This window comes from Patella vulgata, chromosome 9, assembly GCF_932274485.2.
Source record: "Patella vulgata chromosome 9, xgPatVulg1.2, whole genome shotgun sequence".
Classification (NCBI taxonomy): domain Eukaryota; kingdom Metazoa; phylum Mollusca; class Gastropoda; family Patellidae; genus Patella; species Patella vulgata.
Genome location: NC_065887.2, coordinates 34,450,896 through 34,503,763, shown reverse-complemented (window position 1 = coordinate 34,503,763; position 52,868 = coordinate 34,450,896). Strand labels below are relative to the sequence as shown.

Sequence of the window (52,868 nt, the reverse complement as noted above, 5' to 3'; positions counted from 1 at the left end):
CCATTGAAATAAAATTGAACCGTATGTTAGTCCTGAAATGACTTAGTTTGTGTCGAGTGGACTTTAAACCCTCTCTCTCTCAGTAACAGACCTACTAGTAGTACCAGCGTGGGTTTATTTTCTGTACTATTAGGCGCACCACGTGATTTTTTTTTCTCTACTATTATGCGTACCCCAAAGTGTTTGACCTATAGAGTCGCACAAAGTTCATAATCCACCAACGTTTCGGGCGAACTCACCTTTGTACCCTATATTGTAAAACATACCAAAGAACTACTTAAAATACATGAATTGTTGTTTATTACACTATGAACATAATACGGGTATAAGTAAAATATTGCAATCGAATGTACAGCAGAAATTCTCAACAAAATACAGACAGAACAAACAACACAGGCATACACCACAAACATTGTAAAGTAAATTACAAAAACAAAACCAAAACAACAACTGGGTGCAAAAAGTGCAACAGAAAAAAATTCAAATGCCCCAAGACCCCCCCCCCCCCCTTAGTAGTTAGCATCAGTCGTTCCGGAGACAGTAGGCATGCCATGCCTCGTGAAAGATACCCGTTACAAATTGCAGCCAGGACACAACAGTTTATAAACTACAACACAATCAGAGAGTTAAAGGAGAACATCAGCATTTTTCTATATTATTCATTACATGGCAATAAGGCACAGTACAAAGTAGAAATGGTTTCGCAGTTAATCAACATGACATTATGAGGGAAACTGGTGGTCACTGTAAACAAACAAACCACCCACACACGCCTTGACAATCTTCGAGCAGAAGGAGTGAGTACTATATGATGCACGGCTTTGTTTATTTACAATCACTTGTTCACAGTCCGCATGTTACACCGATATTTAAAGACGAAACAATTTATACTTCAGGTTGTATATTGTTAAAATTATTTTCAGACTGAATTAATGTATTAAATATACAGAATCTACAGGCTTTATACAATTCAATTATTATTTTATATAATTTCTGGTAACGTAGCTTTAAATATTTCGACAACGAAGGAACGATCGATATCCAAATCATGATAATTTGTATTTTGATAATTTTTGGAAAGAAACTGAATAAACGCTTCATTGATATCACTCCATGTTTTCAGTCAAAATTACACATATTAGCCAATTGTTTTTTCATGCCATGTTCTGACATTAAATACATGATGATGAGTTTAAAGATTATTTACACCTGGTCGTACGTTGAACGTTTAGGTCTTACTTTTGATACAACAAAAACACAGCCGTCCTGTAAGAGATAAGAGAATATGGGAAATATAAAATATTAATGACAAACGACAGACACACAAAGCGTGGAAACACGACCACACAGCAGCTATGTCTTGAGAGCAGCTCATCCGAAAGGAGAACTTGGTTGTTGACCAAATTTGATACGGTTCCTTTATGCCTTCAGGTAATTTGATCTCTGTCGTGGCCACAAGCTTGAACAAATCCGTTATAATTGTAGTCTCTATCGCGTTCACAGGGTTTGCGTAAAAGGAGGATATCCCCGGAAAGGAAGGATGCTGAATATTTATAGGGCTTGACTCGACCTCTCATGACCTTTATGCTTCACACCAGATTTCAAACAAATCGATTGAAGAATGTATAACCTCTATCATGTTCACAACGTTTCCGGAAAAAGAGGTTTATAAGTCAGGAACTGAAGGATGTCACATGTTGCATATCGATACTGTTCGCCCCCGTGACCCAATGCTTCACATCAAATTTGAACTAATCTGTAAAAAACTGTAACCCCTATTGCAAGCGGAACGAAAAGTTGTACTCGTCCCCTCGTTACCTGAATGCTTTACACCAAATTTTAAATAAAAAACCAATTAACCCAGTATGTTAAAAACTGTAGCCTCTATCGCGTTTACAAGGTTTTTGGTAAAAGATGGGGTAACTCCGGAACGGAACATAGCGGAACGCTTTATATTGACAAGTTTCGTCCTCTCATGACACCAAAGCTTCCCACCAAAATTTGAAGTAATCCCTTTAAAAGAATATTGTATGTATGGCGATCACAAGGTTTTCGGAAAAAGGGGGGGGGGGACATAACTCTGGTATGAAAGGTCGCAGAACGCGCTGAATATTCAATAGGGTTCGCCCTCTCTTGTCCACAATACTTGACACCAAATTTGAAAAGAATCCACTAATAACTGAAGTCTCTATCCCCCTCATAAGCCGGTTGTTGACGGACGGTATAGCGATGAGAAATGTTTACGAATCTGAGATTAATAATACATTTTTTAAGTTCACTCAATTCATATGTCTATGATTTCATGTCGGAGTGAAGACATGATTTAGTCAGTAATTTTCTTACCTTTACTAATCCTGGTAGTGCTGTCCAGAAACCTCTGTTAGGTAACATCTCCACTCCACTGGCTTGTTTCCTTACCCTCATATAGGTCATACCCCCAGCTACATATATAAATATCCCCACTATAAATCTGAAATATTCAAACATGTATAGGAAGTATTTACACTATGGAAATGGAGTTTTGATTTTCGTCAGCACACAATGCATCAGCTATTTTGAGACTAACATATAACTATCTTCATTACTATGGTCATCTATACAATAAGCGGTCATCTGCACAATAGACGGTCATCTGCACAATGGGCGGTCATCTGATAATGGACGGTGGTCTGCACAATGGACGGTCATCTGTACAATTTACGGCCATCTGTACAATGGTAAGGTGGGGAATTTTGCTTGGCAGGAACTTTTTCGCCACCTTTTTTTCATGTACACGGGACCTCAGTTTATTGCGCCATCTGAATAACTAGACGCTGTCCCTTAGCAGGCCCTGTGTACTGTCCTGCACCGATGGCACTAGATGACCCGGTTGAAATATTCCGAAGAAGTTTCCCGACCAACGCCAGCGTTTGTTTTTCACACTGAAATTGTTTTGTGACAGCTAAGAACTAGTTTATCATGTTGCCATAGTTTCATTGTCTTTATGAAACAGTATTGTGACCCACCTGATGTATTGCGACCAAACACTCAACATTAAATAGGTCATATCAGGACTAACGTTACTCATTAAATGTGTTACATACGAACCCAAGCCTTGCATAGAAAACAGGCTTTATTAATACAGCGAAGAATGTGTAAGATCACTCGACCATCGCCTCGAAATATAAAACAAATACAGTACGAAAGTACGAGAGAGTGAGAGAGAAATGGGGATGAACGTCCACTCGACGCAAACTAGGTCATTTCGAAACTAATATCAGGTTTAGTTTTATTTCCGTAATTCGCTTGCGCGTAGGGGTCTTTAGCAGTGGAAGGAAACCGGAGGGCCAAGTGAAAACCAGCGAGGTTGATAAGGCGACCCTACTCCTTGTTACGTACAAGCGGGGAATTCATACCACGCCACTCGACTCAATGACAGCCCTTATGATACAACGCGCACGCGTTAGCCTTTCGGTCACCCAACCCGCAACGGAAATACGAACGTGGGGCTATTTAAATGTAACGGAAATGATAAACTCGGGGGTTTTAGGGTTAGATCTATTTGATAAGGCCAACTTCAAGTTTGGTCAAAGGTCACGAAATGTAAACAGGGCTAGCACTATTCCAATCCTAAACCCAACCCTGAACTTAACCCTATTGCTTACTCTAACCGTAACCTACAATCTCGCCAACAATCACGACCATGACGAAAATTAAGTTGGCCTTAACAAATAGATCTAGCAGGTTTTTAGCTGTGATAATCAAGTAGTTTTATCTGATACTTACAATATATCTAGTACAGTTCCTGTACTTATTCCTACATCTACTGTTACTACTATATTAGAACTATCAACACAACCATTAGGACAAGCACATACCGTTGTTACCGTCATATACTACAAGTTAAAAAACAAAATATTGGCTATCCAGAACACTACTTTATAATGTTGCCCAGTGAGTAGCAAATACATAACAAGCTTATTACAACTGTCGAACTCTGTGTCACACATTATCTGTTATATAGCGTATTCCAATCTGTTCAACTCTTTCATTGGCCATATTAAACGCTCACACTTTAGATAGCGAGCCAAAGAAAGCCATTTGAATAATTGCCGTTAATTACTTCTAAATTTGGCACCCTTGTTTTTTTTTTTTGTAAATACTCCTTTTTCAACAGCTATCATCTGATCTGCTTGAAGTTTATATACATTGTTCAGATCAGTAGAACCTTTAGAATTTCAAGTATTGATGTTAATCACATCTGGACTTTTTGCCCTGGCTCGCGTCAAAGCTCTATCAGCAAATGTCATCATCTGATATACTTGTTGTTTGTTTGAATTTCTTATAATTACACCGGGAATTACTGTCCTTGATTATGTTGTAGAATCTTGGCATTGCTCCAGTGATATTTTAAGTATAAGAATCTTGCTATATATTTACATAAGCATCGCAATGTGATAACCTGTATGGACTGATCCAATAGCTTTAAATTTCTCAAGGTAGATGGAATCCAATAATCACTAAATCTAACGATCGTCGTCTATATTAAAGGGACCATCCCGATTTTAACAGAGTCTCAGAAATAAAAATCTGTATTCGTATGACATTTAAGCGCCACAATATAGAGGAATGGTGTATTTACTTTGTCTCAAAATTTCAGCTCAAAATATATAGTCGTTTGGAGGTGAACGTCAAAACCACTTATCCGGACATGTAATGTAACCCTTTTAAGATTTCGGTTCAATTATTTCGTTGGTTGACCTGATTATCTATTGCTGTTTCTTTTCAGTGCATGACCCATATACTGACACTGTACTTGACAACACGTTATTTTTATAAAATAAAAGCCTGGTTTTATCCAGACACCGTATAATACAACTGGGGACACCGGTCTCCATTTCCAAATGAAGTTGGCGGGTTAAGTTGTTTGAAAACGTATCACGTATATTGACTTAGTTGCTCGGCATTAAGGTAGTTCATTTTAAGGGCTTCTAACACAAAATTAAGCAGTTTTATTCTCCAAAATATAATCGAGATTGGCCCTTTAAGTTCGACAGCTTACATGCGTGAAATAGCTTTATTTTACACCCGCGTCCACCAAGGTCATATCGCAGACAAGACAACTTGCATAGCTTACTCTCGATATTTAGTGAGGGCCAAGCGTTAAAGTGACGAATATTTCTCTGACATTTAAAAGAAAATATATAAAACTATAACTTACAAATTGAGCTGGGCCTAGTTCGCCATCAACTATCATTGTCGGACTTTTAGCATTAGTATCACATACATATTTAACAAAACTTTCTCTGAAAACGAAATGACATGATACGGATTAAACATTATCTATGGCAAAAGACAAACAAAACTCTTTTGGGGGGTGTTTGCGGGTATTCAGTGTTGTGGTGGGCGGAACACGGCAAACTGGGCGTGTGAAAGATTTTGAAGTTTTGAGTGGATGTTGAATATTTGCTTAAGATCTATTAAGCATCTTCGTCTGGAGATGATTTTCGAAAAAATATATTGATTATTGTAGACACAATATGCGACCATGATTATTTTCGTTTATCTTTTAGCTGGTAAATCAATGGCTGAAACAATTCATCAAATTTCATTGAGATCCAATCTTAATTTTCTGAATTTTCGCGAACCTGGGGGCGTTGGCAGGGAATAACTTCAAATAAATAATTGGAAATCTTCAAAAATCAACACGGGCCTTCCTTTAACCCGGTCGGAGAATGTGGGTATCGGGGGAATGCCAACTACACCACATATTGTATTGTAAAACAACATAGTCACAAACATGACGAAGAAAAAAAAAGAGAACATTTCAGTACCTTAAAACACCTTCTTGCATTTTAGAATAGTAAACTTGTATATTAGTACCATCATATGACCATTGTGCACTAGTCTGATCGCCGAGCATATAGTACTCGGTATCAAAACTGTTCTGGCAAGCCTGATATACTATTCAAAAAAAGTAGGGGATATTTGATTTTTAAGTGTTATTAAAGTCACCTAATGAAACTGACGAAGAAACAAATGACAAAATGAAATGAAGTTCACATTCATCGATTTATTCCAAATGATCGTTAGACTAAGTAAGGCACAGACTGACCATTATAAGGGTAAAATGATACCCGGGGTCAAACAGCAAAGTTACCACAGCATCACAACCAAGTCAGTAACGGGTAAATCCTCCTCTGTTTGCCAAACAAGCATTGATCCGACGTGGCATACTCCTAATGAGACGTCTAAGGTCATTTTGGTCCAGATTGTCCCATTCCTGTTGCAACGCAGCAGCAAGTTCTTGGACATTGGCAGGACGTTGTTGACGTTGACGTAACCTCTGTCCAAGCATGTCCCAGACATGCTCGATGGGGGAGAGGTCGGGACTCAGTGCTGGCCAAGGTAATGTGGTGATGTTCTGTTGTTGGAGGTAACCTGTAACGATCCTGGCCCTGTGACATCTTGCGTTGTCATCCTGGAAGATGAAACGGCGGCCATGACGTCGTGCGAACGGCACAACATGGACTGCCAAGATGTTGTCCCGGTAGACTGGCCTGTAACACGCCCTGCAACAACATGTAAAGCCGTTCTTCCAGCAACAGTGATGCCTCCCCACACCATAACAGAACCACCCCCAAATCGATCATGTCTGATGACGTTAACGTCTTGGAAGCGCTCGTTTTGACGACGCCACACCCTCCTACGTCTGTCCAAAAAATCAACAGTGAACCTTGACTCATCTGAAAACATCACATTGCTCCAGCGTCGATTATCCCAGTGTTGACGATCCCTACACCAACGACGTCTTGCCTGAATGTGATGATCTCTCAAACAAGGGATCACGCGAGGACGTCGGGCGCGAAGGTGACCCCTATGCAGTCGATTCCGAATCGTCTGGCCACTCACTCTCACACCAGTGTCTGTTTGAAGACGAGCGCTGATCTGATTTGCTGTGATGACACGATTTCTCAAGGCCAAGGTACGGATAAATCGATCCTGGGCTTGAGTTGTCGCCCTTGGTCGACCTGAGCGTGGTCTGTCCTGTACAGATTGTGTATCACGGTATCTGGACCATAGCCTGCTTATGACAGACTGAGAAACATTCATCGTCCGCGCCACAACCGCCTGTGTTGTGCCGATCTGTAGCATGCCAAGGGCACGTAACCTTTCATTTTGGGTAAGCCGACGCATATCAAAATTTGTTTTCTGGTCACTAAAACAATTAAACTGATGTTTCCACCCTGGAATTCAATGCCACAATGACTGTAACATTCAAAGTCAGAGTCGTGCAAATCTTGGGTTGGACCCCCATGATGATCCCAAGCATCACCTGCATTCCATGCGGTAGCTATTGGTGCGTTTGGGCGTCACATGTAACTGGAAATGTTTCTTCTGTTAGGTTCTAGAGTGACTTTTTTCGTAGTCATTTGCATATTTTAGTATTATGCCCCCAAAATCAAATATCCCCTACTTTTTTTGAATAGTATATATAAGTTTAAAAAAAATCAGTGACAACTTTGATTGTAACTGTCATCCTGTCCTGTATAGCTACAATTATTAACAGGTAATATTGTATGAAACTATAAGAGGTACACTGATCAAATTATATATGCATGATTTTAAGACAATAAGAAAGTTCTTGTTTTACAGATACACATCATGTAATTGGTCTAAGCTTAAAGAATATAAACTGCTAGAACATTGGGTCTAAAGTTAGTATTAAAATTATATGCGAGTGCAGATGCGAACAGGTTTTTACTTGTTTAGTAAAGACGGAAAAGAGCTCTTGATATCGACATCGTGTCGAACAGTCGGGATTCATTAAAAGAACAATCCTAGACTTCACAGGACAATGTATATATAAACTGATTTATGTAAAGCCAACCCAGAATGTGACATTAGAGCGTATTTACCTTGTCTGACATTTTTTGGAATTACATAATTAAGATTTATTAATCTTACCGAGAAAAAACATTGATCGAAAATCGATCAGTCCTAGCGGAAATCTTGTCAATCTAAATTACCTATCTCTTTCTGTTGCTTTCTTGCAGTCATTATTTTTACTGCCGACACCTGAATGATGGTTCATTTCTATCCACGAACATTAATGTCACGTAACCTATTTGAATTATTCATCTTGATCAGTATCTAATGAACACTCCGGAGTTCCTATTTTTGATAAATTTAATATGGAAAATGATACTTGGCATTCTGGTGCACAGGGGCTTTACACTAGATATTGAAGTTACATACCGAGACACCAGCACAGGTCCCTTGGGTAAATGGTAAACATGGGTTGTAGGAATACAAATATTGATCTGTTGGTACAACTGATGGTTGATCTTTAAATCTGAATAAAAGAAAAAATATGAAAAATTGAATACAAACTCATTGGCAGTTTGTTCTCTAATTATAATATAACAGCGATCCTCCAAAATAGAAATAACACCGTCTCCTCCACCCCCCCCCCCATCCCCCAACACACATAAACAGAGTAAGATATTTTATATGTGGGATTCACAACACTAGTCACCATACCCTTTTTATCCAGAAAATCTTTTGACTCCGAGGGAAAAAGAGTCCAAAAATCTAATATTAAGCGGAAGTCCGGTTTGTTCACTAATTTTGCTGTCGACTGTCGAACACAAAATCAGTCATATCCCAATTCTAGATGCAAACACTTAGTGGCGAACCAATTCTTGGTTTAGACACCGCTTATATGTCGATGGAAGTATTATTTTTTAATTCTGATTAGACAAACATCTGAGATCTACCAATGTACACCGTATGGGTGTGCACGTACAGGAGCCAGTATCATCTGAAAATCGAAGAAGAAAGAGTACCTGGAAACGACGCTGTCCGGGCAAAGTTCGCCTACCCCACACGCAACGATAGACGTAATGTTTGTCAGAAAATGATGTTTTGTATTGACAAGACCCCCCCCCCCCTCCCCACCTCCCCACACCTAATTCCAGTGTCATGGGCTACTTACCTTGGAGGTCCAGTGGAGGCTAAGGAAGAAATGTCCACAACACCACTACCATCGTCAAACGAACAGCTACACGGTCCATTTCCTACACATTGTTGGCAATATATATTTTGTAGCGTGAAAACCAAGAATATAATATTTAGTAATTTTTTGTTAAGTGACTCCATGGTTTTATTTATTGTTTAATATCATTACTTTGATATCAAAATATTAATCTATCACATGTCAAATATATGATTTTCCAGTCTCTCAATGTCACTAAAGATTTAATCAGTAATTATTTTGATAGTGTTCAGGACTACGCTTTGTATCAAAGATAAATAAATGATGTTCGACCATTGATAAGAGATAATTGTCATGTGCCTAGTGAAATTGCATATTATATATTTAACAAACATGAAATGAAATCGGGGTTAACGTCAGCTTTTCTACACCCTCTGGTCTAATGAAGACGGGCAAATGCCATATAGTGGCGATGAGGGAAATTTTACCCGGACATCGGCACTATGGTCTACTCTTAATCGAATTCTAACTGTCAAAGGTTCTTATGCGTTCTCGCCAACGCATCAATTTTTCGTCCCACCGAACGATTAAGCCTTCATCCTGAACCACTGACTGACAAGGGGAACCACACTGGATGGTCATTTTAATACACAGTGTCGATGTAACTTGATCTGAGTTTATAATTATTGGAACTAACTGGCTACAAGTTGCTGTGAGAGTCAAATTTTACTGATACATCCGACTAATTATTATATTATATAGTTGAATTGGCTGATCTGACTATCATAGCAGAAGAATTATATAGGATTTGACGTATTTCTTTAAGTTGACTGTGGCCCTTACAAAACATTGCGCATCTGACTCTGCTGATGGCGATTGGATCCGAGCATATCTTCTTTTCGGTTTCAAAGTATCGTGCCACTTAGCAGATTGTCGTGACGGGATGTGCGTTCTCTTTCTGGAATAACTGATGCCACCTCTCACCGGATTAGTTCACAGGCCGTGATCAAGCTGTCCACCACAAGCCTCTTAACCGGGAATACCCCCACCCCCACCCTAACTATGTCTTGTAGGTCTGACCTTTTGATATATCCCAGGCTCTGGTTTTCTTTGTGATAAAATATCGGGCAAACGGATTCTATAGTGGTCGAGAGACGATGTTATTGCTACAAAAGGTACAAAATATCGTCCTAGTTTCTTAAATATACATTATCAATATGCAGAACATTTTAGAAAGGGATATATAATAAACTATTTATAATTTATACCTTATTATGTTAAAAATAAAAAACCAAAACGTGCATAAAGAGGCATTTGCGCTTGGTCAATGGTTTTGGTTTGCTTTGGATTAAAAAAGAACCGACAAATTTATTTTTTGCTTTGAGGTGCGTTCATGGAAGAGGACATCTGTGTGTTTCGTCTTTCGTTTAATCCGTACAATTTATTGTAATGTAGAAGACTATAATATGTAATATAAACATGTTAAATTTATCAAAGGTGGTGGTGTTAAATGCTAGGAAAGGTATGCCAAGTTTCATTTATCCGTGTATCTGTAATTTGTCATCAACTTTATTTATTCAATTTATATTCAATTTTTTAAAAATAATTGTGATTTCTAATCAATTATGTTCGGTGAAATATGAAATACGTGAACAGTCCAAATTGAACGACACTAGTTTATACCTGATAACAACATGAATGATTGAAATGGACCAGTATTGAATTCTAATTATTTAGAATACATATACCTGTATATTTACAGGTGACTCGACTTTAACAAAGAAATGTTTACTTCTACAATAAGATCTCCTTAATTTAAGCTAAGCTAAGCTAAACGTGAGCACAGATAAGTTTTTTTTAAAAATACATTTCTAAGCTTTATTATCTTCATATCCGTCTTCATTATCCCGGTTTAAAGAGAAGGGTAGGACTTTAAATCCATTTCACTCTATCGATTACCTCCCCTGATTTGGATTTTTCCTTTTGCTTCACATTGCACCGTAATAAGAAAAAATATCATATTTTAGTTCCGAAATGGAGGATGTACTGTGTTGACGAAACTTTACCAATTGTTAGTCCCAAAATTGTATTAACAAGATATTACCATATTCAGTCCCAGAATTACGGAAATATTGTGTTGACGAGACTTTAAACCCATACTTCAAAGTATGTAATGTAAATGCTTGCTCACGTTTCTTTCTTTTTTTTTAAAAGAAACTGAATATGCCAACTGTGCGCCAGAACGCAAAGAAGTAGATCTCAACTATTCTCAACTAGCTCTCGACTCCCATTAAATGGATAATTCTGATCAACGGGAGTAGAAAAATATACATACATTTTCGTACTTCGTTGTGGACAGTGAAACATGTGGAGCTGGCAATAAAGTTGTGTCTAGTCCGCCGGATTGGCCAGAAATCTAGATCCATCCATGTACACATTGGTCTACACGTAAGAATGGAATGGAGGGTTAACGACCTACTGTTCTGCTAATAAAAACGGGCATACGCCATACAGTGTGCTATGAGGGAAATTTGGCCCGGACAGCCGTGTGTGAAACAGCTTTATTTAACGTCCGCTTCCACCGAAGTGATATCGCAGACAAGCGAACAGCGGTGTTATGGCTACTCTTATATCGAATTCCTATTGCCAAGGATTCTTTTACGTGCATGCCAATGTGTACACGGGACCTCGGTTGTTCGTCCCATCCGAACGAATATACGTCTTCCCTTGTCAGGCCCTCTCTCCAGCATCACTGACAAGCGGGAACCACGCCAGGAAATCCCGATGAACTTTCTCGGTCAACACCGGGATCGAACACGGGACATCCAGGTCTTACTCACAGAGCCAGCATGACTCCTTGAACGTAAAGAACCCTTGAAGGGGGGTTTCTTATGGAAGCCTATAACTACCATTCATAATTTCTACTTTTCGCCTCTTCAAAACATGAAAGTCGAAAAGTCGAACAGTAGAAGTTACGACAAAATGTGAGGCGACAACACGCTATACAAGCCCAAATCAACTTGAAAATAGGAAATTAAGAAATAAAACACAGCGATAATACCGCCCCTCGTTTTTTCCTAATTTCTTATTTTCGACTTGCATTTTGGCTTGTCGACTTTCGACTTAGTCATATTTTTGTATTTATTGATGTCAGTAAGAAGGCGCCAAGACGCATACCAAGCCAAAATGCAACTCGAAAAGTAGAAATTAGGAAATTAACACACCACGCTATTAGCGACTTTTCGACTTTTCGCCTCGGAAGTTGTTGTAGTCTCAGTTTTCCAGGTCGCATTTGAATACGTGCAATCAGGGCTCACACTGTATTTCATTCTTTTCCGTCAAAATGGATAATAATTTTTATATAAAAAAAATGTTCATATTTTTTTCCGCCAACTGGGATATTTTATCTGCCAAAAATGTCTGATAAAAAAAACACACCTTAGGCTACAACAATTTAATTTATTATAAAGGCCTATTATAAAACTAATTTCCCGTATCGATATATACAATTTCCAACAACATACACGAGTATTGGGTGGTCTAGTGGTTTAACACGTGCGTGTGAAATCACAAGGTCTGACATTGATTAAAGTGGTGTGGTTTCGATTCCCCGCTTAAACATGACAAGGGAGTAGGATTGCTTGTCCAACCTGGTGGGTTTTTTCCGGATACCCCAGTTTCTATCCACTGCTAAAGACCCATACGTGCAAACGAATTATTGAAATGATTTAGTTTGAAACGAGTGGATGTTAAGCCAGCCTGGAGGTCGGGTGTTCGATCCCTGCATTGGTCGAGAAAGTTCATCCAGATTTTCCGGTGGATTTCCCCTTGTCAGTGATGCAGGACGGGGGGCTGACAAGGACAACTGTCTAGTTGTTCGGATGGGACCAAAATAACCGAGGTTGTGACTACAACCACTTCCGAGGCGAAACTCGAAAAGTCGCCAGTACGACAGCAAGCCTAAATGATAGGTCGCTAATAGCGCGTGTGTTTATTTCCTAATTTCTACTTTTCGAGTTGCATTTTGGCTTGGTATGGAATACTGAGACTACAACAACTTCCGAGGCGAAAAGTCGAAAAGTCGCTAACAGCGTGGTGTGTTAATTTCCTAATTTCTACTTTTCGAGTTGCATTTTGGCTTGGTATGCGTGTTGGCGCCTTCTTACTGACATCAATAAATACAAAAATATGACTAAGTCGAAAGTCGACAAGACGGTATACAAGCCAAAATGCAAGTCGAAAAAATAAGAAATTAGGAAAAAACGAGGGGCGCTATTATCGCTGTGTTTTATTTCTTAATTTCCTATTTTCGAGTTGATTATGGCTTGTATAGCGTGTTGTCGCGTCACATTTTGTCGTAACTTCGACTTTTCGACTTTTCGACTTTCGTGTTTTGAAGAGGCGAAAAGTAGAAATTATGAATGGTAGTTATAGGCTTCCATAGTTTCAACCCACTTTCTTTCACTTCCACGCCTTTGACCCCCGCCCTACCCTCTTCCTCTGCACGTAAAGAATTATTGCGAGAGGGTGGGACATTTCAATCAAGTGAAAATTATTATAGGTGAGTCTCAAACTGGGCTGATATGACATTAAAGTGACCAATATAACAGGGGACTTTTTAATATGTAGCGTAGAAAAAAATGACGATTTGTTAATGTATATAATGTGATACTATCGTATCGACCAATATTAACAATGACATGACAGAACCTCATTAAACGTCATAGTGGCTACTTTAATGAGAGATGAATAGTTACTATATATCATAAAGGAACATAACAAATATATCATTAATCCAATTCATTCTGTTATCCAGCTCATCGCTTACATTAATACGATTTTATTGATTTGTTAGTCTCCAAAAGTTGTTCTTTATTTTATATGTAGAATGGGTTTATACAATAGAGAAAGAGGGGATGGGGAGGGGAATCGATTAGTTGGGGAACTGGGACTAGAATGTATCTGGGCTGAATGTGGACCAAAGAGAGCGAAATGGGGTTTAAGGTCCACTCGACACAAACTAGGTCATGTCGCGTCTAACACATGGTTCTATTTTATTTCAATAATTCGTATGCGCGTAGGGGTCTTTAGCAGTCGGAGGAAACCGGAGGACCCGGAGAAAACCCACGAGGTTGAACAGACGACCCTACTCCTTGTCACGTACAACTGGGAAAACGAAACCACGCAAGTTGGCTCAATGACAGATCTTATGATACAACGCGCGCAGGCGCTACTCATTCGCCCCCCACCCCACACACACCACGTGGACCAAAGAGAATCGTATGGAAATTGTTAAAGTACTAGAAACTATAATTTGTTGCTGAAAACATTCCATTCCAAGCAATAACAACATTTGAAACGGAGCTAATCTTGATTTTGATTCTTAGATATGTTTTGTATCGTGCTTACCAAGGACACATGGGAAGATGACTAATCACAAACGTGAACGAGAGACAAGTCATTTAAACTCTACTGTGGATATATTTAAAATAAATACAATTGATCATATTTATTCAACCGAGGTGAACTCAGTCATTTTATTGTCGATCACATTTTCGTCACTATTTACATTTCAATAAAAATATTTATATTAAAACTTCAGTTTGAATATAATGTAGTATAAACCAAAGGGATTTACACAGGTATATTTTTTAAAGATTTATGTCTACAATTTTAGCCTATAAAGGGTGGTTCCCCCTTGTTAGTGGTGTAGAGCGTATTGCCTGGCAAGGCCCAGTGTCGGGACGTTCTTGTGGGACGAAAAACAGAGGTCCCGTTTACTTGTTGATGCACGCAAAAGAACCCATGGCAGTTGAAATTCGAAATAAAAGTAGGTCGTAACGCCGCTGTCCGGACGACATTTCACTCATAGTACACTGTATTAACCCAGCCGGTCCAATAAAGTAGGAAGTTAAAGTTAACGTCATTTCATGTCTGTTTTTATATAGATGGTTTCAGAAAAACAAAACATTTATTGATTCCTACATCACACTACGTTTATTAAAACAAAATATATTATTTATGACTGATTACATCATAGCAAATCCTCAATGTCATTAAGTTTGTTTAAGTAAACCAGGTAAACCTTTAATTAGTTCAGCAATGAAATGAGAGATTGACAGCTCGGTTACAAAATCCGTAGCAACGGACAGGTAAAATCAATATACTAGTATTAGATCGATACCTTGTCAGGTTTGGTCAGGTGTAGAGAAGACCAGTCGATACTTGTTATTGGGGATTTGTTGCAATACCGAGAAAAAGGAAGGGAAGTAGATTTCATGGAGACGTCAACAGGTGTACTTACAAGTCAGGTAAGACCGTTAAAAATATAGACATGACAGGCGATTTTAAAACAAATGTCGAACAGCTGATGAAACGTTCAGTGATGGTCCACACAGATTATCAAAATAGACCAGTTCTCTATCACTCAAGTTATGGCCATTTACATTATTTATCGCCATCCTTATCTTGAGGCAAATAAAGTAATAATAATGTGCTTAATGACACAATAACAAGAATATCATTCTGATTTTAGTCAACCATCTGGCTTGTTGTGCCTATAACCTTTCGGATTTCAGTCAACCATCTGGTTTGTTGTGCCTTTAACCTTTCTGATTTCAGTCACCATCTTGTCGTGCCTTTAAAGAACAATTGGAATTGTTTTAATAATCCAACATCATTACACATACTTATATACACTGACGAATGTCTGATTTATTTAACTAATATACTATGATTGTGGGGATATTTAACCCAAGTATATTTTGGAGAGGGTGCGACCCCCCCCCCCCCCACACACACACATCCTGTGATATCATTATAAATGTTAAAAATAGAGTATTATACCATATAGATTAACGGTACTTTTTAATTAAATACATTTTGGTACAAATATAATCCATATCGATGAATTAAGTTATATTCAGTGATTTAGATTGATTTAATGACGCAAGCCTTGTCGCTCAAGTAAGTAATAATAATTAATTTGCTATCTTTTAATTACAAGACAGTACATGCTTACATTAAAACAGTACACATTCTTGACTTTTGATATATACATAAAATACTGGTGTTGTGTCTTTAAACATACATTATGCAAGAGCTAAAATGTTTTCTAAATTATTAATTAGACATTAATTAACTTATCCCGGCCATAATCAACTCTCGATGGCATCAGATTTCTCCGATATTAAATAGATTAGAACAGTTCAGTCATATTTTGATTTAATCTAAAAATGGAGAAGCGAGACTTAGCTCCGAACAACCAGTACGGTGGTTGAAATTATTGCACACGTCTTGTCAAGCCTTCAAAGGCTAATATCTTCGCTCGCAATAGAGTAATTTGGCTAAAATTTTCAAATTATTCATGTTACATTATCTTTTATACCAAAAAGGCTGGCTCTTTAGCTAAATCTTACATAATGTATCTTTAACCCTTTCAGGCCCGACGGGACTCTCATGTCCCATCATAAAGTGAATACAATGTTGCAATGCATATGTGTATTATGGTCAGTATTTCATTATAAGTCAGTTTTAGGTAGGTCTAAGGTCGGGTTAAAGTAGTGCAGTCTTAGTGCAAAAAATATTGTAGATTGGCATTTCAATTTCAAATCTTTTTGTAAGAAAATCTCTGTGTATGTTTGAAGACACAGAGAAAGCTCTAAGTAAGTAAAATGATTGTGATTTTTTTTCATGACACTTTATCCAAATCAAAACCCTTTCATAAAGTTTATATACGAAATGGGCAATATTTGCAATTACTGTCATATATTTTTTCAGTGGGACGTATCAGTCCCGTCAGGCAGATTGTACACCCATATTGGTCCTGGGATTCCGAAGTTTTTTTCCAAATTTATGTGACTTTTCCTTTGCGAATTGATTAATATGTCTGAATTTATCCTTTTACAACATGACAAAGAGATTTTAAATTAAAACTGGTCTGTGAAATGATGTATGTTTTCTGAAAATCTTGGTCGATATGAGGTTTGTTCTAAGAAAAACATCAAATCTCGCCCTCAGAGTAAATGTGTTATGTGTAATGTATTCCTGTGCTGTAATAAATCAAGAAATTGTTTTCTAGATTTTCATGGTGTGGTTGGAAATAAACTATACATTTGAATTTCAAGTTAAAATTGTTTAAGCTTATAGTTGAATGGATTTAACTATGGATTATTGTTTCAAATTGTTGAAAAAATATAGTTTTCTTTGTTTGAATTGTCTGTTTAGTGTTGTGGATTAACGTTATGATGAAAATACAGATTTCAAGAATAATTTAAACTTTTTCGTCTTTTTTGTATTGAAAATAATTTCCCTTTTTGCCGCCCGTCGGGACATTCAAGTCCCACCCCCACCCGCTTCAGCAAAATTTATAAAACTTAAAAATATTTTTTGGGATATCCTAACCAAACCCAAATCATCTACAAAATATCATAAAACAAGAAATATTTATAATATTTAACCACTTGGGCCCGAAAGGGTTAAGGAGACATTGGAGATCTTCGCCTTGGGAGTTAAAATGTATTTTGATTTAATGCTGTTTACTTGTTTAGTTAGGAGTCGTACACATTTTATTGCAATTATCAAGTAGTTTACCGGATACGAATTACAAATACCACACTTGTAATTACATGTTGTTCAGTACATTGATTAATGGTAATTAACTGACTCTAAAGTTATTATGATACGATAATAATATGTCTATTTATGGGTATTATTGGCATAAATCATAGCTATTATCTTATGTTTAATAGCATGTGATACCTCCCAACCCCCCTTCACCCCACCCCGAAAAAAACTCAACAAAGCAAATGAAACGTGAACTGTAATTAAAAGAAAAATTTTTTCTGTGATAGCAGAGAAACGTGAATATTACACCTATCACCATGTTCACGTGAACAGACCTAACAAGTTACAACAAAAAAGTCGGAAACATAAAACATAAATTATACAAGTCTTTAACCAAATTAGGAATCATTTCAGACTTTCAATAAAGGTCAAAGAATATGGAACAATACCCCTAAATTTTCTTAATGTGTCTGTATTCAGTGTTCTGCGACTTTCCGTTTCAGCATTTGGGTCATGGTAAGCGTTCTGTAGTTTTCCCGATGTGAATGCGATATAGGCTATATAGTTTTGAACAATGTTTGTCAAATTTGGTGTGAAGGATTGGGATCATGAGAGGATTAGACCCTATCGTTATTCAGCGTTCTGCGACTTCAAGAAAAACCTTAATGGACCTTTTAATTATTTATCTTGAAGCATTGGGGTCATCGATCGATATCGATATTCAGTAATCCGTTGCCTTTCGTTCCTGAGTTACCCCCTCCGCTTTAGCCGAAAACCTTGTGAACGCGATAGATGGTATAGGTTTTAATAGATCATTATCATACTTGCTCAACATCCAAGTTTTTCATTGGGATAAGCTACAGTTGTGACACAGTTGCTGTGTGGGCGCATTTCCACCCTTTGTTTGGCTTTTTTTTCTTTTTTTTTTTAAAAAAAACCACACATAGACGTTCACTTTAAATATATATATTTTAAATACAGCTGAAGATACCGGTATTGGTCATAGTTTTTTTTGACCACCATAAATAATTTATAACTTTCAACAAGATACCAAGTAAGCCATAGTTTATAAAACATCTAGCCCTTTGAAGAAACGGAGAATTAACATCTTCATAACGACATCGAGGCATCTGATATTTTGATTTGTTATCTGTTGACTGTTATCGATGTTTGGAAACGTTAACTTATATCAGCTTAAAGGGAAAACGTTGGACCAATAGCTCAAGGTACCAATTTGCGATAAGTGAGATTCGCGTGTCGTATATCCACATAATTAATGTGTTCAACCAACACGGTCACAAACAAAGATCAATGTCGCAAGACCTTGACTTTATTGTGAGGAAACATGGCGTGACATTTAATCTCTTCAAGAGTAACTCAATACTAATATATATAGTCTATTGTAGATTGATTGCTACGGTCAATTTATTTATAATTCAACAATTAATGATATTAAACTCTATCTTTATTATTAACTATCGGGTTACCACAAACATATTGTGGTGCCGAAAGTATCAAATATTTTGTAGACTAGTTTTCTCCAGCCGTCTAAATAGTCGTGAAATGATATGAAATCGGGTTTAACGTTCTACTGTTCTGCTCCAACTGGGCTAATTTAGGCGGGCGCATATGCCATATAGTGTGCTATGAGACAAATTTAGCACTACGGCCTACTCTTATATTGAATTACGTGCACAATCATGTGTACATGGGACATCGGTTTCATATCTGGAATTCTTGTGATAAAAGTTCCCACAAATTGTCCCCAACCCTTGCCATTTAAATATTTCTGTATCATATATAAGATAGGTAATTTCACCTTTTTTTAAAGAGACATCTTTTTCCTTACATTTACATATAAATAAGCTTAAAGGCGTATGACTCTATTTTTGGAACCTTGAAATAGACGAAACTGGGTCTAAAAGCAGATATTAACATAATATGAATGTATGTAAAGTGATTTATATCACATTTTTAAAAATATTTTAATTTCTAATCAATTATGTTCTGTGAAATACGTGAACAGTTCAAACTGAACTGCAGTCGGTCATCCACCTCTTTTCCATGCGACACCGCAAGTATAGACCATAAACACATTAGAGACTTTTGGCAAACGTAAATTCCTGGTCCATATCGCGTATCCGTAACGATTTTGCGTGTAACGTCATCAATGCGTGTGTATTTCTCATACGTGATACGGCGCACGGATACGGCAGCACGTATCGAACAGCTTTCATACGGAAAAGGTCCGTATAACTTCCGTATTTTTTGCTACTTTTAGACGCTGAAATGTTGTGCCGTAGCGTTTTTATGAATCTATGTGTATCCTAGAACACGAAGGTGTATATTTGATGTGATTTTAACCATGACAAAGACTGGAATTTAATCATTATTTTTGATGAGCTTTTCGCGGAATTTTCATATTTTTCCTGTCTATCTGCACGCTTGTTGATCTACGTGCTAAATTTAGGAAGGTGGAACCTTGCAAATTTGTAAATGGGGTATATACTTTCTGAAATGATATAGTGAAACCAAAATTGCTCTCGAGTCGAAGTCGAAGATTTTTAATAAGATTCCACACTATTTTTTTTTTTTAAATAACTCAGCGACTGTCTAACGACTTCATTCCCTTCGGGAATTTGTAGGCTAGGTACTGTACTGATGTTGATCTTGGTAGATACCTGCCACCATGCTGCAATAGCACTACGCTCGGCTCAGCTACCCATAGGTACGCGGAGCGAAAATCTGCCAAAACTCTAAGACTAAATTAACGCAACGTATCACGCGACGATACGGATACGTTATACGGATGGGAAAAATTCAACTTCCCAAAAGTCTCTATTCACCATATATTGAGTACTCAAGTTTGAAAGAAATTGGACCCCATTCATAACTAAATATTTTTTATATTTTCAAAAAAAAAATTGAAAAACAAAAAGAGCCGAACTTTGCCTGAATTGTTAAGGAGTTAAACCTCTAACTCAATATTTTCCGTAATAATCGTAAATAATAAAACACAAATTATAATTTAATACTGAGCTATTTCAATTAATATTGATGTTGTTTTCTTTTCGTGAAAATATGGGATCCAAATATCCAATATTTATGACACAATGAACATTTTATAATCACTATACGAGTCGTGTATTCATTTGTAATGAGCGCAGAAAAATATATCCTGCGAGACAATGGGGGAGTAATTATGGCTCATTCCCAAACGAGAAAAAGATAATTAAAAAACGTGAAGAATGGACTAAGTAGGCGTAAACGTGTGGAGAGGAAAAATAACTGATCTATTTCATCGAACATAATTGAATTGAAACGACATTACTTTTTTCTATAAAAAATTCAATACCAATTCATATTTTATACCTATTTTCGTCCATTTTAAAATTCCAAAGAATAGAGCCATACGCCCTTTAAGATCAACTCTCTAATGGATAACATAGATTAAGGATATACGGGTGCGTGGGATTCAGACACTTGCTATAATAAATTCATTTAACACACCCATTGTAAATTTCTATGTTCCTAAAAAAAAAAATAAATAAATAAAAAATAAAATCGATAATGATCAAGCAAAACCCCATCTCACAGGTAAAGATATAATTCATGATTTACAAAAAAATTGGGGATAAGCAATTTTGGGATGAGCACCGCCGGACATTGGCCACCGTCGTTTTAGTGCACATAGGGAAAAGTTAAGCCGCACTCCCTTATATTATTTCATTTGGTTTTAAATCGATTTTATTTATTGTTTCCATGTTTAAGATAAATAATTAATTATACCTCAAGGGTTTTGACATTTGATTAGTTCGTGTTCTATCTAGACTCTTTCACTAAAGTCAAAAAAATAATTATCGATTTCATTGGATTTTATAACATGAATTTTATATTGGGGTGCCAATTCTGTCTACTTTGAAAATTTTACTAAATTTTAGTAAATGAACCTACTTCGGTCATCTATATTTCGTTTCGTTTTTTTTATACTTTCGATGGCCTACACTACCTGAAGCTCTGACTGGTTGTTGTGGAAGGTTGCGTCAGTGGTAGTACGAGCGGCTTTTGATCCTATGACGGCAGACATTGATTAACCAATCAGTGTTGACGTTTCTAGTGGGTTACCCACAGTTCCGTGCATCTCACGCCTGCACGCCAAGAACTCGCCGTAACAGATCGATCGTTTCATTGGCTAATTCCTCACTTCAACTAGAACGCGCGTTATGTAACAACTCTTCCAGATCCTAGTGTTGTGAAGACAAGTAAAACGAACTTTTGAACTATAAAAACAAAACGAAATGGGATCTGTGTTTTAATCAGATTGGACTTCGGCTTAATCTTTGGAATCAATAATGTAATATAATGGTTTAGAACTTGTCTAATCACTAAGTGAAACAACAATTCGACTAAATTCAGTACTTTAATTTTACCTACATCACGGAGTTTTAGCTAGCTTTGATATTGCTTCTGAAAAAAGTTAAATATTTTGTTTCGAATTGGGAGAATTGGGTACGGTGTATATGAATGGCAATCTCTAGCGTCTGGTTATTCCAGTCTATACCGATAGTATTTATTGCGCATGTTCTCCAGATAAGAATATGACGTCACCGTTTGGTATGATTTGTGGAATATGTCTAGCCCTTGTTACAAATGGCACTGAAACGTATTATGGTACACGATTCGTGTACAATGATAAAATGTTTATTTTGTCTTAAATATTGGATATAAGAAGCCCACCTTTTCCCGGCAAGATCACAACATCAATGTTGATTTAAACTGACAAATAATTTGTGTTTTCGATGTCGAAGATTTTGGATGATATTAAAGGCTCAATGCCACTCTTGTCGTAACTGAATAATATGTCCCAATCTTTATTCTGGTCAACAAATTGTACTATTTTACAATATTCCAATTAATTGATAATACAAATTTCATCTTAACATACCTAATTAAAAAAAAAATTGGAAAAATTCAACTAAATGATTTGAAAAGCCTGACGTAAAGCTTTTCAAATGTGACTTGGATTTAAAAATATTTTTGAACCCTCTGGACAATTAAAATAGGATTTAATGGATAATTTACACAACAGGTAAGACACTAACACATCTAGTACTTAGAATAAGGCTATTTTTTTATTTTCTGGAGCTGTCAAGCCAACAAGAGTGTTATTGTCCCTTTAAGTTAGAAACTTAGCTACTTTAAATCAGTGAATGATCTAAATGTTGTTTAGTTCCGGCTAAGTATTACATATTTAAGTCAATTTAGATTTCAGTTACATTGACATACAATCTTTGACCTATACCGCAAATAGAGCAGTTATTTTCTTCCCCTTGAGGATGTCTGGCCGATACAACCAGAGAAATTACTGTTTATAATTCTACGAGAGTTACTAAATATATTTACTAAAATATATCATGGACGTTATATATATATAACAGGTTGTGGGAATTTGGTAATGAATTGGTAAAATTCACCCCCGCATATTTCAATATGTGATGGAAATATAGATTAATAAGAACCGAACCATGACATGTGAGAGCGAGTGTGGAAATACACGATCTATATTTCTATGGAATACAATTACTGTTTATTACTGGGCGACGTCTTGATCCTAAATAATCCAAGTTAAAACGTCAATCGGTAATAAACAGTAATGACATTCAATATTATCCTGTACGTCCGGGTAAAAATATATTAATATGCTTGATTTGATAAAAAATATGCTGATCTATTTTCGAATATTAAACCACTTATGTGGTTTACAATTTGGAATTTTGACCTTTCCCTTAATTTATACCCCCCCCCCCCCCCCTATACACACACACACAGTTCACTTGACCCAGTTTTTAGACAAAAGCTACATCGCGAGCTTTATTTCTGCTCCATCTTTGCATGTGTTCGTTTGCGTAGTTAGGTTAATTGAAAATCATAATTAAAATTAGTGAATGTTTTAAAGGCATAATAAATCAAATCATTCACATTATATATCTCACAAGCCATAAATGTAGAAATTGTTATTAAGCACGTCATATAAACGTCAAAATTTATGTTTAGATTTTATGTTCGAAACCTAACGACAAATGATATGATTTTTTTATTTTTTTATCTCATTTGGCAGATTTTCGTGGTTTATGGAAAGCATTGACGTAACTTCGGCAATGGAAAGGTTTTAATTATCGTTGTTGATTTACACACTGTCGATTTGACATGTAACTATGAATGAAAATAGCCTATAACAAAAAACAACGGTTTCAGTTAAAGCTCGTAACATAATCTTTGAACGCTGCAGACAAAATATGCTACAGATAACTATAAATTGTTCACGTATGCAGAATTTCTCCAGTAACAAATGGCTCTATAGTAATAAATGTCTCTACAATCTATCTACTATATAGTTAAACATGTCTCTGCTATAGTAACATATGACTCTACTATACTAACAAAATGTCTCTACTGTAGTAACAAAATGTCTATACTGTATTAACTAGTTATTTCTACTAGTTGTCGCTCAAGTAAGTAATAATAATTAATTTGCTATCTTTTAATTACAAGACAGTACATGCTTACATTAAAACAGTACACATTCTTGACTTTTGATATATACATAAAATACTGGTGTTGTGTCTTTAAACATACATTATGCAAGAGCTAAAATGTTTTCTAAATTATTAATTAGACATTAATTAACTTATCCCGGCCATAATCAACTCTCGATGGCATCAGATTTCTCCGATATTAAATAGATTAGAACAGTTCAGTCATATTTTGATTTAATCTAAAAATGGAGAAGCGAGACTTAGCTCCGAACAACCAGTACGGTGGTTGAAATTATTGCACACGTCTTGTCAAGCCTTCAAAGGCTAATATCTTCGCTCGCAATAGAGTAATTTGGCTAAAATTTTCAAATTATTCATGTTACATTATCTTTTATACCAAAAAGGCTGGCTCTTTAGCTAAATCTTACATAATGTATCTTTAACCCTTTCAGGCCCGACGGGACTCTCATGTCCCATCATAAAGTGAATACAATGTTGCAATGCATATGTGTATTATGGTCAGTATTTCATTATAAGTCAGTTTTAGGTAGGTCTAAGGTCGGGTTAAAGTAGTGCAGTCTTAGTGCAAAAAATATTGTAGATTGGCATTTCAATTTCAAATCTTTTTGTAAGAAAATCTCTGTGTATGTTTGAAGACACAGAGAAAGCTCTAAGTAAGTAAAATGATTGTGATTTTTTTTCATGACACTTTATCCAAATCAAAACCCTTTCATAAAGTTTATATACGAAATGGGCAATATTTGCAATTACTGTCATATATTTTTTCAGTGGGACGTATCAGTCCCGTCAGGCAGATTGTACACCCATATTGGTCCTGGGATTCCGAAGTTTTTTTCCAAATTTATGTGACTTTTCCTTTGCGAATTGATTAATATGTCTGAATTTATCCTTTTACAACATGACAAAGAGATTTTAAATTAAAACTGGTCTGTGAAATGATGTATGTTTTCTGAAAATCTTGGTCGATATGAGGTTTGTTCTAAGAAAAACATCAAATCTCGCCCTCAGAGTAAATGTGTTATGTGTAATGTATTCCTGTGCTGTAATAAATCAAGAAATTGTTTTCTAGATTTTCATGGTGTGGTTGGAAATAAACTATACATTTGAATTTCAAGTTAAAATTGTTTAAGCTTATAGTTGAATGGATTTAACTATGGATTATTGTTTCAAATTGTTGAAAAAATATAGTTTTCTTTGTTTGAATTGTCTGTTTAGTGTTGTGGATTAACGTTATGATGAAAATACAGATTTCAAGAATAATTTAAACTTTTTCGTCTTTTTTGTATTGAAAATAATTTCCCTTTTTGCCGCCCGTCGGGACATTCAAGTCCCACCCCCACCCGCTTCAGCAAAATTTATAAAACTTAAAAATATTTTTTGGGATATCCTAACCAAACCCAAATCATCTACAAAATATCATAAAACAAGAAATATTTATAATATTTAACCACTTGGGCCCGAAAGGGTTAAGGAGACATTGGAGATCTTCGCCTTGGGAGTTAAAATGTATTTTGATTTAATGCTGTTTACTTGTTTAGTTAGGAGTCGTACACATTTTATTGCAATTATCAAGTAGTTTACCGGATACGAATTACAAATACCACACTTGTAATTACATGTTGTTCAGTACATTGATTAATGGTAATTAACTGACTCTAAAGTTATTATGATACGATAATAATATGTCTATTTATGGGTATTATTGGCATAAATTATAGCTATTATCTTATGTTTAATAGCATGTGATACCTCCCAACCCCCCTTCACCCCACCCCGAAAAAAACTCAACAAAGCAAATGAAACGTGAACTGTAATTAAAAGAAAAAATTTTTCTGTGATAGCAGAGAAACGTGAATATTACACCTATCACCATGTTCACGTGAACAGACCTAACAAGTTACAACAAAAAAGTCGGAAACATAAAACATAAATTATACAAGTCTTTAACCAAATTAGGAATCATTTCAGACTTTCAATAAAGGTCAAAGAATATGGAACAATACCCCTAAATTTTCTTAATGTGTCTGTATTCAGTGTTCTGCGACTTTCCGTTTCAGCATTTGGGTCATGGTAAGCGTTCTGTAGTTTTCCCGATGTGAATGCGATATAGGCTATATAGTTTTGAACAATGTTTGTCAAATTTGGTGTGAAGGATTGGGATCATGAGAGGATTAGACCCTATCGTTATTCAGCGTTCTGCGACTTCAAGAAAAACCTTAATGGACCTTTTAATTATTTATCTTGAAGCATTGGGGTCATCGATCGATATCGATATTCAGTAATCCGTTGCCTTTCGTTCCTGAGTTACCCCCTCCGCTTTAGCCGAAAACCTTGTGAACGCGATAGATGGTATAGGTTTTAATAGATCATTATCATACTTGCTCAACATCCAAGTTTTTCATTGGGATAAGCTACAGTTGTGACACAGTTGCTGTGTGGGCGCATTTCCACCCTTTGTTTGGCTTTTTTTTCTTTTTTTTTTTTAAAAAAAACCACACATAGACGTTCACTTTAAATATATATATTTTAAATACAGCTGAAGATACCGGTATTGGTCATAGTTTTTTTTGACCACCATAAATAATTTATAACTTTCAACAAGATACCAAGTAAGCCATAGTTTATAAAACATCTAGCCCTTTGAAGAAACGGAGAATTAACATCTTCATAACGACATCGAGGCATCTGATATTTTGATTTGTTATCTGTTGACTGTTATCGATGTTTGGAAACGTTAACTTATATCAGCTTAAAGGGAAAACGTTGGACCAATAGCTCAAGGTACCAATTTGCGATAAGTGAGATTCGCGTGTCGTATATCCACATAATTAATGTGATCAACCAACACGGTCACAGTACCATGGAATTACGAAATGGCGACTTGACAAACAAAGATCAATGTCGCAAGACCTTGACTTTATTGTGAGGAAACATGGCGTGACATTTAATCTCTTCAAGAGTAACTCAATACTAATATATATAGTCTATTGTAGATTGATTGCTACGGTCAATTTATTTATAATTCAACAATTAATGATATTAAACTCTATCTTTATTATTAACTATCGGGTTACCACAAACATATTGTGGTGCCGAAAGTATCAAATATTTTGTAGACTAGTTTTCTCCAGCCGTCTAAATAGTCGTGAAATGATATGAAATCGGGTTTAACGTTCTACTGTTCTGCTCCAACTGGGCTAATTTAGGCGGGCGCATATGCCATATAGTGTGCTATGAGACAAATTTAGCACTACGGCCTACTCTTATATTGAATTACGTGCACAATCATGTGTACATGGGACATCGGTTTCATATCTGGAATTCTTGTGATAAAAGTTCCCACAAATTGTCCCCAACCCTTGCCATTTAAATATTTCTGTATCATATATAAGATAGGTAATTTCACCTTTTTTTAAAGAGACATCTTTTTCCTTACATTTACATATAAATAAGCTTAAAGGCGTATGACTCTATTTTTGGAACCTTGAAATAGACGAAACTGGGTCTAAAAGCAGATATTAACATAATATGAATGTATGTAAAGTGATTTATATCACATTTTTAAAAATATTTTAATTTCTAATCAATTATGTTCTGTGAAATACGTGAACAGTTCAAACTGAACTGCAGTCGGTCATCCACCTCTTTTCCATGCGACACCGCAAGTATAGACCATAAACACATTAGAGACTTTTGGCAAACGTAAATTCCTGGTCCATATCGCGTATCCGTAACGATTTTGCGTGTAACGTCATCAATGCGTGTGTATTTCTCATACGTGATACGGCGCACGGATACGGCAGCACGTATCGAACAGCTTTCATACGGAAAAGGTCCGTATAACTTCCGTATTTTTTGCTACTTTTAGACGCTGAAATGTTGTGCCGTAGCGTTTTTATGAATCTATGTGTATCCTAGAACACGAAGGTGTATATTTGATGTGATTTTAACCATGACAAAGACTGGAATTTAATCATTATTTTTGATGAGCTTTTCGCGGAATTTTCATATTTTTCCTGTCTATCTGCACGCTTGTTGATCTACGTGCTAAATTTAGGAAGGTGGAACCTTGCAAATTTGTAAATGGGGTATATACTTTCTGAAATGATATAGTGAAACCAAAATTGCTCTCGAGTCGAAGTCGAAGATTTTTAATAAGATTCCACACTATTTTTTTTTTTTAAATAACTCAGCGACTGTCTAACGACTTCATTCCCTTCGGGAATTTGTAGGCTAGGTACTGTACTGATGTTGATCTTGGTAGATACCTGCCACCATGCTGCAATAGCACTACGCTCGGCTCAGCTACCCATAGGTACGCGGAGCGAAAATCTGCCAAAACTCTAAGACTAAATTAACGCAACGTATCACGCGACGATACGGATACGTTATACGGATGGGAAAAATTCAACTTCCCAAAAGTCTCTATTCACCATATATTGTGTACTCAAGTTTGAAAGAAATTGGACCCCATTCATAACTAAATATTTTTTATATTTTCAAAAAAAAAATTGAAAAACAAAAAGAGCCGAACTTTGCCTGAATTGTTAAGGAGTTAAACCTCTAACTCAATATTTTCCGTAATAATCGTAAATAATAAAACACAAATTATAATTTAATACTGAGCTATTTCAATTAATATTGATGTTGTTTTCTTTTCGTGAAAATATGGGATCCAAATATCCAATATTTATGACACAATGAACATTTTATAATCACTATACGAGTCGTGTATTCATTTGTAATGAGCGCAGAAAAATATATCCTGCGAGACAATGGGGGAGTAATTATGGCTCATTCCCAAACGAGAAAAAGATAATTAAAAAACGTGAAGAATGGACTAAGTAGGCGTAAACGTGTGGAGAGGAAAAATAACTGATCTATTTCATCGAACATAATTGAATTGAAACGACATTACTTTTTTCTATAAAAAATTCAATACCAATTCATATTTTATACCTATTTTCGTCCATTTTAAAATTCCAAAGAATAGAGCCATACGCCCTTTAAGATCAACTCTCTAATGGATAACATAGATTAAGGATATACGGGTGCGTGGGATTCAGACACTTGCTATAATAAATTCATTTAACACACCCATTGTAAATTTCTATGTTCCTAAAAAAAAAAAAAAATAAATAAAAAATAAAATCGATAATGATCAAGCAAAACCCCATCTCACAGGTAAAGATATAATTCATGATTTACAAAAAAATTGGGGATAAGCAATTTTGGGATGAGCACCGCCGGACATTGGCCACCGTCGTTTTAGTGCACATAGGGAAAAGTTAAGCCGCACTCCCTTATATTATTTCATTTGGTTTTAAATCGATTTTATTTATTGTTTCCATGTTTAAGATAAATAATTAATTATACCTCAAGGGTTTTGACATTTGATTAGTTCGTGTTCTATCTAGACTCTTTCACTAAAGTCAAAAAAATAATTATCGATTTCATTGGATTTTATAACATGAATTTTATATTGGGGTGCCAATTCTGTCTACTTTGAAAATTTTACTAAATTTTAGTAAATGAACCTACTTCGGTCATCTATATTTCGTTTCGTTTTTTTTATACTTTCGATGGCCTACACTACCTGAAGCTCTGACTGGTTGTTGTGGAAGGTTGCGTCAGTGGTAGTACGAGCGGCTTTTGATCCTATGACGGCAGACATTGATTAACCAATCAGTGTTGACGTTTCTAGTGGGTTACCCACAGTTCCGTGCATCTCACGCCTGCACGCCAAGAACTCGCCGTAACAGATCGATCGTTTCATTGGCTAATTCCTCACTTCAACTAGAACGCGCGTTATGTAACAACTCTTCCAGATCCTAGTGTTGTGAAGACAAGTAAAACGAACTTTTGAACTATAAAAACAAAACGAAATGGGATCTGTGTTTTAATCAGATTGGACTTCGGCTTAATCTTTGGAATCAATAATGTAATATAATGGTTTAGAACTTGTCTAATCACTAAGTGAAACAACAATTCGACTAAATTCAGTACTTTAATTTTACCTACATCACGGAGTTTTAGCTAGCTTTGATATTGCTTCTGAAAAAAGTTAAATATTTTGTTTCGAATTGGGAGAATTGGGTACGGTGTATATGAATGGCAATCTCTAGCGTCTGGTTATTCCAGTCTACACCGATAGTATTTATTGCGCATGTTCTCCAGATAAGAATATGACGTCACCGTTTGGTATGATTTGTGGAATATGTCTAGCCCTTGTTACAAATGGCACTGAAACGTATTATGGTACACGATTCGTGTACAATGATAAAATGTTTATTTTGTCTTAAATATTGGATATAAGAAGCCCACCTTTTCCCGGCAAGATCACAACATCAATGTTGATTTAAACTGACAAATAATTTGTGTTTTCGATGTCGAAGATTTTGGATGATATTAAAGGCTCAATGCCACTCTTGTCGTAACTGAATAATATGTCCCAATCTTTATTCTGGTCAACAAATTGTACTATTTTACAATATTCCAATTAATTGATAATACAAATTTCATCTTAACATACCTAATTAAAAAAAAAATTGGAAAAATTCAACTAAATGATTTGAAAAGCCTGACGTAAAGCTTTTCAAATGTGACTTGGATTTAAAAATATTTTTGAACCCTCTGGACAATTAAAATAGGATTTAATGGATAATTTACACAACAGGTAAGACACTAACACATCTAGTACTTAGAATAAGGCTATTTTTTTATTTTCTGGAGCTGTCAAGCCAACAAGAGTGTTATTGTCCCTTTAAGTTAGAAACTTAGCTACTTTAAATCAGTGAATGATCTAAATGTTGTTTAGTTCCGGCTAAGTATTACATATTTAAGTCAATTTAGATTTCAGTTACATTGACATACAATCTTTGACCTATACCGCAAATAGAGCAGTTATTTTCTTCCCCTTGAGGATGTCTGGCCGATACAACCAGAGAAATTACTGTTTATAATTCTACGAGAGTTACTAAATATATTTACTAAAATATATCATGGACGTTATATATATATAACAGGTTGTGGGAATTTGGTAATGAATTGGTAAAATTCACCCCCGCATATTTCAATATGTGATGGAAATATAGATTAATAAGAACCGAACCATGACATGTGAGAGCGAGTGTGGAAATACACGATCTATATTTCTATGGAATACAATTACTGTTTATTACTGGGCGACGTCTTGATCCTAAATAATCCAAGTTAAAACGTCAATCGGTAATAAACAGTAATGACATTCAATATTATCCTGTACGTCCGGGTAAAAATATATTAATATGCTTGATTTGATAAAAAATATGCTGATCTATTTTCGAATATTAAACCACTTATGTGGTTTACAATTTGGAATTTTGACCTTTCCCTTAATTTATACCCCCCCCCCCCCCTATACACACACACACAGTTCACTTGACCCAGTTTTTAGACAAAAGCTACATCGCGAGCTTTATTTCTGCTCCATCTTTGCATGTGTTCGTTTGCGTAGTTAGGTTAATTGAAAATCATAATTAAAATTAGTGAATGTTTTAAAGGCATAATAAATCAAATCATTCACATTATATATCTCACAAGCCATAAATGTAGAAATTGTTATTAAGCACGTCATATAAACGTCAAAATTTATGTTTAGATTTTATGTTCGAAACCTAACGACAAATGATATGATTTTTTTATTTTTTTATCTCATTTGGCAGATTTTCGTGGTTTATGGAAAGCATTGACGTAACTTCGGCAATGGAAAGGTTTTAATTATCGTTGTTGATTTACACACTGTCGATTTGACATGTAACTATGAATGAAAATAGCCTATAACAAAAAACAACGGTTTCAGTTAAAGCTCGTAACATAATCTTTGAACGCTGCAGACAAAATATGCTACAGATAACTATAAATTGTTCACGTATGCAGAATTTCTCCAGTAACAAATGGCTCTATAGTAATAAATGTCTCTACAATCTATCTACTATATAGTTAAACATGTCTCTGCTATAGTAACATATGACTCTACTATACTAACAAAATGTCTCTACTGTAGTAACAAAATGTCTATACTGTATTAACTAGTTATTTCTACTAACAGAAGTCTCTACCATAGTAACACGTCTCTACTATAGTAATAAATGTTTCTAATTTAGTAACACATATCTCTACTATAGTAACAGATGTCTCGACTATAGTAACAGATGTATCTACTATAGCAACAAAATGTATCTACTATAATAACAAATGTCTCTACTATAGTAACAGAATGTAAAATATGTTAATGTGTAGAAATGACCCCATTTTCTTTCCAACAATGTGTGTGCTCAGTATCCCGATATTAGCACATGGAAAGATGAGAGTTGTTAGTTTTTTTTATATTTAATATTAGCCATAGGTTCTGGATAATGCAGGTATTATCGAACCCAGAATCGTCTGTTTAGTGAGCCAGTTTTTTTTTGTTTGTTTTTTTAATTTTCTATAAAAATACAATTTATTCCATCAAACATTTACAGAGATTCTGGTTATTATAATTTATTACACAAACAATGAATTGATATCTATTATGATAAAATGCTGCGTCCAAATATTTAAATAAATGGTTTTGTTTAAAAATCCATGATCTATCTGTACACATGAGTAACGATTTCAGGTGAATCAAATGGGTGCTCGGATGTTCTTCTTTCTTCAATTCTCGGAATTTTCGACCAATCCAAACAAGTATAAAGCATAATTGAATTCTTGGATCTTCTATCATTACAGGCATCTTCATGTGTTTCATAAGGAACCTGATCTCGTAGAAAAATATTTCCAATGTCTCGATTATCAAATTTAGTTGCTTCACACTTTAAAACCGATGATATAAACCTGCTGAGCCCTGTGATCTCCTTCCAAAAGCCACGCTTTCACTGACATGATTACGTTCTTGTTGGTAAACCTTGCGCGCCATATTTCTCTCCAAATTAATAACTTCTTGACGATCTAACAAAAAAAAACTGGTTTCAGTGCATTTATAACATGTATTCTGTAGTCGGGTTCTTGCGCTATTGGGTTGTCGAACAAACTTAGTGTCTGCAAGCAGTTCATTTTCTTCAGTTCTGTGAAGACAGAACCTAGTCTTGTAAGTTGATTATTGTTTAGGAACAATAGTTTTAGACATGTTAGATGATGTAAGGCACCAGTTATCCCCACAATTTGATTATTGTGCAGGTACAATTCCACTAGACGACAATTTCCATTTAAACAATTTATTCTTCTTAGGTTGTTTCCATTAAGCCACAAATGTTTTAAAAACATAAATTGTCTTAGACTACAAAAAAATGAAATGAAATGGGGTTTAACGTCCTACTGTTTTGCTCCGAACTGGGCTAATGAAGACGGGCATGCCATAAAGTGTGCTATGAGGGAAATTTTGCCCGAACAGCGGCACTACGGCCTACTCTTTTATCGAATTCCAACTGTCAAGGGATCTTTTACGTGCACGCCAATGTGTACACGGGACCTCGGTTTTTCGTCCCATCCGAACGACTAGACAGCTTTCCTTGCCACCCCCTCCGTCCTGCAACAATGACAAGGGAGAACCACACCGGAAAATCTGGATGAACTTTCTCGGCCTAAGCAGGGATCCTTAGACTACAAACTTCTGTAAGACCCTGTCTTGCAAGATACAAACTTCTGTAAGACCCTGTCTTGCAAGATACAGTTCTTCAACAGCTTTATCTTTCTTAATAGTTTGATTTTCGAAAGCAGTCATATTGTTGTATCATAACCACTACTCAGTGTGTCACAGCTTAGATATGTCAATAAATATAGGTTTTTTATTACAAAAAGAAACAAAAAAAAAAAAATGTTATTAGTGAGTTATAAACATCGCGGTTTACTCTGATGAGATTATCTAATTAATACTAATTTTGGCGTGAAAAATAAATGCGATAAGCTTAATCCCAAGTAGTTGATAGATCAGTTTCGACAAACGCTAATTAGAAGCCACTATTCGATAACATAGCAAGTGGTCATGCTTAAACAAACACGGTAATTGAGTAAGCCATATTGTCATCACGTGTGTACCATGGTGATATGAACGATAAGAATATTATATGTAGGTATACATATATATAGGGTCCACAGCGATCGTGACATCTAAGAAAGAGGGGGTAGTAGTAATCTAATTTTATATTATTTGACTCACCCATTGGTAGCACCTTATTATAAATAGAGTTATTTGATTAGAAACGTTTAGTTGGCTGAGATTAAATTTTAAGAGGTAAGTGCCTTAACATGGAATACTAATATATTCAATATTGGGGGGTAGTATTCTACTAACAGAAAATTAATATAGAAGATGTAGATTCATTTTGTGGAATAGCCTTGACCTATACATATTTCAGTTTTGATTGTATGACTCTCAGTGATATCGAAATCTATTTTATTTACTGTTCTAAGAACAATCAATAATTCGTCTTATTAAACAAAGCGAAAAAAAAAATATGAAATATAATTACCGTATTGAGAAAAAAAAACCGAAACGCGAATCTTCAACTGTCCTTTGTTATCGTTCTACGAAGTAGCTTCACTATTTGAAGATTTTACATCACTCGTTTCAGCTATAAATTTTGACAGGTGTCGTATATGAGGCGATTAGGGAATACACTAATTATTTTTAGAACATCAGTTGACACTTCCTGCTGACATATCTCACTGTTTATGTTGTATAAATAATTGGACAATATGAATAAAAAGTACTTTAATATATGGACTGGATTGTGAATTTAATAGCTCAAGATATATATTATGATATTGTACAATATTCGCAACACTTGATTATTTTTTTGGATTATTTTCTAACTTCTCATACTTGAGATTTGTATTAAGAGAGAATTTTAACTTGACATTCTATAGGGAATTTTAGGAATATAGATTCTATATATAAATTCCTGTACATGTATAGTTTGTTATAGTGTATCGTATATAAGTAAACGCAAGGGAATAACACCATAGAAAACAATATGTAAACAATTGTGTGCAGTATTAGAATAACTACTCGTATATAGATTATACGTGGGAATGTTCGGGGAATGTAGATTGCAAGTAAATACAAATTACAAAAACATTACGTCAACAAATCATGTTTGTCGTCACATTGGTTCGCTACCATTAACTGCCACCCTCGACTGTTTTGATCTTTGATATGCTGTCGTGTTGTTTAGTCTCTATCTTTAAACGTGTTAGCCCCTTGTCAGTGGTGCTGTCTAGTCGTTCGGATGGGACAATAAACTGAGGTTCTGTGTACACATTGGCGTAGACGTAAAAGATCCCTTGACAGTTGGAAGTCGATACAAGAGTAGGTTGTAGTGCTGCTGTCCGGGCAAAATTTCACTTATAGTACACTGTATGATGTATGCCCGTCTTCATTATCCCAGTCGGAGCAGAACAGTAGGACGTTAAACCCCATTTCATTTCATTTTTAAACTCGTTAGTCTGAAAGTCAAGTATATGGACTGCCGAGTAGACATTAAACATCATCTATTTCATTTTATTGTAATTTGTACATACACAAATTTGTTAGATCTGTTAACTGCTCAAATATAAGTGGTATCAGATGTTCTAGAACTTGTCTAGTAAATGTTTGTACATCATAGTCATATAGAAACTGAACTTATTAAAGCGAATGTGATAATATATTATTACTTGAAAGGTAATAATAAATCTGTAGTTATAATCTCTGGTCGTATATTTGAAGTGTATATAAACAATATTCACCATGTTATAAACTAGTTCAAGTAACAGATTTACAATTCTTATCTATATATTACTTCCTTGTTAGCCATTTAAAAAATAAACGAAGATACATTTTATAGCTACAGATATAAGGTCAACGGACAAACCGCCGAAATGCTCTGACAAACCCATTATTATACTAGAATAATACTAGAACAAATTAATAATCAAGCATGCCCTTCTTAGTACCACGATATCAAAAACCCTGTAAACTGTTCCCTGTCAGTAAAATGAAGGAGTGGGAGGGACGGGGTGAAGTGGGGATGGGGGTAGGGGTGTATTTGAAAATAAAATCAATGCTAACGAACACGTGATGTTTTTATGGTTGATCTTTATTTCATATTATCTCACTTATGTAAATAGTTGATAGAAACTTATCTTTATGTTGCCTAATATATTGATTTGACATCTACAGACAGTTTCTACATCGTCCTAATAGTCTATATATTGTGATATACCTGACAATAATGTTAATCTTTATTTATGTCGATATTCCTTCCCCTTAATATTTATTGTATTTATATCGTAAGTAATGAAATACATGTATAGGATTTCATACACCTTGTTATGATAATCCGATAGAGAAGGTACAGTTATTGTCACAATGTTTATGTACTACAAAGGTACTTCGCCGAGCAATAACAAAATAACTGTATGTATTAACACTATGTGAAGCATGTTATATTTGGGAAAGGGAAAGACAACAATAACATTTTATTAATAAAACAACACTTTTTCTGAGCTCGATGGCCATTAAACACATCAAAGATAAGCCAATAAATATTAGAAATCGACCATTTACCCTTATACACAAATCAAACAGGCTTACTGTATTCATATTGAAGAGTATAAAATTTGTCCCCGATTTTACTTTTAAAACCAATATGACGAATTGTTCCTAAAATAGGCTTCTTATTCTATTTCCGATGGATCTGCAAAATATGATGTCATTTCCAGAACGTATTACAACAATAATCTATTTATGCCATTCTAGTGATATCTTTGCGTGAAATAGCACTAGCAATTGATCTCTAAACACAGAAGAAATCAAGTTCTTATTCAATAAACGATGTAAGGAGAGTCAGTAAAAAAATTGTTTTTAAGAACAAACTGAAAACTTTTATGCGCTATACAAATACTGATATTATTATTATTATTATTATAAAGCCTCGAAGCTGTCGAATCATTGAACTGATATAATACTTATTAATATTGCTCCTGTTTTTAATATGATTTAAACGAACGTGATACCGGTGATAAACATATAATACTAGATATATTACATCACCCTATTGTTTATATCACCACGAACCGTGATATACAGAGACGTTAAATAATTTATATAACTAATCATTATTTCTAGTCAACTGAACTATAACAAAGATTAAATATCGATTTTAGGAGAACTGATCTCATTACTATTTTATAATAACGATTAAGATATACCCTAGTAAGCGAAACATGTTATCCATATTCCATGACAATAAACTTCCTTTATTACTATTTTATAGTGTTATTTCACGATAAATAATTCATACTGGAACTTATCTTCCTCACTCACTCAAACATATCACAAATAACAACAGGAACAACTTACCATTCCTCACTCAAACATATCACAAATAACAACAGGAACAACTTACCATTCCTCACTCAAACATATCACAAATAACAACAGGAACAACTTACCATTCCTCACTCAAACCTATCACAAATAACAACAGAAACGATTCATGCCTCATCACCCACACAAATATATCACAAATAACAACAGGAACAACTTACCCATCCTCATTTACCCCTTCTCACACAAACATATCACATATAACAAAATGAAGAGCTCACCCTCCTCACTCATACAAACATATCACAACAACTTACCCCACCACATCCGTACAAACATATCATCCACACTCACACAAACAACAATAACAAGAACTTACACCTCATCCACACCAACACCAACATATCACAAATAACAAAGAGGGAAAAATCATAAAAAAAAAGCAGACATGATCGTTGATTCATGAATGCATTGGTTCAGTTCCATGGGCTCAATTGACCCTTGTATTTGGAGGATGATTTTATAAGTTTATTAAGTTCCGAAACCAATGAGTGGCATTAGGTGCCTCGTGCCCGACACCCACCACTACCTGGTGATAGCCTGAACCACATCGTGACATACTACATTTATACACCTGAAACATTTCAAATTATTTTGTAATTGGGTGACCCAATATTGGTGTCTGCTCAACCAGCGCCCTTTTATTTGCTTTACAATATGATGGATTGATGATGTATTAACTTGACCCAGTTGCATTATCATGTTTTGATAAAAAGATGAAAGGCGTCCACTCCTTTAACTTTCTTATTTAAAGGAATATGGACCACGCCCAGATAACACTGTCGTACAAAACTATTTCTATTGTTAAAGACACCTTTCAGGCATTTAAAGGGATACTGTGCTGAGATATTTCATCACTATAGATAAAAGTGATTGATGTTGTTAGAGCAATTGGTATTACTACATCTACTGAAAGAGAACCGGTTTCAGACGAGTTATTTGCCCCTGATTTAGAAATTGGTACCAGACCAGTTATTTGAAAATCTCCCTTACGAACAGATTTTAGACATATACTAAGTCATAGTTTGATGTTATTTTTTAAATATTTCCACTTTACAGGCGTCTATGATCGCAGGCTCTCTGGAAAATTGCTATTTGGACTGACAGATGTTTAAGTTTACGACACATTCTTTACAAGCTCTGTTAGTACTTGGAAATTGTTTAGCTGATTTAGACGAGAATACCAATGTTCTTATAACCCATGTTCATGCATGTGGACACACTTCGACTTTCTGCTTATCATGTACTTGAAACTACCGTGAAATACCATGGATCTTGTGTATTATAAGGTTCATAGAAATAGCAAGTGTATTTTGTTATAGATACGTATACGTCAGCGTGTTCCGAACTAAGGGTGAAATACCATGGATCTTGTGTATTATAAGGTTCATAGAAATAGCAAGTGTATTTTGTTATAGATACGTATACGTCAGCGTGTTCCGAACTAAGGGTGAAATACCATGGATCTTGTGTATTATAAGGTTCATAGAAATACCAAGTGTATTTTGTCATAGATACGTATACGTCAGCGTGTTCCGAACTAAGGGCGGAACTAGTCGTTTGTTTGAAAAGGACATAACAAGTATCACCCATAAGCCAATGAACAAATCAATTCTATATAGGTGCGAAGCTATCCATGCTCTAAGGTATTCAGTGTTATGGAATGAAACCTAACCCCCGTGACAACTGCATGATAGGTTCTCATTGATACCACCATTCCAAAGTCAACTACAAAAAAATCAAACTGATGCCCAGACATGAACCAATACATACACACATAAATTAATAGGAATTATCTTCTCTGATAAAATAAAAACGCCAAACCTAATCAGGGGCAAATACGTTTTGTATACTATTGTTTAGAATTATACGAGGTAAGCCTCGAATCCTATCTAATCTTACTGCTATTATACTGAGGCCATTAAATATCACGGGAGAGTACTCATTCACTGTTGGGTACCAATACTATTTACATGTTACCATGGGCAACATAATTATTGTCTCGTGACCGTGATGTCATTTTCATTTAAAGGTCTGAAACTTTTAAAGGGAAAATTGTATATATATTTATATGACAAATCATATCGATTCTAAAACCAACCCGCTTCAACATTTACTATATAAATTGTTCGATGTGCACAACGGAAGTATTTCCTCGTTTATCAGGGCTTAAATTACATTTTCAAATTGCTATGTACATTTATAACTAATTATAACTGTATACTGTTCCATACTTGTTTCAGAAATTATTTTCAAATAGTTTTTATAATGGATATCGCGAGGACATGTCCTCTTTAAGATTATTATTTGTCGGCGACCTTCATTTTGTTATTCACGATCGAAAATGCCCAAAAGAATGTGAGACAAAACAACCCCCACTGTTTATCACATTTCTGCGACTTAAACTGTAATTTTGAGACATTATTTCAATATTTTAACAATCCATACAGAGGTACAAAGAAATCGATAGGGTAGCAAACATTATAGGTGTTTGAAACATATATGAGTTTATTAAATACAAATTTAGGGGCAAGTCCAAGCAAATAAGAAAATTAAGAGATATTTCGGTTTATTTTTAATTCGGATCTCATAATTTTTAAAAAAATTATATTTTTAGACATTCTTAGGTACACCAGGGATAATAAATGGGGTAGTTGGGGGTGTGTGTGTGTGGGGGGGGGGGGGGGCTCTTCGTGTTTTGGATCTTACTTTTCTGGTCTTACAATTATTGCGAGTATCAAGGTAATATTTGATGAACTACAAAGTAGGCTATAATTAGTGCTGGTAACTTCCCAAATAAAACCATGCCGATTGATTGTTTTAGATGAAACACTAGAAGTGGTCTAATCTTTTGTTTATACTCTACAATACGGTATGACATAATAAATATATTGTTTAAAGCCCTATAGTGTATAATTTATAATTATTGACACTCAAATAGATAATGTAGACTTTGGCAATTCGTCAAAAAAAAGAAAAAAAAAATCAGTAAAAATATACGGTAGCCTATAGTTGCGGTTAGCAGGACTTACAAATATTGCGCTTTTAACTAGAAATTACGAACCGTGTTTCAGTTGCATTTCTTTGCTTATCTATCGGCAATATTTGTTTTGTCTATAGGCTATAGCGTATATCTTTACTGATTTGTTTTTTTGACCAATTGCCAATTTGAGTGTCAATACACTATAGGGCTTTAAACAATATATTTATTATGTCATACCGAATTGTAGAGTATATAATAAACAATAGATTAGACCACTTCTGAGATTAATATGGGACCGTGTTTCATGGTTGTGTATTTGGGAAGTTCCCAGCACTCATTATATATAGTTTATTTTGTAGTTCATCAAATATTACCAACATGTTTAAAGGGACAATAACACTCTTGCTGGCTTGAAAGCTCCAGAAAATAAATAATATCTCTATCTAAGTACTAGATGTTTAAGTGTCCTACCTGTTGCGTAAATTATCCATTACATCCTATTTTACTTGTCCAGAGGGTTCGAAAATATTTTTAAATTGAAGTTTCATTTGAAAAGGTTTACGTTAGACGTTTCAAACCATTATGTTGAATTTTTCAAATTTTTTAAATAAGGTGTGTTAAGATGAAATTTGTATCATCAATTAATTGAAATATTCTAAAATAGTACAATTTGTTGACCAGAATAAAGATTGGGACATATTATTCAGTTACAACAAGAGTGGTATTGAGCCTTTAAACTACACTCTAAATCCCCACTAGCTTAATACTCGCAATAATTGTTCCCGGCTTCTAGAATTAACCAAATTCCCGGTTTCTTCTATGAATAATCTGGTAACCCTACCCACAACCCACCCCTGGTTTCAGTGGCCTATAAAATATCTAGCCTATAAAGCGCTTTACCTGTCTATCTTTGTAAATTGCAGCCTATCCATAAATAGACATACCGTGGTAATTTATTTGCAAACCGTCAGCGTGAATTCGAAGCCTTGTTCGTTAACAGAGAAAGACCCGGTCCAAACATCTAAATAAGGAGGTGTTGCTAGAACGAACTGGGAATAAATATGGTGGCCAACGATTTCGCAAAGCACAGGTCTAAAGCTATGATAAAGCTATGATAGCGATTTACGATCTGTATTGAGTGCAGGAGGACCGCACAACAAACAAATTCGTTGTCATGTCGGGCGACTTTTTGTTTGATCTTTGACAGAACATTCACATGATTGTGAGTGGATTGCTGGCATTATATCTGAAATATGTGTAACCAAAATGTCTGACTGCCCTAGTCAATTAAAAAAAGCTTTACAGTTATTAGAGGTTGCAAAGATCGTTATAGAAAGATCTGTAATTTGAAGAAAATTTAAAAAAAAAAATATCCCTGAAAAGAGGTGTGCATTATTTTTATCGCTGGGTCTGTTTCCCAGAATATTTTAATTTATCTTTCCAATTGATCATGATAGTTGTTATTACAACGCATGCACAGGGCCTACCTGGCCAGTATCAATACTGCATGAAATCTAATGGATTATGTGGTTGCAATCGAATATGAAAGTAAAGACATAAATCATTTGTTCTTTTCACATTGACTGGCGGTTAAATAATGCGGAACTAGAAACACAAGCTAATTAAAATACAAGTCAAACCTAATTATAGGTCTTTAACATGTATATGGGAATATATGCTTCTCCGACACGACTCAAGAGCTATAGATAAACACACAAATTATTGACGGTCGATGACATCATGTTAGTATTAGTTACTGAATTTTATTCATTAGCAGAGGTTTATTTGTAAAGCGCAATTTTTCAAACAATTATAGGAATAGTGAGTTTATGTGGTCTTTAATCAAAATGCATGTTTGCGTAAGAGTACTGTCAACTGGCGGGGTTTCGATTCCCCAGTTGTACGTGACAAGGAGTAGGGTCGCCTGTCCAACCTCGTGGGTTTTCTCCGGGTCCTCCGGTTTCCTCCAACTGCTAAAGACCCCTACGCAAGCGACTTATGAAAATAAAATTGAACCATATGTTAGTCCCGAAATGACCTAGTTTGTGTCGAGTGGACGTTAAACCCCATTTCAGTAAGAGTACTGCAAATAAAGTAAAAGTAGCCTAACATATTACGTTAAATATTTTTTTTATATAATTAATTAACCAGCAGGTGTTCTTATAAGTTAAAATCTTCTACAGCCCAGTGGACGCTTACGGATTACGTTAACCACCATTTCTCTCGCTCTCCCGACATTATGCCAGTATCGCTGTTATTATTACGTCATCATATTCTGACGAAAATTATCCTGACGTCATATTTGTGTAGTTACCGTATTCTGGATTTGACCACTTCCAGATGTTCACCAACTTTAAAACAACGTAAAATTTTTTACTTTTACTTTTAACCTATGTGTGCAAATGCTAAGGTTACCACCATATGGCTAAACGTGAACAAGGTAAAAAGGGTATAGTGATGGGAACCGAGAGGCAATAATGTGTTGAATACAAACAACTTTATAACAAGACAGGAAAACTCATGTCCAGCAGTGCCAGTGGTGTCAAACTACAAAGCTAATCCTAATTTCAAGGATTTAGATCACTCGTCGTAGTCGTAATTTGCTCCGGGAACTTGCTCCAAAGCAAAAGGTCTTATGGAAGGAGCTCCTCATATGGGTAGCACATAACACTCTTTTGTTGTGAACCCAGTATTCAAGCTATCACAACCATGCTAGATTCTTTCTAATTTAATAGCCTATAGTTTTGCCCAGTGAATAGCATCAGTGACCATAACACTCAGAAGTGGTGTGGGGTCTGTGAATGTCGTAATTTAAAGTAGTCTAACTTTATTACGTCTAGCCTAGTCAAGAGCATCCTTTTCTTGAGCGCTCGTTAGCTAGTCAGCCAGACAAGGAAACCGGTGACACAGAAAGGAAACGTTGAATTCAACTAGGCCTAACAGTTAGCTTATAAATTAGCCGATAGTTTGAGATTTTTAACCTACTAGATCTACCATCCCTACTCCGTCCCTGTCATCTCTTATTAAGGTATTATCCTAGTTTCATTTTACTCCTCTTTGATTTTCTATTAATTAATTATATAATTCTGTTCAATTGTTTTTTTTTTATTATTATTTTATAGTAGTAACAAGGAGAGCTAACACATCTAGGACACCACCACAGCCAATAGCTGTTTATAGACCACCAGGACCACCTGCATCTCGTTTAGTCAAAATGTGTGAATGTATAGCAACATGTGGGCGATTGCTCATCACCGTCTTTAACCTTATCTTTGCAGTAAGTATAAAACTAAAACGATAAACTGTTAACCCATGTTTAAGATTTACTGCTGCTAGCCACGCTGGCTCAGAAAGTGGGACACTAGCTAGCTAAACAGGAGGTCTCGGTGTTCGGCGAGAAAGTTTTTCCCCATGTTAATAGTGAAGGATGGAGAGTCTGACAAGGACAGTGTCTAGTCACTCGGATGGAAAGAAAAACCGGGGTCCCGCGACGGTTACACATTGGTATACCCTTTATAGTTAGAATTTGAAATAAGAGTAGACCCAGTCGGAAAGTAGAACGTTAATAAAAACCATTTCATTTCATTTTACCATTTATGAATCGGTAGCCTCTTTGTATGTTTTGAAGAATATTGTGGAATTTTGAAACCATGTTTCCCATGTCTACCCATCATCCCAGAAGAAAATTCAGTGCCGGTACACAAGAATCTTTTGGTTGAAAATTTGCAGTGACAAACACGTACTTGCTAATACTGGTTTGGTTATAATTATTATAAAGCTATATTACTTAAATTGTCTTATTTCGTAAGTCTTATTAATCGTTTTTATTTCAGTTAGTAGGAATCATTCTGCTAGGTCTTGGAATCGTTGTAAAGGTCCAGTCACCAATGCTAGATTCATTATTAGCGACAGCTCAGAAACAATTCCAGAATGCGGTTTCAGGGGCGGGTTTCAGTTCGCCTTCAACAGATTTTAATATCTATGACCTTGTAGGAGGTTTAGCTATTGTATTTATTGCTCTTGGCTGTTTTTTTCTGGTGATAGGAGCCCTGGGAGTTATTGGTGCCTGCTGTAAAGTTAGAATTTTGCTGATTCTTGTAAGTATTTCTAACGCAAATCTAACGCAATCTCTTGTGGTACTTCGTGAATTGCTTTGTTATGTGATTATGAAAGGCTTTGGCATCAGCTTTCACATTAATTTAAAGATGCGCTATTTAACATTTAGATAAAGAGCTGACAGTTCTCGCTATCATAACTGATAATGAAAAGGGAATATATTGAAAATTTCAGTTCAGGTACTTTATTCTAATCGAAGTTATGAATGTTGGACATTTTGATAAGAATAGTGTAGTCTTGATTTTCATTGATACCATTGTTACGATAATAAACAAAATCTTGATTATCCTTTTTAAAAATAAATTATTAAATGGCGATCGTGTATAAATCCATTAAAAATCACGGCATCCGAGCTACCATGGTTACGATGATAAAATCTCGATTAGCTATAATTTTAAATCATTAAATCGCGATCGTGTTCTAGAAAGTTCATTATGTTCTTGTCGTGTAAATAAATGTATAATTATTAATTTATACATTTGAGACCAACAGATTTAGCTCTTACATAATGCCAATGCATCTTTAAACTGTCGTTATTGATGTGATTTTGCTGGAAAGTTGGTGATGCATTGTCATCTACACAGATACCACAATCACTAACCTTTCTGTCTGTTTGTATTTATTTGAGTTAGCGCTTCAGATGGAAGTAGTGGCGCCGGGATTACGAGTTTTTCTGGAAGTCCACTTACCTACAAATTTCAGTTGTTTGTGTTCATGTATATGTATAAGCGTGTATTTAGAAAATTAATTTCTTTACTTTTTATTTGCAGTATGTTATCTTGGTGATTGTTATTCTATTGGCTCAGATTGGTCTCGTCGTCTGTGTTTTTGCTTTCCGCAGTGTGGTAAGTCAATGGAATAATGTATTCAAATAGCTAAGACATATTGATGTATGTCCAGATAAAAGTGTAGAATCGGGTTGAATGATGTGTGGCCAGGGAATTTTTTTATTATTATTTTAATTTCGTATCTGTTAAATCTTAACATTTGCTTAATCTTCGTCAATAAAATTGAAATGTACACAAATAACCACTTTGTAAAATATAGTTTTAAAAACATCCAAATATTCACTAGAATTATGTTTATCTGAGTGACTCTATAACACAAGATGGAGCAGTTCGTCAACATTTTATCATCTTGATCTTTTAAAAAAATATCTTTTTACCCTTTGTTTCACATTTTAACTAGGCTTATGCATTGTCAGGTTATTAATATTGTACTTTATTTTCTTTTAGTTCGATTCTACTATAAAACAAGGCCTAAAGGATGTGATTAAAACTGAATATACTGGTATTAACGGTACAAGTGCTGGCAATTTGGGAATGAACTTCATAATGACCTCGGTAAGTTGTCTTTTTCCTTTTTATTTCAATGTTGCAAAATGTTGGTTTATTTCCAATTCCATTACGTTTCATGTATACACCAAATCTCGTCCGCGGCTCACATTCTACTAAATAAGCAGTTTTGACGAAATGAAATGAAATAGGGTTTGATGTCCTCATTTTCTGCACCGTCTTGGCTAATGACAGTAAGGAAGACGGGCATACGCCATTATCTTATTTTGAATTCCAAATGTCAAGGGATATTTTACGTGCACGCCAATGTGTACCCGGTACCTCGGCTTTTCCTCCCATTCGACCGTCTATACGTTGTCCCTTGCCAGGCCCACAAATGACAAGGGGGAACCACGCCAGAAAATCCCCTGAACTTTCTTGGACATCACGGACCAGCGCGGCTCCCACGCCCGCACGAATGGTAAAAAATTTTAGCGGGGAATAGGAAATACATGCGCATAAAAGTTTTTAATTCTATAAAACCAAAAACACCCATACGAAATACGAATACTTCCTTTTCAGCAAAGTTGTTGTGGTATTGACAATTATACAGATTTCAGTGAAGTAAACGCTCCAAACTGGATATTCCGTAGTTATACTGATGACTCTGGAAATACACATACACTCATTACTCCCATGGCCTGCTGTAAAAATACTACAAGTGCACCAACTTGTGCCAAATCACCAGATGCTACAGATGCTACCAAGAATAATTATGACAAGGTGAGTTCAACCACAAAATTATTTTCCCTCCAGTAAAATTGGGTCACGTGCTCGGCGATGTAAATTTATGTTAATTTGTACTAATGAACAATATAATTCTTGATCCAATTTACATAAAAAATCTACAAAAAAATAAATGATATCATAGAAAATCAACCACAATCTGCCGTTTTGACATCTCGCTTCCCGGTAATGATTGCGCTCATCGTCGATACACCGTCTTGCGGAGAAGCCATAACAAAATCACGAAGACGGCTTTAAACATACATTATTCAAGAGCTAAATCTGCCAAATGCAGGCCTTTCTTTAGGCCTGAAATGTTATCTAAATTATTAATTAGACATTAATTAACTTATCTAGACCATAATCAACTCTCGATGTCATCCCTAGCATGAGATATTTTCTGGATTAGAATCATATCTGCTGCTCAACGCTCATTGATAATTAATCGAGACTATTGTTTTTTTATGGTACCGACTCTAGTAATGGTGATCGAGGCTAGACCCAACATTCTATCTCGGTTCAGAGTTGATTAATTTGACTTAAATTTTTTCAACAAATTCCCTTTATATTATCTAGTTTTTGACTATTAATATTATAGTGAGAACTACCAGCTCTTTATCTAATCTCACATAATGTATTTTTAAGTAAATAAAATTGTATTTTTTGTAAATGAGGATAGTCATAACAAAATGTTTTTCTATCCTTTGAATAGCGGATAAATAACTATCCCCACGCCATTTTATACTGTCTCATTCGCATTGATTTGTGACTTGCATTGAAACAAGAACATCGTTAAAAACTTGTCGATGCGGTAATACTCTGTCTCTTTGGGAGAAAATTAATGACCCATCCGAAGCACCTGTTACTGCAATAGATGTACGAGGCACGATCGAAATATCTTAACGTTGTCATGCAGCTATCAGTTAATATCATTTATTGAAGAAATATGAAAGAAATTTACCCCAGTTTAATTTCCTCTTTAATATTTTATAGGGATGTTATGATTCTTTATGGGAAATTGTATACAGTTATAAAGAAATATCGATAGGTGTTGTTGGTGGAATATGTGGATTACAGGTAAACATTATAAAATCTAACTATGTTTTAATTAGTATTGTCTTAATGGCTTTATTTTGTCGTGCAGCTGCCCTTTATTAACAACCCCACCCCACCAATCCCAAAATAGTCCTTTTAAAGACGTTTCGTCTGTTCTAAAATCTTGTACACAATCCTGTGTAGAAATAAAAAAATAAAAATAAATAAGCAAAGTGAAAATGTAATCTGATGTAATGAAATCAAATGAAATTGTGTTGAGTGTTCTACTCCGATTGGCCTGATGAAAACGGGCGTACGTCATACAATAAATTTTGCTCGGACAGCGGTGCTACGGCCTACTATCATATCGAAATTCCAACTGTCAAGAGATTTTTTACGTGCACGCTAATGTGTACACGAAACCTTGGTTTTTCGTCCCATCCGAACGATAAAACATTGCCCCTTGTCAGACCCTCCGTCCTGCACCATTGATACAGGTACCACGTGGGAAAATCCAGGCGAACTTTACGTTGCAGTATAAAATCAAAATTTTCTTTTTCTATCAATAGTATAGGCTCGTTATATTTTATTATAAACAAATAAAGAGCGCACAATTACTTCCAGATAACAAAGTTCGCGATGGCGACATTTTACTGTATTTGAATTTATGTGAACATTTTCTGGATATTGTATATTTTGTTTTCTAGTTATTATTGGTGATATTTGGTATAAGTATCATATGTCAAATAGATAAAGATAAGGTTGGAGCCATTTGAAAAAATGTAATGGTAAGTATCCTTATTCTGAAAACTCTACAATTATACAAAACAGCCTAGTGATACTTCCTCTCGCAGTTCCAGTTTCATCTACTGTAGAAGTTGATTGTGTAAAATATAATGAGGATGCAGACCACTTTCAGAAACGAACCCAACTTGTCCGCTCTACGTCTATCTATGTATGATGTGTTTCAAACAATGCTATCGGCAAAACAGAGTCATAGGACTGATGCGGATTCCGGAAATGCCCACAGACCAGCCTAAAATTTGCAAATATTTTATATAAACCTCGTTGAGTTCTGATCTTTCGTAATTTTTATATACACTTCAAAAAAAAAGTAGGGAATATTCAGAAACAATACAAAACTGCGGAAAGGCACTGCTGTTTTTATTAGAGGTAACCCGTGTATGTTAATAACAGGCCAATTACCTACACATGAACATAAAACATAAACAATTATGGTCGGCTTATCTGACGGCCCCATTTCACTCGCAAAGAGATACACTGTCAAAAGTGAAAATGGACGTTTTTGATTTTTGTCTTAATAATGAGTAATTGTCCACCAATCCTCAGACATTCAGCAATTCGTCGTGGCATGCTCCTAATCAACCGTCCAATCACTATTTGGGGCAATCTGACCCACTTCTCTTGCAGTGCCACGGACAATTCTTGCAGTGTTGTCGGTTGACGTTGACGTCGACGAACATGTCTCCCGATCAAATTAAACTTAACACACTAAAGCAAAGATACGCTAAACAGTAAATCTTATGCAAGAACCGATAGGAAAGCAAACATGGATAGATAAACCAGCACGCGGCAGTTTTCATCAACCCTTCCTTGAAGTGTCAAATTTGACAATGAATCCCTCCCACGTGTATGGCGCTATTGGTTCTGTTGGGGCGATAAGTTCTTCATCTGTGAACATACTCTCAAAGCATGTCAAGTGTCCATGACTATTTATCATAATAACCTGCATAGGTATTTGCATTTCAATATCCCCTACTTTTTTGGGAGGGTATATTTCTTACAAATATCTCACAGTTGTGAGTTTCTTCATCATAACATGACACTTTGCGTTCATCATGTTACGTCATTTACAAAATATGTTTTTATTTCTTTCAGAAAAGAGTATTTATTCCTTGTTGCTGGCAAATGAAAATGACGATTACTTGTAAATGCTTTGACTTCAGTGCTGTGGGACTCTTTTATTTCTATATTCTTCTGAGAAAATTGACTATAACTTCAAATTGCCGAAAAGCTCTGGTCAGTTTTACGACACTGTAATTTTTGACAAACATTATTGTACAACCCACATCTTAGTGTCTCAATACCTAATCACTAAAGCTATCGAAATACATTAAACATCCACTTTAGTCAAACATCGTTGGCTGTTTGCTATATTCTAAAATTAACACTAATGCCTAATTTGAACTTACGGATGACTATATTCATGACAATGCGATGACTGGCATTTTTGGAATCTAGATTTTAAATTATTAAAGCTCCCGATGGAATTGTGTTCCCATAAAACCGTTTCCACCTGAATCTCTTAGCTGAAAAATCACCTTGACACATGGGACATAACTCTGTATGATAGTATTCGCCTCAGTCATTCATAAATCCAAATATAATTTTTAAAAATCAAAATATATTTATATTTTTTTTACATTATGTATAATATATAAGATCTTAATTATCAAATATATAAATTTTACACATGTATTTAAACAAAAGATCTGATTTTTTTGCTTGAGTTTTTTTTGTAATATTATTGAAGTTTCCATATTATGTAAAATACGTATTTATTGTCAATCAATATTTATTTTGTTGGTTTTTCTACAAGACGATTATCATCCAGAATTCCAATTAACTTAGACGTCTCGTAATTCAACATAATCGACATACCAAGTGCTCATTTTGAAAACAAAATAATCCGGCCATTTTGTTTTGTACAGTTATCCACTATTGATGGCACACCTATATTATTTTTATATGCCATGCTTGTTGTTTACCTATTTGTAAATACATATACATTATATAGAAAATCTGAAAATAAATATTCCATACCAGTTTTTACACCATTTTATTCTTTAATTTGATTACTAATGCAAATCGCGAATTATATGACGCATGCCTGTTTTGGGATGCAATACTCTCAAAGCGCTGGTAACGAGCAGTAAAAGCTCATACACCATTGCTGTACTATAATAAGGTTTGCTTACCGACTAAACAAGTTCAGTGTATACATCTCTGGTGTTTTTATTTCGTATAGTTCATTTTAATTCGACCTGCATTGTGTAATCTGTTTGGGTTGTTTTTGAATTTCTTATTCATTTACATCTTTTAACCGATACGGTATACTATACAAATATGCATACGATTTTATTTGTAAATAATATAAGTTACCAAGCCAACCCGTTACCCTATATGTTAAACCGGTTCTCAGAGAAAGTCCGTTTTTGTTAGACCTTCTACGTCGATAACTATTAAACTAATCAGAAACGTCACTTTGTCATAGTAAGTGTAGCAATAGTTAATGGGCTGATAATATTCATAACTACTGTTTCACGAATCAGTATAAACAGTTACTTGAAATAAAATTCTGTGATAAATTGGACAATTGAAAGACTGTTATGAATGATTAGATATTGTTTAGGACTATTATTAGTTTCTATCGTATAAATAGTTTGTTATTTGTTATGTTGCTGTGAATACAGATAACATATTTTATTGAAATAAAATTTCCATTAAACACCGTTTCTTTTTAACTTTTTTTATTTCTCATTTCTACACTAGCGATTAATATAGGTAAACACGTGGATTTTAGTCCAGTTCTTCAGTCATTTCGGGACTAACATATGGTTTAATTTCGTCAATAATTCGCTTGCGTGTAGGTGGCTTTAGCAGTGGGAGGAAACAAGAGGCCCCGGAGAACACCCACGAGGTTGGACATGCGATCTTAATCCTTGTCACGACACTTGATTCAATGACAGACCTTCTGATCCAACGCACACGCGTTAACCATTCGCCCCCCCCCCCTCTCATGATAGAGTTATGTATGAGATTGAATGCGTCGATTTTTATATCAGCTAATTACATAATATGCTACTTCAAGAACGAAAATAATGTAAATATTGAAAACAAATGGCTATGATATCGTTTTGTGGTGAGTATTTATGCAAATCAAAACGGCTTGATTGAAAAAAACAACATATCAGAGTGAATCGACAGAGGTTAGATTGCCTGACATTACGAATTGTTAAAAAAAAAACGAGCAGGCATTGCATTCCTGTTCTTTTTTTATGATATATTGTCTAGTTGAGTATGGTGTATGCATATATATATACGGATCGAAGGTCAGATTCCTGTGCAAAGGGTTTCAATGGTCAACCTCATAACAGCTTTAAAGCAAGACATTGCCTGTTGTTGCTCACTATTTTGGAGAGTGTCAGCATGAAAGAAAATTTGTGGAAGATTTGAAATGGTGTTTAATGGTTAGTTAGCACCAACCGGTCAAAGACACAAGAATTAGCATTAAATCAATATGAGACCTTTTGGTGATCTTCATCCATTTGGTGACGGGACAATTTTGAATCATATCCCTTTATTCATTAAGGTCGTTTTGGCGTCTGATATGCATGTAGCATAGAACCAAAATATAACATATTCAATTGTGACAAGAAATGGAAATCTGACCTAAAGTACTTTTCAGTGAAATTAACCTTTGAGCGTGAGGTCCATAGATGACATCTACGTGTTTTTAACTTCGATATTATTGGAAAAAGGAACAAAGTCAAAAGTACGTAAACTTGCCCCTTCAAGACACCCATGCCTAACTTCTGAGCCTGCCTCAGTAAAAGATGTAGAGCCGCAGAAGTCCATGAAGAAAACCAAGACTCACACCCATCTCACCCCTGAGCAAGAAGAAGGCATGGTGGTATGATTGAAGGTCAACGAGATCCGCTATACCAAAAACCTGACGTGGCCGCACTGCTAATTATTGATGCTCGGTCACGTCACGTTGTAACACGTCCCTAGTAGGCATCGAGTACGGCAATTATTCCGGTCATAGTACGTCCATCTCATTTTAAGTCACAACGTCTAATTGCATGACGGGGAAAATTCTGAACAGGCTCAAAGTTCTAGAACACCCTTCCCATCGAAGCCAGTTCGAGCTGGTCCAAGAAGTTCTTAAACAGATCGTAAAGATTTTCTACTACATTGGCAACATTTGTGAGAAGTAGTTTGGTGCGACGGGGGCTTTAACCAAACGTCTCATGATGAATGTGTTCGTAGGCTACAGCGTTACTTCCTCGTCCCGTTGTAACGTCTACAACACATCTGATCATCCGTATTTTTATTGTCCTGTCGGATCTATCTTTAGCTGTAGTCTGGTCGGGGTAGAAAA

At 35.4% G+C, this 52,868-nt stretch overlaps 1 protein-coding gene, 1 long non-coding RNA gene and 1 pseudogene across 3 annotated transcripts; 1 reads left to right on the top strand and 2 right to left on the bottom strand.

The window, feature by feature from the left end:
- Positions 1-527: 527 nt before the first annotated feature.
- Positions 528-3,904, bottom strand: LOC126832378 (uncharacterized). The gene is made up of 3 exons (XR_007684691.1): positions 3,766-3,904; positions 2,344-2,470; positions 528-1,266 (listed from the first exon to the last, which is right to left on the bottom strand). It is a non-coding gene; the product is annotated as an uncharacterized LOC126832378 (long non-coding RNA).
- An 11,236-nt stretch (positions 3,905-15,140) lies between these two features.
- LOC126832162 (tetraspanin-7) lies at positions 15,141-51,214 on the top strand. 2 transcript variants are annotated; one of them, XM_050562868.2, is made up of 9 exons: positions 15,141-15,288; positions 43,595-43,749; positions 44,306-44,569; positions 45,359-45,433; positions 45,824-45,931; positions 46,445-46,645; positions 47,642-47,725; positions 48,391-48,471; positions 49,583-51,214. In XM_050562868.2, exons 2-8 carry the CDS (start codon positions 43,687-43,689, stop codon positions 48,457-48,459), a joined length of 864 nt encoding a protein of 287 aa, XP_050418825.1. In that variant the 5' UTR covers positions 15,141-15,288; positions 43,595-43,686; the 3' UTR covers positions 48,460-48,471; positions 49,583-51,214. The 2 variants fall into 2 exon arrangements, with proteins under 2 accessions (XP_050418825.1, XP_050418824.1); XM_050562867.2 differs by lacking the exon at positions 15,141-15,288 and adding an exon at positions 34,166-34,351.
- On the bottom strand, positions 32,675-33,841 carry LOC130014290 (leucine-rich repeat-containing protein 72-like; annotated as a pseudogene).
- Positions 51,215-52,868: the final 1,654 nt, after the last annotated feature.

Coding starts and splice junctions, on each gene's coding strand:
- LOC126832162 (XM_050562868.2), top strand. CDS start 43,687: ATGTGTGAATGTATAGCAACATGTGGGCGATTGCTCATCACCGTCTTT. Junction 44,570..45,358: donor TTAGAATTTTGCTGATTCTT/GTAAGTATTTCT, acceptor TTTTATTTGCAG/TATGTTATCTTGGTGATTGT. Junction 45,932..46,444: donor TGAACTTCATAATGACCTCG/GTAAGTTGTCTT, acceptor CTTCCTTTTCAG/CAAAGTTGTTGTGGTATTGA.